Here is a 72,089-nt window from a genome sequence, read left to right as displayed (position 1 = left end):
AACGAGCATGACTTCTGATCTGTTTCAATTACTGGCCAGGTTATAGCTGTTGAAGATTTGTTAAATAATGGTTAAAACTCTCTCTCTCTCTGGTCATAAGCTCTTATAAACTAAATAACCCGATTATCTTTTATTTTTCTTTCCTCTCCTTTTTCTTACCCTCAAAATCCAAAGTACGTTCATTCTTACCTGGCAAATAGCCCTCACTGCCCTTTCACCTCAAATGATGCCATGATGTAGTCAGTTTGAAGGACTGATCTGACCAGTTACTTTACTCTGCCTTGGCCTACATCTGCGTCTCTCTACCATGAATGCTGAGTTGAAGCAAATAATGAGTCCTTGAGTATGGCACTAGTCACGAAAAAGTGCTACGAAAAAGATATAGAGGCGTAGCGTTGTCCTTTTCTGCCACTGAACTAACGTGAAATAAGCTGCACGAGGACGAAAATTTGGGTCAGTAAAAGTAAAAGGACTACGATAAACAAGGAGACTAATTCCTACCTCATTCCCAAAGCTCACTGAATTTCACTGCTGTATTTAAGTCAAGGAGGTGGCGCAGTTCCGTCAGATGAAAACAAACCACCAATACGCCCTTGAATTGCAATGAAAGTATTGTGTAATGGACGTCAACCTCGATTTTTTTCTTCCCTACAGTTAAGGGTACGAATATTTGTCTGTTGTCAGAACCCTAAACCCTCAAGTCATGGAGGGTGGGAGTGAAATTGTGTGTGTGTGTGTGTGTGTGTGTATACTGACAGAAATAGAGTGCGGTGAATGCAAAGGAGCAGGAAGGGCTTGGATGGTGGTGTGTAGTATGCTGTGAGACGGAAAGCTATTACATTATGCAGGTGGTGTTGACTTGTGCGTGGAAAAATTTAATTTACTTTCTTCAGGCACAAGAAGAAAGCCCACTTTCATATTGCTAGTGCCAGTAGTAATTTATTGCTCATACCGTATTTGGTTTACTGTAGGCTTCAGGCATGGGTAAAGCAATACCACAAGGTCACGGCGATTCCACCTGTCTTCTTATAGCCTGTTCTCGCGTTCTTAAGGAAAGTCGCTTTAGTACTGTATGAAACACACACAACTGCTTGTTAATTTTAAACAATACATGTATACAAAAAAATTACTTAAGTTAGGGTATTTAAGGAAGCTTCCTGGTCCCCCGCGGCAGCTCGTTTACTGAGGAACCCGCCAACCAAACTGTCTAAATGGGGACATCACCCAGTAGACACCCTATGATTATAACCACATAACGTAGGATCACCATCACAACTAACACTGGAAGCCCCCACTTCTTATCAGACCAAAACTTTTACCCTAACCTATTCTCATCAATGTATGAAAGACCCATTTGAACAGGAAATCTGCAAGAAGCTGTGCCCGTGTGGCAAAGTATTAATCAGGCTGGCAATATTTTTTGGAAGGGGGCGTACGTCCCCCTATTTTCAACAACAAATAAAAAATGATTACTTACAATAAAAAAAAAATGTTTACCAACACTTACGCAATGAATACCGTACCTTACTGCACTTGCACATGCCTACATACTGCTGTCCTATGATTAAAACAAAATAAGCACTTTTTTTTTTTTCATAAATCCTAATGTGCATTAAAGGGTAACCCTGCCAGGAAACACGCTCCTACTATTTCAAAGTTCTGGATCCAACCCTGCCAGTATTTCTTCCCTTGATATCCAACTCAATACAAGAAAACCGGTGAACTATAAACTTTTTGAAGTTCTACCAACTTCTCCTTCTTTTGACCCATTCCTGCATGAAGGCAGGTGGTAATTAGCTACTAAAAGTTAACATTATGATATATAATTTCAATATTTGCACCATCTATTAAAGGCCTACCGTATAACAAGAACTCTCCCAAAGTAAACAAAACCATCGGCCTCAACCACTGACTAATGGAGTGACAGCACCTTTTTAAATTACTTATGAATACAATGTTAATACTTCCTTACCTACATCTACAGGCTTGCCTGAAGACCTGGTGATTGTACTTCTCCAGCGTGAGAAGGATGGGCCTTGAATATCACTTAAATTTCCACACAAACTATGTATACCCCCTTACCCACGAGACACCAAAGACGTGCCGTGGCTCCATGTTCCACGGACGTAATGTAATTATCATCTCTGGTGAAGCAAATACTTTTAAAAAGTCAGTTTTATATATATATATATATATATATATATATATATATATATATATATATATATATATATATATATATATATATATATATATATATATATATATATATATATATATATATATATATATATATATATATATATATATATATATATATATATATATACTACTGTATGCTGATACAAAACGAATGTTACTGCAATATAGTTAGGCATTTTTCATTATCGCCAAAATACCACCTTATTTCCTCAAATCCAGAAATGGCTTTTGCTGTTTCAGCTGAGAGTCTTCTAACAACTGCAAATATGTCAAAACCAGCTACTTACACCCAAACAGCTGCTGGAAACTATTGGGAAAAAGAAATTAGCTTGAAGTAATTTGATTTGTAACTGGATGCTATAAGAACCTAGGTTTGTACTTTATTAAAAATGTTAATGGTAATACAGAGGCAACTCAAAATGGATTTCACCTGTATTTTCTTCAATGCGCCAGGCTTAGCTTGCTGGCTTAACTGGTGGTAGCCAAACTTCATATATGACATATTTATTTGCCTTGTAAAGATTAATGAGGGCAGTTTCCATCCTTTTCACTGTGGAAGGTCTCTCCTAAGCTGAATACAATCATATGACAGTAACCAGAAAAAAAAAATCAAAATTACTGATACTGCTGTGGCTTCCAGCTCCTGCACCGAGAGGTCCTATTAGTAGCTACAGTACATAGTAGTAAAAAAATTAATACTTGTGAATGTTTATAGTTATCACTGTTGATTACACTGCTAAACCCTGTAGCAGTCAGCATCTATGGGGGCATATAAAACCAATTTCCTAACCCTGCTGGAGTGACACACATACAACGCAGATTTGCCCTACGTATCAGGGCTAACTGTAGTTTTTAAGTGCTACCATTAGGTTGCTAGTTATGTCTTTATGTATAGTACTGCCTTGTATTATGGTAGTCCACAGTAACTGCAGTTCCTTACACATCAGAGGGCATAAAATGGTACTGATTAGCACTTTTGTATCTCACTTAAATCTATGAGCAAAATTCATCAACAATCCCCAGCCAGCATTGTGTCCTGCCTTTCATAGTTTTCATTCTTTTTGAGCATCAGAGAATATCTTCCCTTCTACTGTGTTCTTTTACTCTGTGCGTTGTACTACAATTGCAAATATTTACTGTAATATCTTCCACTGCAACAGCCAACTGGGGAGAGCTGGCAAATTTCTTATGATACTGTAGTATGTGATATATCACTGGACAGAAGCCTTTAGGGTTTTTTTTCCTGTACCACCATTCAGTTCACTGGGTGGTAACCATACAGCCAACAAATGTATGCCTAGTAGTCTAGTCTAGTGGGTTATGGTCCTCTAACTGGCTGTACAGTAAAGGTTAAATTCTGTGTGATTGATGGTAATTGCATACATTATAACTCAATGGTGAGAGACTTGTCACTTTTGCCTTAAATATCTGGACTGAATAGCATAGCCTTAGGCCCCAACACTTCTGATGGGGCAATAAAGGATGAAACAACAGAACAGAATTTTACATACATAAAGACCCACCTGTTATGATCATGAGCAGGGGGACAATAGACAAGCTATTGTTATTGTACTTGAGACAACGTAATGAAAGGACAGCTGTTTTGCACAAATCAACCAGTAAAAATGCAGGTTTCACTTTCTTCCTCTCAGTGTTCTGAAGAAGTACAGTAATTATATATATATATATATATATATAAGGTAGACCAGAACTGATACAAAAGATACAAAGAGATGGAGATGTTAAACACATACTTAGGTACAAATCTAAACAAATCCCTTCCCAATGTACAGAACAACAGACGTACTAATTCATTCTGAACTTGCAATACATTAAAATTACATGAATTACAGAATTTAAAGTCCTATTGTCAGTCATTTCAAAGTTCATTCAGAGACAATGCACAAAAACATACTAGAAAAATCGGAAAAGGCTGAAAAGCACATCCTAGAACTCATTATTCTGAAAATTTTACTCACATCATTAAGAAAGACAAGTTGCAATTTAGGGATGATTATTATACAGAACCAACATGTAACTCAGCTGTAAGTCATGGATACCTGTATATGCAACTGAATCATTAACATGGAAAATATAATGATCAAAAAGTCTGCATTAACATTTTATGATTGGGAGGGGCTGCCACAACTTCAGTGTCCTGCACTTGAATCCTATGCAAACAGTCTCTTAGCAATGGAATGTTGCTAGAGAGGGATGCCTTCACATGGTAGCTCCAATATTACACGTCCAGTTATACAAATGTCCCTCAACTCCTCCGTTATCCCGCAGACGGAGGACACTGGGCTGCAGGAGGAGGGCAACTTCAGCTTGCATTCCACCAGGCTCACATTCAGATACAAATAGGGTCACAAAAACAAGCACTGGGAAAGGAGGGTTTGTGCCTGGGACTTCATCTCCAATGATTTATTATCTCTAAATGAATCATAGTCTTGTTCTGGACCTCCTGACCACATGTAAATTTGGGATATTGGTTAAAAGGTAGATGGTAATATAAAAATAACTAAAAGGAGAATAACATTAACATACAACCCTAACAACAAAATTAGAGTACTCAATCATCTTTTACTTAAAAACACTGAGGGAAAAATCTGTAATTCTTAACACAGTACAATATCTATCTTCTCCTTAAAATAGACACCTGTGGCAGAAAGGAATACTGTACTACACAGGTATGACATTTACAATTTTATTAAAAACTTGATGGTACAGTCCTGATCCAAAAACAGAGAGGGCAGAGACACACTCATCTCGTAAACAGCCGGAGTGATGAAAGGTGCAAAGAAACAGAGGCGGCAACAAATGTATACAGTTCATGCTTCCATGAGCTTCAACGCAGTGAGCAATGGAGGGAAAAACAAACACCAAAATGTACTATAACTGTGATGATATGCCTACCTCCAGGACTGTAAAATTAAAGGCAAACACAGGTGAAGTTAATTGACTGTATTCTGAGTGGCATAGGAGGCTCACAGCACCTCTTCCCAAGTGATTTATTTTGCACACTACACCTTAACATTGTACTGTACGTTATTTATATCATGTTAACACAGTTTGCATCAAAAGGCTACAAGGAGATTTTAAGACTAAAAAGGAAAGCAATGGAAAAATGAAATAACTCAATCCAGTCCTCGAAAAGTCAAAAACAAAGTACACAGATATGTAATATGCAGAATAAATCACAACAGAAGAGGTGCAATGAAGGCTCTTATGGCAGATAAAATATGAGCTAATAATGGTGTGATTATCCGGCAGGCACGCAAGCAAAGCCTCGTCCCACCAACCGCCTTGATATTAAATTCCCCTCAACTAACCACAAACATAGACTACATAACACAGTGAAAGAAAGGTAAGTATATCTCTGTATGATGGGATGGGATGGAAACTGACTTACTGTACTGTTAAACCATAAACCAAAGACAACTACAGTACCTATATCCTGTTGCCAAAATACTGTAATAAAAATGGCATGGATGAACAGCAATATTCCATTCATCAAAATTCTCTTCACCCAAAATCTCTTGAACCATAACAAAAGTATAAAACCTGAATCAAGGTTCATGAAACAAAAACAACAGTCCTAACTAGAAAAAAAAAAAAAAATACAGCAAAGAACTTTATCAAACCATTTGACTGACAAAACAATTTATGACTGAGTAGAAACTGAAAAATTTTACCCGAGTTAATTTAGGATAAAAAACTCACCCTAAAAGTTGAATACGAGACAATTTTGTGAATGGACACTTATCGCAATCACATCTCCAATTAAATACCATATAGTAAGGGCAAAATTTTGTATTGTAGAGGCTTTTGTACTTGCAAGATGGAGACTGGAACCATTATATATATATATATATAGCCTACACTAGCACTGGTCATCAAGAAAGGGACCAGATAACACACAAACAAGACCTGAATATTCCCAACCGTACATTACCTTCCAGCCATTTTCAACACAGTAAGTTTCCGTTATAAATCAAAGAAGATATGGTAAATCTGTCTGATGGGTGGCAATGGAACTTCAACAGCCAATTTATCAGCAATTTAGTTGGACTTCAAGGGGGGGGATTAAAAAAAAAAAGTGGGTTACAACATGGACTTACTGTAGTTGTATGATCTTATCCCTTCAGTCCTGTGACATATTTTTCACTTTACTCTTCCTACCACATGACAATTTTATTCAACTTAGGGAACAAGTCTCAAATTCAAGGAGATAATGAATAACTCTGACCTCTCCCTCCAGCCAAAAAATGTATCCTACTCAGAATATCAGTCCTGTGCCATCTTCACTTTCTTCCTACCTCCTGACGATTCCATCTAACTTAGGATACAAATCTCATTTCAAGGGGATAATGAAAAATGTTTGTGAACCTTCATCCAAAAAATATATCTTACTCTGAATATAATTACATGGAGAGAGCAAGAATAAACCTGTATGTCATCAGATTTAACACCAACTCACTGTAAATTCATATTTGCAACTGACAAAATACAGAACAGAAAATAAGATGAAACAAAGGAATATATGACAAGAATATATTAATACTAGTTCATATTTGCAACAAATGATGTGAATACAAAAAGTATCTAGTTCATACAACACTTGGCAAGAGAATAAACAATGGAGAAATAAAACTAAGTATGAACGACATGATATGACTACAGCAAATCGAGAAGGAACTTACGGTAATGAAAAAAGCAGATACATATCATTAGACCACTCGTTTCCCATCTCTGACAACGCGATCACAAGTTACACCTTTTGTAAATTTCACAACGTCATGAAAGTGAGTCAAACATAATATAAAAGACCAAGAGTGACATGAGGAGGAAAAACTACATACTTAAAAAAAAAAAAGAGAGAGAGAGAGAAAAAAAAATAATGCATCAAATGTACACCAGCCTCCCATTAGTTATTGATAATAGGAGTTTACTAAGACGTAAGACCAGGGGTGACAAGGTTAGGAAACCTAAATTAACCTATTCAAGCCATGGACTTTTTTTTTTTTTTTTATTCCTGCTGTCTTCTGATGATTTATTAAGCTTCGGATAGACTTTTTCAACTGAAGGGGTTAAATACTGACTAAATAAACTCCTTCAATACAAGATGCCTTTCCTAAGCTAAATAAAACCACATTTCAGCAAAAAAAAAAAAAAAAAAAAAAAAAAAAAAATGTCACCCAGGTTCACTGAGTTAATTTTTAAAAAAAGAAAAAAAGAAAGGGGGGGGGGAGAAATAATGTGCCAAATGTACGCTAGCCTCCCATTACTGATAATACAATTCCAGGTTCATCCCGTCGTGAATCTCGTAGTCTCCGATGGTGATGTGATCCTTGAAGATGGTGTACCACTTCTTGAGCACTATCTTGTCCCACCGGGTTCCCGTCTGAGCTGCAATTAGCTTCTTTAAGTCGCCTATAGTGTCATCGGGGTTGCATTTGACTCGAACCTTCTTGCCGAGTCGATCGTTGCACGTCACCTGTAATTGGAAAAATGGAATGTTACTGCCTGCCCAACCATATCAAACTACACCCATTAACCAATGACATGAAAATTAACAAATTATTAACAAAACTTTACTGTCAAAACTGAAGACTAGAAACTACCTCCTTGGGACAAGATGAAAATTACCTTTACATACTACAAACCCTCAATACTGTATATAAAACTAATACAGGGGAAGGGCTAATGATACAGGTGATGTTTGTCAGGAAAGATTATAATGACCCCAGGTTCAATTTATACTAAATCTTATTCAGTGGATATCTAAGGGACTAGTATGCATTTACAATTACCTATCAATATGTAGGTTTATACTATACTGTGTATCTTCATACTGTAAAATAAATAATATTTTCAAATCAATAATAAACAACAGAAAAGGAAAACCCAAAAAATAACTTTTTACTGTATTCACCCACTGTTTGGTCTGACAGTTGCATCACTTCAATAAATCAACCTTTCGTTTGATATATTTGAAAGCTGCTTGGTAGGCTCACAAAGGTCAATACAGCCAAAGTTAGGGTTATCTAGGTTTGATATTGTGAGGATTTACTGTTCTATTTTCTGATATCTATATTATATAGACAGGGCTCTGGTATATCATCTTTCGTATCATCAAACTCATTTTCTCAAGCTTAGCTACAGGGGAATGAGAGATCCAATGCAAGGCTCTTTGACATTTCTTGATATATAAACCAAACAGGATGGAAATCCTAATTCCATCTATCCCTCTCAAAATGTTGGAACTATAAGGCTGCCTGCAGGACAGCTGGTGAAAAATGAAGCACCTAAATCTTTACACCAACACACACACACACACATACACACACAAGAGTCTTCCAGTTGCCCTTGCAAGGCTTACTTAGTCACTTTCCATGACAACCAGGGACTAAACTGGCTAAAATCTTCATCCCTACTATTAAAGGGTATTGAAGCAGTTTGAAGCAAACATCAATATATGTTGTTTGTTAACTTTGTGTTACCAGTAACACATGTATACTAGCTTAATATGCTTCTTGTGCTCAACTCTCTCATTAGACCTATCCCCCCAGAAGACTATGAACTACGGGAGGGCTGCTTCACCCTGCAATCCAATGGATTCATATCCATATGAGCCTAGGGTCACAATAACAACATTTCAGTCTACTTTCACTTCTGAGCACTCTCAACGACTTACCTCGAGCATTGTGGCGGTGGTGGTGGTGGTGGAGGTGGTGGGGGTGGGGGAGGGGAGGGAGGTGGCGTGGGTGGTGGTGTGGGAGGCGGTGTTGGAGGTGGTGTGGGGGGAGGTGTTGGTGGTGGTGTTGGTGGAGGAGAAGGTGGTGGTGGCGGCGGGTTGCTGCTGGAATGGAGAAGCACACCTGTAGTGACATGTTGTACTAAACCCATTTACTTACTGATCATTTAGTTGAGAAAATCTGACACACTATCATTATTTAGACAATCACTAGACTCAAACTGATGCTGCAATGAAGTACACTACACGAAAGCCTCCGTACCTGTGAACTTAAGCCCTACTATCACACATTTTGCAACTGAGGGTCATGTTTTGAGCAACACAATAAAATCCAATTATCACAAATAAACTCTTGGAAAAAGATAGAAACAAAACCTCATCCTTCCGTCCACTGTGTCTTTAATTTGCTTTGTTTGTTGGCTACACTGACCCAGAACTTCAAGTTGTTATCTATCCTCTTATGTTACTTATACTGCAAAATGGCATACAGTATTTACAGAAATATGGTAATAACATCAGTGATCGATGCTGGGTAGCATACTGTACAAGCTGATGCTTTTAAAAACTGGCAGAATCTACAAACACCAGAGGAAAATTTACATTAAAAAATACCAATAAGGTATGAGATATACTAAATTCACATATCATATTCATAATAACTATAATGCATAATGGCTGTCTTCTGTTCTCCCAATGCCATGTCAGACATCACAACACAATTATAGTTAGGCAGACAAACCAATGTGGACACACCCACAAACCCAGGGTAAATCACCACAAACACCAGCAGTGAACTTACAGTATACAAGTACCAACACTATAATATGAAACATCCAAATAAATATGCACTGCTGAATATAATAAACACTATTAACACATAAATATCTTCCAAAACTTTGCTCTTCACTAAAATGTCTATGATTGCACCATCTTGTCTAATGCCCAAACTTCCTGGAAATTCTTGTGACTAATATCTTTGGCCTGTTCAGTGTAACTTCTGTAGATAATACTCTATACAGTACTGGCAATTGTGACCTTAAAAACTCTACTTATTATAGCTTACAGTACTAATATGTGGTACATATAAAAGACAATATATATAAATATATGTGCAAACATTCTATAACTATAAGGCTGCAGCTAACAACCATAGATACATTTTACTTTTCTCCTAATCAGAATTACATAACCTGGCATTAATCAACACAAAGTACACACTGTGCTGCAGGTACTAAATGAAACTTTTTAATCTCTTCATTCCAAGGAACTTCTCCTAAGCTTAATGAGACCATCTGACATTAACTGTGACAAAATACAATGCATGTTCTCTGACTGAAAGGAATAAAAACAACAGTAAGTCAAACCTAACAGTACAGTACCAGCTACCAGTAGTCACCAACTATAAAACTGGGATATCACTCAGTTAAACTGTGAACCACTGTTCCTAATAGCAGAGACTTCCTGCAGTGTACAGGCTGTTCAGTAAATGTATTATAACTTATTATGTACAGGTTGTTCAGTAAATGTATTTTAACTAAATGGTGAAACCAGCAATACACACCACAGAACCAAGTAATACTGGTGGTGTACTATGAAAATGTCACATATTCCCTATCACAATATAACCGTCACCTATGTATGCAATATGAATTCTACTGCAGATGTCAATGGGCTGAAAGTTACCTCATTAACTAATAACAAAACTACCATACTATTAGTTCCAAGGGCTGATTATAATGATCTGGATTTTGCCTCAACAAAATACTGAAGTATATACAAGGCACCAAAGAGGATTAATATAAGTTTTCACAACCCTTTCCATATTTTCTTGGCAGTAAATCCTTAATATGTGAGCAGTCACGAATTTGTGAGCTTTATAGCAGCTTTGTGTGAATGGTTAAGTTTGCTTCATGGCACTCTTAACTAGTTTACACCTAATACATAACCTTCTAATGGTGTTCTGTGGTAGAATTATTAAATCTGCTGAGAGAAAGAGAGAGAGAGAAAGAGAGTGGCAAATGGTTTCTCAATATATATCCACTACGCTGTTCATATTAAATTAATAAATACATTAATTAATGAAATAAAAAGGTTGAGACTTTCACTGCCAGGCTACAAATATAACTCTGATCTCTATCTCATTGCATAATGTGTAGCGCGAAATAAAATGACGCACTTAACCCATATCCTTAAAACTCAATGCTTTCAGTAGCCGTTCTTTCTTATGGTACAGGGTCTTATCGCTGCATAGCCTAACAAACGACAGTTTCCTCTCATGCCTCCGAGAAATGGGCTGTGTTGCGAGATTAGCCACAACTGGAACCTCCTTACTTGGGATCAGTTGCATAAAATTTGTATAATTATGAGCATTTTCGTATTCGCATGACTTAGTTATTAATCAGAAACCAACCTGGAGTCAATGAGTAAGCCGTTATGAGCGGTGGAGTGAGAGTTAGTGATGGTGAGAGGCGGGCATCTGGCAGCTTCCAGAAAGATGTAAACAACCCTGCGTTCGAGATTAAATATACTTATCTGCAGAAATAAAAAAATTTTCCCGAGTAAATTTTTTTTTTATATCTACATATATCTTGTTCAAATTACTATGCTAATTAAAGAATAACTGATACTTAACATGAAAATTCGTAACCTGGTCAGGTATATTAAAGAAAATAAGCTGAACATAAATTGCACTTGCGAATAGCCACACATAAATTAGAAATTATTATTGTTATGCAGGTGTAACAGTGCATTTAAAAACTCAAGTTTGAAAAAGGAAAAAAATCGTATTTCTGAAGAAAACATGAAACAAGACGCGCGCCATGTTGACACTCCCTCTTGTCCATTCTTAACCAGGGATTATGTTATCGATGATGGCGCTTCTCTTTTTATTGTTCTGCTTTCTACAGCCCTCGTTCTCTAACGCTTCTGTGAGTAGTGTTTTGCTCATCACCTTTATTCTTCCTATATAAATCACAATCCTATTTGCAATATAGGTACGATCATTAAAGGAATAAATGCAACGGAAGCAGATGGTCACTTTAAATCAGCCAAAGGAACAGAGAACTGGGCAGGGGGGTAAAAAGTAATCCCTAGGAGAGGATGAGAGACTGAGAGGAGGGAGAGAGAGAAAGAGAAAGAAGCTGGAAGAGGAGGAGAAGGCTTTAGGAAGAAATCTGCTCCATCAGTCTACTTCCACCGTGCCTCAAGCCAACACCTAGGTCTACAGTATACTGTTCACTGGCAGTATAAAACGAGTAGAAGACTGAATCTGGAGTGTGCAAAGAAAATTTTAGGAGATGGATATTTACTTTCTGTCCCTGAAGTCAGATTAATGATGGAATAAATAAAAGACGGCAAAAATCAAAGAAAAAAAAAAGACGGCTAAGATCTATTAGAGACCATTACCAAACTCTTTCTCATAATAATAATAATAATAATAATAATAATAATAATAATAGTACAAATCGAAACTGTTCATTACTTCTGGATATTGTATAAAAAAAATAGATGTACTGACTGAAAAATGAGAGGAAATAGGTGTGAAGTAAACGATTCAGACAAAATGATATCTCTTGACATTATGAAGCGGATTACCATTATGTGCTTATGGTTTGTTGGTAAGTGACGATAATTGTGTGTGTGTGTGTGTGTGTGTGTAGCCTTGATTGCTACCACCACCACCATCATCATCGTCGTCGTCGTCGTCTTCACCATCATCATCATCATCACAATCCCCCTCCCTCTCCCCTTCCGCGGGGGCGCGGTAGCACAGTGGTAGCGCGCTGGACTTGTGATCGGGGGATTACAAGTTCGAGCCTCGCCCGAGCATCCGTGCCGGGAGGGGTAGCTCCCTCCTGTAACCCTAGCGGGGCTATTTAGTCCAATATAGGGCTTAGCTCGGGGGAACACCATTTCTCCCATTTTTCTCCCCTTCCTCTTCCTCCTCCTCTCTCCACCTCTTCCTCCTCCTCATCATCATCATCATCTCCACCAGGTAGCCACGCCGTACGTATTCAGAGCATCGAGGTGCCGAAGGAGGTGACCTATGAGAGTGACGCGCGCTTAAAATGCTGGGTGGATCCCTGGCCGGGCCCCCTGTACTCGGTGGCCTGGTGGAAGGACGGCAAGCAGTTCTACCGAGCAGCGGTGGTTGGGCAGCGGGGGGCCACTTCCCTAAAGGTTTTTGAGGTGGATGGCATGCATGTGGAGGTGAGTTTTGCTTTAGTTTTCTCTCTCTCCCCCCACCCCTAAAGAGAGAGAATAGACACCAACAGGTAGACGGAGAAAGGGATGATGATAGAAACAGGTATGAGAAGATTGACAAATTAACAAATTGATAGATACAGGCATGGAAGACGATAGATAGTGATGTGTACTACCTCTCTCTCTCCCGTTCAGAGTGGGGGCGTGGGCGAGGTGTGGGTGCGGCGTGTGGGCGTGCGGGCAGCGGGAACGTACACCTGCGAGGCTGTGGCTGACTTTCCCACCTTCACACAACACACACGCTCAGCACACCTTTCTGTCCTTGGTAAGTACACTCTGGATCAGCCTACTTACACACTTACCTACACACCTGTACTTACACTCCTACCTACACAGCACACACAGTAACTCACTACACTCCCTATTCAATCATTTATTCATCCATCTATTCATTTACTCTCCCATCCATCCATCATCTGTTCACCCATTCATCCATCCTTTCATTCACTCATCCATCCATCCATCCATCCCTTTATTCATCCATCCATCCACCCAGTCATTCATTCATTCATACATAAATAACATCGCATTCTAGTGTTAAAACTCAGCATTCAAGATGGAGAGAAGGGAAGTTTAGGCCAAGCTGAAGTGAAAGGGGTAAAGGATATCAAAATACACTTCATCATTAAGATTTATTTAACCTACCAATCGTATAAGGGGCTAACTATGCTACTGTGACATACCAAATACAATCTGACATACATTTATTAGATTTATTGATACATTTGCTCTCTTCCTCAGTCCCCCCCGCCACCCGCCCTATCGTGTGGGGGTACAGGGTGCGGTACCGTGTAGGGGAGGTGCTGAGGGCCAACTGTACCGTGCTGCGAACCCACCCCCGTCCTGCCGTCACCTTCACTATCAACGGGGAGGAGGTTAGCCACGGTGCTCCTCTTTGGGGTGGGACATGAGTCGTGGTTCCTTTTCCTGAGCGATTTATTTGGGTGTTGACATCATCATCTTCTTCTTCTACTTATTATTATTATCATTATTATTATTATTATTATTATCATTAGTAGTAGTAGTAGTAGCAGCAGCAGCAGCAGCAGCAGCAGCAGCAGCAGCAGCAGAAGTAGTAGTAGTAGTAGTAGTAGTAGTAGTCGTAATAGTAGTATCATTATCACAATCATCATCATCATCATCGTCAGCATCATTATTATTTTTCTTTGTTGTTGTTGTTGTTGTTATTATTATTATTATTTTTGCTCTTGCTACTGTCATCACCATCACCACCATCATTATCATCCTTTCTATCTTAACAGTAATAATTTAGGTTTAACTTAAGGAATGAAAAATCCAGTCATTATGAAACTAATGAAACCACTTAATTTTCTTCCTCCCCCCCCCCAGGTGGAAGGTGGAGAGGTGGAGGTGGTGGAGGTGAGGAGGGGGGAGGATTACACCACCACCCTCACCACATCCCTCTCCCTCACACTCACCTCTCAACACTTCAGAAATAGGGCTTTTAATCTGACCGTGAGTATCTATCTGTCTGTCTATCTGGCTAAAACACACACACACACACACACACACACACACACACACACACACACACACACACACACACACACACACTTCAAAGATAGAGTGTTTTAATCTCACCATCTCTTTCCTCTCTCTCTCTCTCTCTCTCTCTCTCTCTCTCTCACACACACACACACACACACACACAGACACACACCTTCCGGGAGGGTAAAAAGCTGACGATCAAGACCATCAAGTGATCCTGACCAACCCGGTGAATTACACACTGTTACATAGCCTATGATTTCATCATCCTTTGTGTAATTTTAACGCACAGTATGCTGCATGTTTGATCACGAGCGTGTTCTGCCTCAGTTCCCCCCTTCTACCGTTATAGTAAAGTCGTCATTTCTGGAGTTCAGACCAGGATTGTCAACTCTTTGTCCCCATGGCTTCATTTGCGCGTCCTTCTTACAAGTTGTATCAGGGTCTGCCGGCCCCTATATAATGAGCTCAGTCTCTGCATCATTGCCACTTAGATCTGCTCCTCATTTTGTTCACATCTCTGTCCTCCCCTGTACAGATATTATTATTGTGAGTGCTCAAGAAATCTCCAAACATCTAGCAGCTGTGTGTAATTTGAGTATAACTGTTGTATTTTTTCTTGTACTGTATAGCATAAGTTTAATTTGTGGGCCTAGTGAAGTTTTTGTAATTCATGTAGGGATCTTTATGTCCACCAGTTTTAATATTATTTTGTATCTGTAATAATTTATCTTGCATTCACTGAGTATTATCTGGTATCTCATTTTATCAGGGCTGACTTAGATAAATTTACTCTTCCTAATTTCGTGTTAATAGAGGCTATTGCAGTTAACCATATATTTAACCTGTTTATTTGCCATTACATTATCCTTATGAGTCCTGAATGTTTTGTTGTTAGTTTAAGCATTAAACTTTAACTTGTAATTTTACCTAACTCTTTTGTTTTGAACCTGGAACTTTACGGGACAGTAGTGACTCTTCGTATTCTCACTTAAAGTGTACATTATCTTTCTCTGTTCCGTAACAACACACACACACACACACACACACACTTTTCTTCTCTGTACCTAAGTATATAAGCATGAATTTGTGTATGTACAGTATATCAATGTATATATTAGTGTGTGCGTGTGTGTGTGTGTGTACGTCAATATAACCTCTCTCTCTCTCTCCACAGTGCATGGCTCATATCGGCGCCTCCTACTTTACCAACACCACCATTCGCGCCCATCTCGCCAAGCCGGGCCAGTATTACGTCCAGCCCGCCCTAGAGTACGCCCAAATCCGCCCACCCCACGCCCAGTTCACGCCCAGTCACGCCTACCAAGAGCTACATTCGGAAGGTGGGTGGGAGGGACGTGTTAAGTGAATTTTGTTGGTGACGCCTTTTCTGTAGTGATTTATTTTTATTATTATTATTATTATTATTATTATTATTATTATTATTATTATTGTTACCATTATTATTATTATTATTACTATTACTATCATCCATTCTTACCTGTATATCCTATTTATCTATCTGCCAATCCGTTTATCTATCTGCCTCTGTCAATTAGTGCAATCTATCAGGTCTCTTAATTTGTCTGTCTATTTCCAGGGTATTTGTGGTCTGCCTCTCTGCTCTCTCTCCTCGTCCCTTTCTTCCTTCGTGTGTTGTGAAGAAAGGAAAGAAGGAAGGAAGGAGGAAGGAACTGAGAGAAGGAGGGGAGAAAGGAAGATGGAAAAAAGGAAGGAGGGAAGAAGGACAGATCATAAGGAAGGACGGAGAGGAGGAAAAGTGAAGAATGGAAGGCAGGAAATAAGAATAGAAAGACAGAAAAGAAAAAAGGAAAGGCAGAAGAAAGGAGGGAAGGAAGGAAGGAAGGATGGAGGGAGGGAAGGAAGGAAGGAAGGGATAAATGAAGGAAAGAAAATGGAAGAAAGAGGAAAAGAGGAAGGAGGGAAAATGAAAAGGATAGAAGGAAGGAAAGAAGAAAGGTGAAGGAAAGGAAGGAGGACGAAAGGAACGGATGAAATTAGGAGAAAAAATGAAAGAAATGAAGGAAAGAAAGGAGAAGAGGAAGCAACGAGGGAAGGAAGAAAGAAGAGAAAGGAGAATTAAATAATGGACAAAAGAGAGGAAGGAAGGAAGGAAGGAAAAACAAGAAAGAAGGGGAAAAGATGATGATGATGATGATGATGATAATGATGATGATGATAATGATGACGGTGATGATGATGATGATGAATGATGATGATGATAATGAATGATGGTTGTGATGATGATGATGATGATGATGGTGATGAGGAGGAGGAGGAAGAAAAAGGATACACCCCAATTATAACAACACCGTATCTTCAGAAAATATAAGTATTGTATATAGATGTAGTAAATATGCACTATCCCTGTTGTATTACTCTCCTCCTTCATGTTTCCTGGTGAGAGACTGACTAGGAGAGTGCGTGAGCAAGAGGAGGGGGAGACCGAAGATGATACACGGGATGTGGTGGGGAGGTGTGTGAGGGGATGAGTTTGAGAGTATGGCCTGATCCCCCTCCCTCCTCCTTCCGGGATTAATGTGTTTGGTTATAGACAGATAAACAGACAGATAGATAGGGGTGAAGGGTTTAAATAGCTTGCACTGATTACTGAAAGACTTGGGAGATCTTGACTATACATCTCTCTCTCTCTCTCTCTTTCCCTCTCTCTCTCTCTCTCTCTCTTTTAGTGGCAGCCCTCTCTCTAAAATGCAAATACGTTGTCGGGTTTATTAAGTTTCCACTGAATGTTGAAAGACTGGAAATCTTGACTACAGTACTCTTCCCCCCCCTCTCTCTCTCTCTCTCTCTCTCTCTCCAAAATTAGTCTCGATATACTCGCACCAAGAATATTAATTTGATTTATAAAAAAGAAGATGATGATGGACCCCTTTGGAAGTACACGAGATATCTCCACGATATCCCAGAAAAAATACGTCATTGGATTGAAGGGTTGACTTAATTAGGCTAACTCCCGGACGTCAATTAGTGTGACCTCCTGGGTGGTAATTATAACCCCGGACGTCAATTAGTGTAACCTCCCGGGCGGTAATTCTGGCCTATAAATTCGCCAGCATCGTCGTCAGGGGTCAGTTCGAGTCAAGAGGTCAAAGTCATTAGGTGTCATCCTCGCGTTGGAATAAGTCCTTAATCTTGCATCAATTTCGCAATCCTCTGTGGTATAATTCTCTTGCTCTGAGAGTGTTAATCTATTCGACTCTGTTTAAAAGTTTATTCTTGATCTCTTCGTTAATCTTGGACTCGTGTATTCTTTCTTGTGGTTTATTGGTTAACCTTTAATTTGTAAGACAGGGTAGGTCAAAGGCCATCCGGGGTGGCAATGGACCCGGTTGCTGACCTTGAAAAGGGGGTGCGGTGCCCCAGCGCTGCGCCAAGATGTAACAACTGCAAAAAACGTATCATTCTGGCATTTTGCTGTGTGATTTACCCGTGTATGCTAATGAGCCTAATCTGTTCACTGTTTCTTCAAATCACTCTCATTCCTCACGATATTCCGAACAACCCTGTCGACGGCATCATTGACGCCATCCATGAGGGCCACGTCCCTCCACAGGATGTTTTGGGATTCAAACCCACTGGACAAACAGTGGAACAAATTTTCTCGGCATTAAGAAAAACCTTTAAAAATTTGCCCGGGAGTCCGGATCTCAATACAGTTTTTAGTAAACCGTTTGCTGAGATCAGTGGTGTTAACAATTTAGCTAAACTGAAATACCAGCTTACTAATGGTGTTAGTTATATCATTGTATACGAGGTTTTGTCCCTGCTAACTGGGATAAGTTTTACGGTTATCAAAAATTACTGGTTTCATCTGGCGATGCTTTTGATTACTCTGGCCGTTGGTGTGGGCCAGGTGGCCTGGGGTCTGGCCCTGTGCGCCAAGTTTTATGCAGAGGTGTCGCTGCCGCTCGAGTATTTTGGCGCTATGGAGTCCCGGGCCTTTTGGTACGCCACGCCCGACAATTGGGTGGCGGTGTACTGCTTGTTTGGCGGCAAAATGGTGGCGGTAATGATGTGTTTGTTCGTGACCCACCACCTCACCGCCAACCCACCCTTTACACAAGCCGTCACTAGGGTCGCCAACGCCATTCTTACGATCTGAGCGACATGATTGCACATTTGATTTCTGTGTGATTCACTGAACTATTTTGCCTTTTCTTATAAGGAATTTTTGTTTTACTAAGGACCTTTTTAAAAGTTTTCATCTTGTATGACTTACGGATCTGCTTTACTTTTTGTTATAAGGATTTTGTGTTCTATTAAGGACTTTTTATTTTTACTTGATTGTCTTCTTGTATGACTTATGGAGCTGCTTTACTTTTTGTTATAAGGAATTTTTGTTTTATTAAGGACTGTTTTGACTTACTTCGTTGTCTGATTTGTCTTACACAGCATTAAGTGCACTCTGTCTCCGGCTAAATAGGCCTACTGGGGAATGTCTCGCCGGGATAAAAATGGAGACATAACGCGCCTGTGTCGCTACCTCATTGGGTGGTGTGGAAAAGCGATATCAAGTGCAAGGTATTCCTTTATGTGGTGAGGGATAATACATTCCGCTTTAAAAGGAGTGGTAACACAATGGCAGGTAACTTGTTTCTTTTTTCTTGGAGGGAACAATCTCGCGGGCTTTTGGCCTTTGGTTCCTTCTTCCTTGCATAAAAAGACAACAACTAGAATTATCATAGTTCATTTAATCAGGCGGAGATTTTAAAAATGAAGGATAAAGAAAAGAAAGGAGAAGAGGAAGCAATGAGAGAAGGAAGAAGAGAAAGGAGGAATAAATAACAAGCAAAAGAAAGGAAGGAAGGAAAAAACAAGAAAGAACGAGAAAAGATGATGATGATGATGATGATGATGATGATGGTGATGATGTTGGTGATGATGATTATGATGATGATGATGATGATGATGATGATGATAGTGATGATGATGGTGATGATTGTTATGATGATTGATGATTCTTATGATGATGATGGTGATGATGTTGGTGATGATGATTGTGATGATGATGATGATGAATGATGGTTGTGATGATGATGATGATGATGAATGATGATGATGATGATAATGAGTGATGGTTGTGATGATGATGATGATGATGATGATGATGATGGTGAGGAGGAGGAGGAGGAAGGAAAAGGATACGCCCCAATTATAACAACACCGTATCTTCAGAAAATATAAGTATTGTATATAGATGTAGTAAATATGCACTATCCCTGTTGTATTACTCTCCTCCTTCATGTTTCCTGGTGAGAGACTGACTAGGAGAGTGCGTGAGCAAGAGGAGGGGGAGACCGAAGATGATACACGGGATGTGGTGGGGAGGTGTGTGAGGGGGTGAGTTTGAGAGTATGGCCTGATCCCCCTCCCTCCTCCTTCCGGGATTAATGTGTTTGGTTATAGATAGATAAATAGATAGATAGATAGGGGTGAAAAGTTTAAATAGCTTGCACTGATTACTGAAAGACTTGGGAGATCTTGACTATACATCTCTCTCTCTCTCTCTCTCTCTCTCTCTCTCTCCCTCTCTCTCTTTTGGTGGCAGTCCTCTCTCTAAAATGCAAATACGTTGTCGGGTTTATTAAGTTTCCACTGAATGTTGAAAGACTGGAAATCTTGACTACCATACTTTCTCTCCCTCCCCCCCCTCTCTCTCTCTCTCTCTCTCTCTCCAAAATTAGTCTCGATATACTCGCACCAAGAATATTAATTTGATTTATAAAAAGGAAGATGATGATGGACCCCTTTGGAAGTACACGAGATCTCTCCACTATATCCCAGAAAAAATACGTCATTGGATTGAAGGGTTGACTTAATTAGGCTAACTCCCGGACGTCAATTAGTGTGACCTCTTGGGTGGTAATTATAACCCCGGACGTCAATTAGTGTAACCTCCCGGGCGGTAATTCTGGCCTATAAATTCGGCAGCATCGTCGTCAGGGGTCAGTTCGAGTCAAGAGGTCAAAGTCATTAGGTGTCATCCTCGCGTTGGAATAAGTCCTTAATCTTGCATCAATTTCGCAATCCTCTGTGGTATAATTCTCTTGCTCTGAGAGTGTTAATCTATTCGACTCTGTTTAAAAGTTTATTCTTGATCTCTTCGTTAATCTTGGACTCGTGTATTCTTTCTTGTGGTTTATTGGTTAACCTTTAATTTGTAAGGCAGGGTAGGTCAAAGGCCATCCGGGGTGGCAATGGACCCGGTTGTTGACCTTGAAAAGGGGGTGCGGTGCCCCAGCGCTGCGCCAAGATGTAACAACTGCAAAAAACGTATCATTCTGGCATTTTGCTGTGTGATTTACCCGTGTATGCTAATGAGCCTAATCTGTTCACTGTTTCTTCAAATCACTCTCATTCCTCACGATATTCCGGACAACCCTGTCGACGGCATCATTGACGCCATCCATGAGGGCCACGTCCCTCCACAGGATGTTTTGGGATTCAAACCCACTGGACAAACAGTGGAACAAATTTTCTCGGCATTAAGAAAAACCTTTAAAAATTTGCCCGGGAGTCCGGATCTCAATACAGTTTTTAGTAAACCGTTTGCTGAGATCAGTGGTGTTAACAATTTAGCTAAACTGAAATACCAGCTTACTAATGGTGTTAGTTATATCATTGTATACGAGGTTTTGTCCCTGCTAACTGGGATAAGTTTTACGGTTATCAAAAATTACTGGTTTCATCTGGCGATGCTTTTGATTACTCTGGCCGTTGGTGTGGGCCAGGTGGCCTGGGGTCTGGCCCTGTGCGCCAAGTTTTATGCAGAGGTGTCGCTGCCGCTCGAGTATTTTGGCGCTATGGAGTCCCGGGCCTTTTGGTACGCCACGCCTGACAATTGGGTGGCGGTGTACTGCTTGTTTGGCGGCAAAATGGTGGCGGTAATGATGTGTTTGTTCCTGACCCACCACCTCACCGCCAACCCACCCTTTACACAAGCCGTCACTAGGGTCGCCCACGCCATTCTTACGATCTGAGCGACATGATTGCACATTTGATTTCTGTGTGATTCACTGAACTATTTTGCCTTTTCTTATAAGGAATTTTTGTTTTACTAAGGACCTTTTTAAAAGTTTTCATCTTGTATGACTTACGGATCTGCTTTACTTTTTGTTATAAGGATTTTGTGTTCTATTAAGGACTTTTTATTTTTACTTGATTGTCTTCTTGTATGACTTATGGAGCTGCTTTACTTTTTGTTATAAGGAATTTTTGTTTTATTAAGGACTGTTTTGACTTACTTCGTTGTCTGATTTGTCTTACTTAGCATTAAGTGCACTCTGTCTCCGGCTAAATAGGCCTACTGGGGAATGTCTCGCCGGGATAAAAATGGAGACATAACGCGCCTGTGTCGCTACCTCATTGGGTGGTGTGGAAAAGCGATATCAAGTGCAAGGTATTCCTTTATGTGGTGAGGGATAATACATTCCGCTTTAAAAGGAGTGGTAACACAATGGCAGGTAACTTGTTTCTTTTTTCTTGGAGGGAACAATCTCGCGGGCTTTTGGCCTTTGGTTCCTTCTTCCTTGCATAAAAAGACAACAACTAGAATTATCATAGTTCATTTAATCAGGCGGAGATTTTAAAAATGAAGGATAAAGAAAAGAAAGGAGAAGAGGAAGCAATGAGAGAAGGAAGAAGAGAAAGGAGGAATAAATAACAGGCAAAAGAAAGGAAGGAAGGAAAAAACAAGAAAGAACGAGAAAAGATGATGATGATGATGATGATGATGGTGATGATGTTGGTGATGATGATTATGATGATGGTTATGATGATTGTTATGATGATTGTTATGATGATGATGGTGATGATGTTGGTGATGATGATTGTTATGATGATGATTCTTATGATGATGATGGTGATGATGTTGGTGATGATGATTGTGATGATGATGATGATGAATGATGGTTGTGATGATGATGATGAATGATGATGATGATGATAATGAGTGATGGTTGTGATGATGATGATGATGATGATGGTGAGGAGGAGGAGGAGGAAGGAAAAGGATACGCCCCAATTATAACAACACCGTATCTTCAGAAAATATAAGTATTGTATATAGATGTAGTAAATATGCACTATCCCTGTTGTATTACTCTCCTCCTTCATGTTTCCTGGTGAGAGACTGACTAGGAGAGTGCGTGAGCAAGAGGAGGGGGAGACCGAAGATGATACACGGGATGTGGTGGGGAGGTGTGTGAGGGGGTGAGTTTGAGAGTATGGCCTGATCCCCCTCCCTCCTCCTTCCGGGATTAATGTGTTTGGTTATAGATAGATAAATAGATAGATAGATAGGGGTGAAAAGTTTAAATAGCTTGCACTGATTACTGAAAGACTTGGGAGATCTTGACTATACATCTCTCTCTCTCTCTCTCTCTCTCCCTCTCTCTCTTTTGGTGGCAGTCCTCTCTCTAAAATGCAAATACGTTGTCGGGTTTATTAAGTTTCCACTGAATGTTGAAAGACTGGAAATCTTGACTACCATACTTTCTCTCCCTCCCCCCCCTCTCTCTCTCTCTCTCTCTCTCCAAAATTAGTCTCGATATACTCGCACCAAGAATATTAATTTGATTTATAAAAAGGAAGATGATGATGGACCCCTTTGGAAGTACACGAGATCTCTCCACTATATCCCAGAAAAAATACGTCATTGGATTGAAGGGTTGACTTAATTAGGCTAACTCCCGGACGTCAATTAGTGTGACCTCCTGGGTGGTAATTATAACCCCGGACGTTAATTAGTGTAACCTCCCAGGCGGTAATTCTGGCCTATAAATTCGGCAGCATCGTCGTCAGGGGTCAGTTCGAGTCAAGAGGTCAAAGTCATTAGGTGTCATCCTCGCGTTGGAATAAGTCCTTAATCTTGCATCAATTTCGCAATCCTCTGTGGTATAATTCTCTTGCTCTGAGAGTGTTAATCTATTCGACTCTGTTTAAAAGTTTATTCTTGATCTCTTCGTTAATCTTGGACTCGTGTATTCTTTCTTGTGGTTTATTGGTTAACCTTTAATTTGTAAGACAGGGTAGGTCAAAGGTCATCCGGGGTGGCAATGGACCCGGTTGTTGACCTTGAAAAGGGGGTGCGGTGCCCCAGCGCTGCGCCAAGATGTAACAACTGCAAAAAACGTATCATTCTGGCATTTTGCTGTGTGATTTACCCGTGTATGCTAATGAGCCTAATCTGTTCACTGTTTCTTCAAATCACTCTCATTCCTCACGATATTCCGAACAACCCTGTCGACGGCATCATTGACGCCATCCATGAGGGCCACGTCCCTCCACAGGATGTTTTGGGATTCAAACCCACTGGACAAACAGTGGAACAAATTTTCTCGGCATTAAGAAAAACCTTTAAAAATTTGCCCGGGAGTCCGGATCTCAATACAGTTTTTAGTAAACCGTTTGCTGAGATCAGTGGTGTTAACAATTTAGCTAAACTGAAATACCAGCTTACTAATGGTGTTAGTTATATCATTGTATACGAGGTTTTGTCCCTGCTAACTGGGATAAGTTTTACGGTTATCAAAAATTACTGGTTTCATCTGGCGATGCTTTTGATTACTCTGGCCGTTGGTGTGGGCCAGGTGGCCTGGGGTCTGGCCCTGTGCGCCAAGTTTTATGCAGAGGTGTCGCTGCCGCTCGAGTATTTTGGCGCTATGGAGTCCCGGGCCTTTTGGTACGCCACGCCCGACAATTGGGTGGCGGTGTACTGCTTGTTTGGCGGCAAAATGGTGGCGGTAATGATGTGTTTGTTCCTGACCCACCACCTCACCGCCAACCCACCCTTTACACAAGCCGTCACTAGGGTCGCCCACGCCATTCTTACGATCTGAGCGACATGATTGCACATTTGATTTCTGTGTGATTCACTGAACTGTTTTGCCTTTTCTTATAAGGAATTTTTGTTTTACTAAGGACCTTTTCAAAAGTTTTCATCTTGTATGACTTACGGATCTGCTTTACTTTTTGTTATAAGGATTTTGTGTTCTATTAAGGACTTTTTATTTTTACTTGAATGTCTTCTTGTATGACTTATGGAGCTGCTTTACTTTTTGTTATAAGGAATTTTTGTTTTATTAAGGACTGTTTTGACTTACTTCGTTGTCTGATTTGTCTTACACAGCATTAAGTGCACTCTGTCTCCGGCTAAATAGGCCTACTGGGGAATGTCTCGCCGGGATGAAAATGGAGACATAACGCGCCTGTGTCGCTACCTCATTGGGTGGTGTGGAAAAGCGATATCAAGTGCAAGGTATTCCTTTATGTGGTGAGGGATAATACATTCCGCTTTAAAAGGAGTGGTAACACAATGGCAGGTAACTTGTTTCTCTTTTCTTGGAGGGAACAATCTCGCGGGCTTTTGGCCTTTGGTTCCTTCTTCCTTGCATAAAAAGACAACAACTAGAATTATCATAGTTCATTTAATCAGGCGGAGATTTTAAAAATGAAGGATAAAGAAAAGAAAGGAGAAGAGGAAGCAATGAGAGAAGGAAGAAGAGAAAGGAGGAATAAATAACAGGCAAAAGAAAGGGAGAAAGGAAAAAACAAGAAAGAACGAGAAAAGATGATGATGATGATGATGATGGTGATGATGTTGGTGATGATGATTATGATGATCATGGTGATGATGATGGTTATGATGATTGTTACGATGATTGTTATGATGATGATGGTGATGATGATGGTGATGATGTTGGTGATGATGATTGTGATGATGATGATGATGAATGATGGTTGTGATGATGATGATGATGATGAATGATGATGATGATGATAATGAGTGATGGTTGTGATGATGATGATGATGATGATGGTGAGGAGGAGGAGGAGGAAGGAAAAGGATGCGCCCCAATTATAACAACACCGTATCTTCAGAAAATACAAGTATTGTATATAGATGTAGTAAATATGCACTATCCCTGTTGTATTACTCTCCTCCTTCATGTTTCCTGGTGAGAGACTGACTAGGAGAGTGCGTGAGGAAGAGGAGGGGAAGACCGAAGATGATACACGGGATGTGGTGGGGAGGTGTGTGAGGGGATGAGTTTGAGAGTATGGCCTGATCCCCCTCCCTCCTCCTTCCGGGATTAATGTGTTTGGTTATAGATAGATAAATAGATAGATAGATAGGGGAGAAAAGTTTAAATAGCTTGCACTGATTACTGAAAGACTTGGGAGATCTTGACTATACATCTCTCTCTCTCTCTCTCTCTCCCCCTCTCTCTCTCTTTTGGTGGCAGCCCTCTCTCTAAAATGCAAAAACGTTGTCGGGTTTATTAAGTTTCCACTGAATGTTGAAAGACTGGAAATCTTGACTACCATACTTTCTCTCCCTCCCCCCCCTCTCTCTCTCTCCAAAATTAGTCTCGATATACTCGCACCAAGAATATTAATTTGATTTATAAAAAGGAAGATGATGATGGACCCCTTTGGAAGTACACGAAGATATCTCCACTATATCCCAGAAAAAATACGTCATTGGACTGAAGGGTTGACTTAATTAGGCTAACTCCCGGACGTCAATTAGTGTGACCTCCTGGGTGGTAATTATAACCCCGGACGTCAATTAGTGTAACCTCCCGGGCGGTAATTCTGGCATATAAATTCGGCAGCATCGTCGTCAGGGGTCAGTTCGAGTCAAGAGGTCAAAGTCATTAGGTGTCATCCTCGCGTTGGAATAAGTCCTTAATCTTGCATCAATTTCGCAATCCTCTGTGGTATAATTCTCTTGCTCTGAGAGTGTTAATCTATTCGACTCAGTTTAAAAGTTTATTCTTGATCTCTTCGTTAATCTTGGACTCGTGTATTCTTTCTTGTGGTTTATTGGTTAACCTTTAATTTGTAAGGCAGGGTAGGTCAAAGGCCATCCGGGGTGGCAATGGACCCGGTTGTTGACCTTGAAAAGGGGGTGCGGTGCCCCAGCGCTGCGCCAAGATGTAACAACTGCAAAAAACGTATCATTCTGGCATTTTGCTGTGTGATTTACCCGTGTATGCTAATGAGCCTAATCTGTTCACTGTTTCTTCAAATCACTCTCATTCCTCACGATATTCCGGACAACCCTGTCGACGGCATCATTGACGCCATCCATGAGGGCCACGTCCCTCCACAGGATGTTTTGGGATTCAAACCCACTGGACAAACAGTGGAACAAATTTTCTCGGCATTAAGAAAAACCTTTAAAAATTTGCCCGGGAGTCCGGATCTCAATACAGTTTTTAGTAAACCGTTTGCTGAGATCACTGGTGTTAACAATTTAGCTAAACTGAAATACCAGCTTACTAATGGTGTTAGTTATATCATTGTATACGAGGTTTTGTCCCTGCTAACTGGGATAAGTTTTACGGTTATCAAAAATTACTGGTTTCATCTGGCGATGCTTTTGATTACTCTGGCCGTTGGTGTGGGCCAGGTGGCCTGGGGTCTGGCCCTGTGCGCCAAGTTTTATGCAGAGGTGTCGCTGCCGCTCGAGTATTTTGGCGCTATGGAGTCCCGGGCCTTTTGGTACGCCACGCTCGACAATTGGGTGGCGGTGTACTGCTTGTTTGGCGGGAAAATGGTGGCGGTAATGATGTGTTTGTTCCTGACCCACCACCTCACCGCCAACCCACCCTTTACACAAGCCGTCACTAGGGTCGCCCACGCCATTCTTACGATCTGAGCGACATGATTGCACATTTGATTTCTGTGTGATTCACTGAACTATTTTGCCTTTTCTTATAAGGAATTTTTGTTTTACTAAGGACCTTTTTAAAAGTTTTCATCTTGTATGACTTACGGATCTGCTTTACTTTTTGTTATAAGGATTTTGTGTTCTATTAAGGACTTTTTATTTTTACTTGAATGTCTTCTTGTATGACTTATGGAGCTGCTTTACTTTTTGTTATAAGGAATTTTTGTTTTTATTAAGGACTGTTTTGACTTACTTCGTTGTCTGATTTGTCTTACACAGCATTATGTGCACTCTGTCTCCGGCTAAATAGGCCTACTGGGGAATGTCTCGCCGGGATAAAAATGGAGACATAACGCGCCTGTGTCGCTACCTCATTGGGTGGTGTGGAAAAGCGATATCAAGTGCAAGGTATTCCTTTTTGTGGTGAGGGATAATACATTCCGCTTTAAAAGGAGTGGTAACACAATAGCAGGTAACTTGTTTCTTTTTTCTTGGAGGGAACAATCTCGCGGGCTTTTGGCCTTTGGTTCCTTCTTCCTTGAGTAAAAAGACAACAACTAGAATTATCATAGTTCATTTAATCAGGCGGAGATTTTAAAAATGAAGGATAAAGAAAAGAAAGGAGAAGAGGAAGCAATGAGAGAAGGAAGAAGAGAAAGGAGGAATAAATAACAGGCAAAAGAAAGGAAGGAAGGAAAAAACAAGAAAGAACGAGAAAAGATGATGATGATGATGATGATGATGATGATGGTGATGATGTTGGTGATGATGATTATGATGATGATGATGATGATGATGGTGATGATGATGGTTATGATGATTGTTATGATGATGATGGTGATGATGTTGGTGATGATGATTGTGATGATGATGAATGATGGTTGTGATGATGATGATGAATGATGATGATGATGATAATGAGTGATGGTTGTGATGATGATGATGATGATGGTGAGGAGGAGGAGGAGGAAGGAAAAGGATACACCCCAATTATAACAACACCGTATCTTCAGAAAATATAAGTATTGTATATATATGTGGTAAATATGCACTATCCCTGTTGTATTACTCTCCTCCTTCATGTTTCCTGGTGAGAGACTGACAAGGAGAGTGCGTGAGGAAGAGGAAGGGAAGACCGAAGATGATACACGGGATGTGGTGGGGAGGTGTGTGAGGGGGTGAGTTTGAGAGTATGGCCTGATCCCCCTCCCTCCTCCTTCCGGGATTAATGTGTTTGGTTATAGATAGATAAATAGATAGATAGATAGGGGTGAAAAGTTTAAATAGCTTGCACTGATTACTGAAAGACTTGGGAGATCTTGACTATACATCTCTCTCTCTCTCTCTCTCTCTCTCTCCCTCTCTCTCTTTTGGTGGCAGTCCTCTCTCTAAAATGCAAATACGTTGTCGGGTTTATTAAGTTTCCACTGAATGTTGAAAGACTGGAAATCTTGACTACCATACTTTCTCTCCCTCCCCCCCCCTCTCTCTCTCTCTCTCTCCAAAATTAGTCTCGATATACTCGCACCAAGAATATTAATTTGATTTATAAAAAGGAAGATGATGATGGACCCCTTTGGAAGTACACGAGATCTCTCCACTATATCCCAGAAAAAATACGTCATTGGACTGAAGGGTTGACTTAATTAGGCTAACTCCCGGACGTCAATTAGTGTGACCTCCTGGGTGGAAATTATAACCCCGGACGTCAATTAGTGTAACCTCCCGGGCGGTAATTCTGGCCTATTAATTCGGCAGCATCGTCGTCAGGGGTCAGTTCGAGTCAAGAGGTCAAAGTCATTAGATGTCATCCTCGCGTTGGAATAAGTCCTTAATCTTGCATCAATTTCGCAATCCTCTGTGGTATAATTCTCTTGCTCTGAGAGTGTTAATCTATTCGACTCAGTTTAAAAGTTTATTCTCGATCTCTTCGTTAATCTTGGACTCGTGTATTCTTTCTTGTGGTTTATTGGTTAACCTTTAATTTGTAAGACAGGGTAGGTCAAAGGCCATCCGGGGTGGCAATGGACCCGGTTGTTGACCTTGAAAAGGGGGTGCGGTGCCCCAGCGCTGCGCCAAGATGTAACAACTGCAAAAAACGTATCATTCTCGCATTTTGCTGTGTGATTTACCCGTGTATGCTAATGAGCCTAATCTGTTCACTGTTTCTTCAAATCACTCTCATTCCTCACGATATTCCGAACAACCCTGTCGACGGCATCATTGACGCCATCCATGAGGGCCACGTCCCTCCACAGGATGTTTTGGGATTCAAACCCACTGGACAAACAGTGGAACAAATTTTCTCGGCATTAAGAAAAACCTTTAAAAATTTGCCCAGGAGTCCGGATCTCAATACAGTTTTTAGTAAACCGTTTGCTGAGATCAGTGGTGTTAACAATTTAGCTAAACTGAAATACCAGCTTACTAATGGTGTTAGTTATATCATTGTATACGAGGTTTTGTCCCTGCTAACTGGGATAAGTTTTACGGTTATCAAAAATTACTGGTTTCATCTGGGGATGCTTTTGATTACTCTGGCCGTTGGTGTGGGCCAGGTGGCCTGGGGTCTGGCCCTGTGCGCCAAGTTTTATGCAGTGTCGCTGCCGCTCGAGTATTTTGGCGCTATGGAGTCCCGGGCCTTTTGGTACGCCACGCCCGACAATTGGGTTGCGGTGTACTGCTTGTTTGGCGGCAAAATGGTGGCGGTAATGATGTGTTTGTTCGTGACCCACCACCTCACCGCCAACCCACCCTTTACACAAGCCGTCACTAGGGTCGCCAACGCCATTCTTACGATCTGAGCGACATGATTGCACATTTGATTTCTGTGTGATTCACTGAACTATTTTGCCTTTTCTTATAAGGAATTTTTGTTTTACTAAGGACCTTTTTAAAAGTTTTCATCTTGTATGACTTACGGATCTGCTTTACTTTTTGTTATAAGGATTTTGTGTTCTATTAAGGACTTTTTATTTTTACTTGATTGTCTTCTTGTATGACTTATGGAGCTGCTTTACTTTTTGTTATAAGGAATTTTTGTTTTATTAAGGACTGTTTTGACTTACTTCGTTGTCTGATTTGTCTTACACACAGCATTAAGTGCACTCTGTCTCCGGCTAAATAGGCCTACTGGGGAATGTCTCGCCGGGATAAAAATGGAGACATAACGCGCCTGTGTCGCTACCTCATTGGGTGGTGTGGAAAAGCGATATCAAGTGCAAGGTATTCCTTTATGTGGTGAGGGATAATACATTCCGCTTTAAAAGGAGTGGTAACACAATGGCAGGTAACTTGTTTCTTTTTTCTTGGAGGGAACAATCTCGCGGGCTTTTGGCCTTTGGTTCCTTCTTCCTTGCATAAAAAGACAACAACTAGAATTATCATAGTTCATTTAATCAGGCGGAGATTTTAAAAATGAAGGATAAAGAAAAGAAAGGAGAAGAGGAAGCAATGAGAGAAGGAAGAAGAGAAAGGAGGAATAATTAACAGGCAAAAGAAAGGAAGGAAGGAAAAAACAAGAAAGAACGAGAAAAGATGATGATGATGATGATGATGGTGATGATGTTGGTGATGATGATGATGATGATGATGATGATGATGATGATGATGGTGATGATGATGGTTATGATGATTATGATGATGATGATGATGGTGATGATGATGGTTATGATGATTGTTATGATGATGGTTATGATGATTGTTATGATGACTGTTATGATGATGATGGTGATGATGTTGGTGATGATGAATGATGGTTGTGATGATGATGATGATGATGAATGATGATGATGATGATAATGAGTGATGGTTGTGATGATGATGATGATGATGATGGTGAGGAGGAGGAGGAAGAAAAAGAAGGATACGCCCCAATTATAACAACACCGTATCTTCAGAAAGAATAAGTATTGTATATAGGAATGTAGTGAGAGATATGCACTATCCCTGATTGGTGATATGAGAACTCTCCTCCTTCATGTTTCCTGGTGAGAGGCTGACTAGGAGAGTTGCGTGAGCAAGAGGAGTGTGACTGCTGAAGATAGATGAGAACGGGATGTGGTGGGGACATTTGTGCTGAGGGGATGAGTTTGAGTAAGTATGGCCTGATCCCCTCCTCCTCCTTCAGGATTAATGTGTTTGGTTATAGACAGATAGACAGACAGATAGATAGGGGTGAAGGGTTTAAATAGCTTGCACTGATTACTGAAAGAAAAGGGAGATCTTGACTATACATCTCTCTCTCTCTCTCTCTTTCCCTCTCTCTCTCTCTCTCTTTCCCTCTCTCTCTCTCTCTTAGTGGCAGCCCTCTCTCTAAAATGCAAATAAGTTGTCGGGTTTATTAAGTTTCCAGTGAATGTTGAAAGACTGGAAATCTTGACTACAGTACTCTCCCCCCCCCTCTCTCTCTCTCTCTCTCTCCAAAATTAGTCTCGATATACTCGCACCAAGAATATTAATTTGATTTATAAAAAGGAAGATGATGATGGACCCCTTTGGAAGTACACGAGATATCTCCACTATATCCCAGAAAAAATACGTCATTGGATTGAAGGGTTGACTTAATTAGGCTAACTCCCGGACGTCAATTAGTGTGACCTCCTGGGTGGTAATTATAACCCCGGACGTCAATTAGTGTAACCTCCCGGAAGAGAGAGAGTAATTCTGGCCTATAGAATTCGCCAGCATCGTCGTCGGGGTCAGTTCGAGTCAAGAGGTCAAAGTCATTAGGTGTCATCCTCGCGTTGGAATAAGTCCTTAATCTTGCATCAATTTCACGCAATCCTCTGTGGTATAATTCTCTTGCTCTGAGAGTGTTAATCTATTCGACTCAGTTTAAAATGGTTTATTCTTGATCTCTTCGTTAATCTTGGAGAAAAAAGTGTATTCTTTCTTGTGGTTTAGAGTTAACACTTTAAGGGAATTTGTAACGTGGCAGATGGAAGTAATGCGAGTCATAAGTGGCCATCCGGGGAATGGCAATGGACCCGGTTGTTGACCTTGAAGACAGGAAGAAATCAGTGCCCCAGCGCTGCGCCAAGTTGTGGAAGCAACTGCAAGAAACGTATCATTCTGGCATTTTGCTGTGTGATTTACCCGTGTATGCTAATGAGCCTGAATCTGTTCACTGGGGGTTTCTTCAGAGATCACTCTCATTCCTCACGATGGATGTCCGGACAACCCTGTGCGACGGCATCATTGACGCCATCCATGAGGTAGCCACGTCCCTCCACAGGATGTTTGGGATTCAAACCCACTGGACAAACAGTGGAACAAATTTTCTCGGCATTAAGAAGAAACCTTTAAAAAATTGGGGAGTCCGGATCTCGATACAGTTTTTAGTAAACCGTTTGCTGAGATCAGTGGTAGGTTAACAATTTAGCTAAACTGAAATACCAGAGCTAATGGTGTTAGTTATATCATTGTATACGAGGTTTTGTCCTGCTAACTTCTGGGATAAGTTTTACGGTTATCAAAAATTACTGGTTTCATCTGGCGATGCTTTTGATTACTCTGGCCGTTGGTGTGGGCCAGGTGGCCTGAGGTCTGGCCCTGTGCGCCAAGTTTATGCAGAGGTGTCGCTGCCGCTCGAGTATTTTGGCGCTATGGAGTAGATGGGAAGTTGTTTGGTACGCCACGCCTGACAATTGGGTGGCGAAGTGTACTGTTGTTTGGCGGCAAAATGGTAGCGGTAATGATGTGTTTGTTCGTGACCCACCACCTCACCGCCAACCCACCGCTTGTCCAAAGCCGTCACTGGTTTCGCCACGCCATTCTTACGATCTGAGCGACATGATTGCACATTTGTCTTCCTGTGTGATTCACTGAACTATTTTGGGGCCTTTTCTTATAAGATTTTGTTTTACTAAGGACCTTTTAAGAAGTTTTCATCTTGTATGTTACGGATCTGCTTTACTGGTGTTATAAGGATTTTGTGTTCTATTGGACTTTTATTTTGCACTTGTGTACTGTCTTGTTTGACTTATGGATGCTTTACTTTTTGTTGAGTGAAGGAATTTTGTTTTATTAAGGGGGACTGTTTTGACATAGGCTTGGTGGATGAGTTTTGTGTACAGCATTAACGGAACTCTGTCTCCGGCTAAATAGGCCTACTGGGGAATGTCTCGCCGGGATAAAGTGAATGGAGACATAACGCGCCTGTGTCGCTACCTCATTGGGTGGTGTGGAAAGCTTAAGTATATCAAGTGCAGGAAGGTATTCCTTTATGTGGTGAGGGATAATACATTCCGCTTTAAAAGTGGTAACAGCAATGGCAGGTAAGGTTGTTTCTTTTTTCTTAAAAGCAGGGAACAATCTCGCGGAAGCTTTTGAGCCTTTGGTTCCTTCTTCCTTGCATAAAAAGTTACAACATGACTAGAATTATACCATAGTTCATTTAACGTCAGGCGGAGATTTTAAAAATGAAGGAGACAAGTCAAGAAAGTGAGAGCAGTGGAGCAATGAGTTATTTAAGGAAGGAGCCTGTGGAGGAATAATTAACAGGCAAAAGAAAGGAAGGAAGGATAAAAACAAGAAAGAACGAGAAAAAGATGATGGATGATGATGATGATGGTGATGATGTTGAGGAACACACTGATGTTGGTGATGATGATGATGGATGATGATGGATGGTGAAATGATTGATGGTTATGATGATTGTTATGATGATTGAGGATGGATGGTGATGATGTTGGTGATGACCGATTGTGATGATGATGATGAATGATGGTTGTGGATGAGGTGATGATGATGAATGATGATGATGATGATAATGGGATGGTTGTGATGATGAAATGGTGATGAGGAGGAGGACTTGGAAGGAAAAGGATACGCCCCAATTATAACGGAACACCGTATCTGGCAATAGATAAATAAGTATTGTATATAGATGTAGTAAATATGCACTATCCCTTTTGTATTACTCTCCTCCTTCATGTTTCCTGGTGAGAGACTGACTAGGAGAGTGCGTGACGAAGAGGAGGGGAAGACCGAAGATGATACACAGGATGTGGTGGGGAGGTGTGTGAGGGGATGAGTTTGAGTGTAGTCTGATGCCCTCCCTCCTCCTTCCGGGATTAATGTGTTTGGTTATAGATAGATAAATAGATAGATAGACAGATAGATAGATAGGGGTGAAAAGTTTAAACAGCTTGCACTGATCACTGAAAGACTTGGGAGATCTTGACTATATCTCTCTCTCTCTCTCTCTCTCTCTCTCTCTCTCTCTCCCCCTCTCTCTCTCTTTTGGTGGCAGCCCTCTCTCTAAAATGCAAATAAGTTGTCGGGTTTATTAAGTTTCCACTGAATGTTGAAAGACTGGAAATCTTGACTACCATACTTTCTCTCCCCCCCCCCTCTCTCTCTCTCTCTCTCTGTCTCCAAAATTAGTCTCGATATACTCGCACCACGAATATTAATTTGATTTATAAAAAGGAAGATGATGATGGACCCCTTTGGAAGTACACGAGATCTCTCCACGATATCCCAGAAAAAATACGTCATTGGATTGAAGGGTTGACTTAATTAGGCTAACTCCCGGACGTCAATTAGTGTGACCTCCTGGGTGGTAATTATAACCCCGGACGTCAATTAGTGTAACCTCCCGGGCGGTAATTCTGGCCTATAAATTCGCCAGCATCGTCGTCAGGGGTCAGTTCGAGTCAAGAGGTCAAAGTCATTAGGTGTCATCCTCGCGTTGGAATAAGTCCTTAATCTTGCATCAATTTCGCAATCCTCTGTGGTATAATTCTCTTGCTCTGAGAGTGTTAATCTATTCGACTCAGTTTAAAAGTTTATTCTTGATCTCTTCGTTAATCTTGGACTCGTGTATTCTTTCTTGTGGTTTATTGGTTAACCTTTAATTTGTAAGACAGGGTAGGTCAAAGGCCATCCGGGTGGCAATGGACCCGGTTGTTGACCTTGAAAAGGGGGTGCGGTGCCCCAGCGCTGCGCCAAGATGTAACAACTGCAAAAAACGTATCATTCTGGCATTTTGCTGTGTGATTTACCCGTGTATGCTAATGAGCCTAATCTGTTCACTGTTTCTTCAAATCACTCTCATTCCTCACGATATTCCGAACAACCCTGTCGACGGCATCATTGACGCCATCCATGAGGGCCACGTCCCTCCACAGGATGTTTTTGGGATTCAAACCCACTGGACAAACAGTGGAACAAATTTTCTCGGCATTAAGAAAAACCTTTAAAAATTTGCCCGGGAGTCCGGATCTCAATACAGTTTTTAGTAAACCGTTTGCTGATATCAGTGGTGTTAACAATTTAGCTAAACTGAAATACCAGCTTACTAATGGTGTCAGTTATATCATTGTATACGAGGTTTTGTCCCTGCTAACTGGGATAAGTTTTACGGTTATCAAAAATTACTGGTTTCATCTGGCGATGCTTTTGATTACTCTGGCCGTTGGTGTGGGCCAGGTGGCCTGGGGTCTGGCCCTGTGCGCCAAGTTTTATGCAGAGGTGTCGCTGCCGCTCGAGTATTTTGGCGCTATGGAGTCCCGGGCCTTTTGGTACGCCACGCCCGACAATTGGGTGGCGGTGTACTGCTTGTTTGGCGGCAAAATGGTGGCGGTAATGATGTGTTTGTTCCTGACCCACCACCTCACCGCCAACCCACCCTTTACACAAGCCGTCACTAGGGTCGCCAACGCCATTCTTACGATCTGAGCGACATGATTGCACATTTGATTTCTGTGTGATTCACTGAACTATTTTGCCTTTTCTTATAAGGAATTTTTGTTTTACTAAGGACCTTTTTAAAAGTTTTCATCTTGTATGACTTACGGATCTGCTTTACTTTTTGTTATAAGGATTTTGTGTTCTATTAAGGACTTTTTATTTTTACTTGATTGTCTTCTTGTATGACTTATGGAGCTGCTTTACTTTTTGTTATAAGGAATTTTTATTTTATTAAGGACTATTTTGACTTACTTCGTTGTCTGATTTGTCTTACACAGCATTAAGTGCACTCTGTCTCCGGCTAAATAGGCCTACTGGGGAATGTCTCGCCGGGATAAAAATGGAGACATAACGCGCCTGTGTCGCTACCTCATTGGGTGGTGTGGAAAAGCGATATCAAGTGCAAGGTATTCCTTTATGTGGTGAGGGATAATACATTCCGCTTTAAATGGAGTGGTAACACAATGGCAGGTAACTTGTTTCTTTTTTCTTGGAGGGAACAATCTCGCGGGCTTTTGGCCTTTCGTTCCATCTTCCTTGCATAAAAAAAACAACTACTAGAATTATCATAGTTCATTTAATCAGGCGGAGATATTAAAAATGAAGGATAAAGAAAAGAAAGGAGAAGAGGAAGCAATGAGAGAAGGAAGAAGAGAAAGGAGGAATGAATAACAAGCAAAAGAAAGGAAGGAAGGAAAAAACAAGAAAGAACGAGAAAAGATGATGATGATGATGATGATGGTGATGATGATTATGATGATGATGATGATGATGATGATGATGATGGTGATGATGTTGGTGATGATGATTATGATGATGATGATGATGATGATGATGATGATGATGATGGTGATGATGATTGTTATGATGATTGTTATGATGATGATTCTTATGATGATGATGGTGATGATGTTGGTAATGATGATTGTGATGATGATGATGATGAATGATGGTTGTGATGATGATGATGATGATGAATGATGATGATGATGATAATGAGTGATGGTTGTGATGATGATGATGATGATGGTGAGGAGGAGGAGGAGGAAGGAAAAGGATACGCCCCAATTATAACAACACCGTATCTTCAGAAAATATAAGTATTGTATATAGATGTAGTAAATATGCACTATCCCTGTTGTATTACTCTCCTCCTTCATGTTTCCTGGTGAGAGACTGACAAGGAGAGTGCGTGAGGAAGAGGAGGGGAAGACCGAAGATGATACACGGGATGTGGTGGGGAGGTGTGTGAGGGGGTGAGTTTGAGAGTATGGCCTGATCCCCCTCCCTCCTCCTTCCGGGATTAATGTGTTTGGTTATAGATAGATAAATAGATAGATAGATAGGGGTGAAAAGTTTAAATAGCTTGCACTGATTACTGAAAGACTTGGGAGATCTTGACTATACATCTCTCTCTCTCTCTCTCTCTCTCTCCCTCTCTCTCTTTTGGTGGCAGTCCTCTCTCTAAAATGCAAATACGTTGTCGGGTTTATTAAGTTTCCACTGAATGTTGAAAGACTGGAAATCTTGACTACCATACTTTCTCTCCCTCCCCCCCCTCTCTCTCTCTCTCTCTCCAAAATTAGTCTCGATATACTCGCACCAAGAATATTAATTTGATTTATAAAAAGGAAGATGATGATGGACCCCTTTGGAAGTACACGAGATATCTCCACTATATCCCAGAAAAAATACGTCATTGGATTGAAGGGTTGACTTAATTAGGCTAACTCCCGGACGTCAATTAGTGTGACCTCCTGGGTGGTAATTATAACCCCGGACGTCAATTAGTGTAACCTCCCGGGCGGTAATTCTGGCCTATAAATTCGACAGCATCGTCGTCAGGGGTCAGTTCGAGTCAAGAGGTCAAAGTCAATAGGTGTCATCCTCGCGTCCTTAATCTTGTATCTAGGTCAAAGGTCATCCGGGGTGGCAATGGACCTTGAAAAGGGGGTGCGGTGCCCCAGCGCTGCGCCAAGATGTAACAACTGCAAAAAACGTATCATTCTGGCATTTTGCTGTGTGATTTACCCGTGTATGCTAATGAGCCTAATCTGTTCACTGTTTCTTCAAATCACTCTCATTCCTCACGATATTCCGAACAACCCTGTCGACGGCATCATTGACGCCATCCATGAGGGCCACGTCCCTCCACAGGATGTTTTGGGATTCAAACCCACTGGACAAACAGTGGAACAAATTTTCTCGGCATTAAGAAAAACCTTTAAAAATTTGCCCGGGAGTCCGGATCTCAATACAGTTTTTAGTAAACCGTTTGCTGAGATCAGTGGTGTTAACAATTTAGCTAAACTGAAATACCAGCTTACTAATGGTGTTAGTTATATCATTGTATACGAGGTTTTGTCCCTGCTAACTGGGATAAGTTTTACGGTTATCAAAAATTACTGGTTTCATCTGGGGATGCTTTTGATTACTCTGGCCGTTGGTGTGGGCCAGGTGGCCTGGGGTCTGGCCCTGTGCGCCAAGTTTTATGCAGAGGTGTCGCTGCCGCTCGAGTATTTTGGCGCTATGGAGTCCCGGGCCTTTTGGTACGCCACGCCCGACAATTGGGTTGCGGTGTACTGCTTGTTTGGCGGCAAAATGGTGGCGGTAATGATGTGTTTGTTCGTGACCCACCACCTCACCGCCAACCCACCCTTTACACAAGCCGTCACTAGGGTCGCCAACGCCATTCTTACGATCTGAGCGACATGATTGCACATTTGATTTCTGTGTGATTCACTGAACTATTTTGCCTTTTCTTATAAGGAATTTTTGTTTTACTAAGGACCTTTTTAAAAGTTTTCATCTTGTATGACTTACGGATCTGCTTTACTTTTTGTTATAAGGATTTTGTGTTCTATTAAGGACTTTTTATTTTTACTTGATTGTCTTCTTGTATGACTTATGGAGCTGCTTTACTTTTTGTTATAAGGAATTTTTGTTTTATTAAGGACTGTTTTGACTTACTTCGTTGTCTGATTTGTCTTACACAGCATTAAGTGCACTCTGTCTCCGGCTAAATAGGCCTACTGGGGAATGTCTCGCCGGGATAAAAATGGAGACATAACGCGCCTGTGTCGCTACCTCATTGGGTGGTGTGGAAAAGCGATATCAAGTGCAAGGTATTCCTTTATGTGGTGAGGGATAATACATTCCGCTTTAAAAGGAGTGGTAACACAATGGCAGGTAACTTGTTTCTTTTTTCTTGGAGGGAACAATCTCGCGGGCTTTTGGCCTTTGGTTCCTTCTTCCTTGCATAAAAAGACAACAACTAGAATTATCATAGTTCATTTAATCAGGCGGAGATTTTAAAAATGAAGGATAAAGAAAAGAAAGGAGAAGAGGAAGCAATGAGAGAAGGAAGAAGAGAAAGGAGGAATAAATAACAGGCAAAAGAAAGGGAGAAAGGAAAAAACAAGAAAGAACGAGAAAAGATGATGATGATGATGATGATGGTGATGATGTTGGTGATGATGATTATGATGATGATGATGATGGTGATGATGATGGTTATGATGATTGTTATGATGATTGTTATGATGATGATGGTGATGATGTTGGTGATGATGTTGGTGATGATGATGATGATGATGATGATGATGATGATGGTGATGATGATGGTTATGATGATTGTTATGATGATTGTTATGATGATGATGGTGATGATTGTGGTGATGATGATTGTGATGATGATGATGAATGATGGTTGTGATGATGATGATGATGATGAATGATGATGATGATGATAATGAGTGATGGTTGTGATGATGATGATGATGATGGTGAGGAGGAGGAGGAGGAAGGAAAAGGATACGCCCCAATTATAACAACACCGTATCTTCAGAAAATATAAGTATTGTATATAGATGTAGTAAATATGCACTATCCCTGTTGTATTACTCTCCTCCTTCATGTTTCCTGGTGAGAGACTGACTAGGAGAGTGCGTGAGCAAGAGGAGGGGGAGACCGAAGATGATACACGGGATGTGGTGGGGAGGTGTGTGAGGGGATGAGTTTGAGAGTATGGCCTGATCCCCCTCCCTCCTCCTTCCGGGATTAATGTGTTTGGTTATAGACAGATAGACAGACAGATAGATAGGGGTGAAGGGTTTAAATAGCTTGCACTGATTACTGAAAGACTTGGGAGATCTTGACTATACATCTCTCTCTCTCTCTCTCTCTTTCCCTCTCTCTCTCTCTCTCTTTCCGTCTCTCTCTCTCTCTTTCCGTCTCTCTCTCTCTCTTTCCCTCTCTCTCTCTCTCTCTCTTAGTGGCAGCCCTCTCTCTAAAATGCAAATAAGTTGTCGGGTTTATTAAGTTTCCAGTGACTGTTGAAAGACTGGAAATCTTGACTACAGTACTCTCCCACCCCCCTCTCTCTCTCTCTCTCTCTCTCTCTCTCTCTCTCTCCAAAATTAGTCTCGATATACTCGCACCAAGAATATTAATTTGATTTATAAAAAGGAAGATGATGATGGACCCCTTTGGAAGTACACGAGATATCTCCACTATATCCCAGAAAAAATACGTCATTGGATTGAAGGGTTGACTTAATTAGGCTAACTCCCGGACGTCAATTAGTGTGACCTCCTGGGTGGTAATTATAACCCCGGACGTCAATTAGTGTAACCTCCCGGGCGGTAATTCTGGCCTATAAATTCGGCAGCATCGTCGTCAGGGGTCAGTTCGAGTCAAGAGGTCAAAGTCATTAGGTGTCATCCTCGCGTTGGAATAAGTCCTTAATCTTGCATCAATTTCGCAATCCTCTGTGGTATAATTCTCTTGCTCTGAGAGTGTTAATCTATTCGACTCAGTTTAAAAGTTTATTCTTGATCTCTTCGTTAATCTTGGACTCGTGTATTCTTTCTTGTGGTTTATTGGTTAACCTTTAATTTGTAAGGCAGGGTAGGTCAAAGGCCATCCGGGGTGGCAATGGACCCGGTTGTTGACCTTGAAAAGGGGGTGCGGTGCCCCAGCGCTGCGCCAAGATGTAACAACTGCAAAAAACGTATCATTCTGGCATTTTGCTGTGTGATTTACCCGTGTATGCTAATGAGCCTAATCTGTTCACTGTTTCTTCAAATCACTCTCATTCCTCACGATATTCCGGACAACCCTGTCGACGGCATCATTGACGCCATCCATGAGGGCCACGTCCCTCCACAGGATGTTTTGGGATTCAAACCCACTGGACAAACAGTGGAACAAATTTTCTCGGCATTAAGAAAAACCTTTAAAAATTTGCCCGGGAGTCCGGATCTCAATACAGTTTTTAGTAAACCGTTTGCTGAGATCAGTGGTGTTAACAATTTAGCTAAACTGAAATACCAGCTTACTAATGGTGTTAGTTATATCATTGTATACGAGGTTTTGTCCCTGCTAACTGGGATAAGTTTTACGGTTATCAAAAATTACTGGTTTCATCTGGCGATGCTTTTGATTACTCTGGCCGTTGGTGTGGGCCAGGTGGCCTGGGGTCTGGCCCTGTGCGCCAAGTTTTATGCAGAGGTGTCGCTGCCGCTCGAGTATTTTGGCGCTATGGAGTCCCGGGCCTTTTGGTACGCCACGCCTGACAATTGGGTGGCGGTGTACTGCTTGTTTGGCGGCAAAATGGTAGCGGTAATGATGTGTTTGTTCGTGACCCACCACCTCACCGCCAACCCACCCTTTACACAAGCCGTCACTAGGGTCGCCAACGCCATTCTTACGATCTGAGCGACATGATTGCACATTTGATTTCTGTGTGATTCACTGAACTATTTTGCCTTTTCTTATAAGGAATTTTTGTTTTACTAAGGACCTTTTTAAAAGTTTTCATCTTGTATGACTTACGGATCTGCTTTACTTTTTGTTATAAGGATTTTGTGTTCTATTAAGGACTTTTTATTTTTACTTGATTGTCTTCTTGTATGACTTATGGAGCTGCTTTACTTTTTGTTATAAGGAATTTTTGTTTTATTAAGGACTGTTTTGACTTACTTCGTTGTCTGATTTGTCTTACACAGCATTAAGTGCACTCTGTCTCCGGCTAAATAGGCCTACTGGGGAATGTCTCGCCGGGATAAAAATGGAGACATAACGCGCCTGTGTCGCTACCTCATTGGGTGGTGTGGAAAAGCGATATCAAGTGCAAGGTATTCCTTTATGTGGTGAGGGATAATACATTCCGCTTTAAAAGGAGTGGTAACACAATGGCAGGTAACTTGTTTCTTTTTTCTTGGAGGGAACAATCTCGCGGGCTTTTGGCCTTTGGTTCTTTCTTAGTTGAGTAAAAAGACAACAACTAGAATTATCATAGTTCATTTAATCAGGCGGAGATTTTAAAAATGAAGGATAAAGAAAAGAAAGGAGAAGAGGAAGCAATGAGAGAAGGAAGAAGAGAAAGGAGGAATAAATAACAGGCAAAAGAAAGGAAGGAAGGAAAAAACAAGAAAGAACGAGAAAAGATGATGATGATGATGATGATGATGATGATGGTGATGATGTTGGTGATGATGATTATGATGATGATGATGATGGTTATGATGATTGTTATGATGATTGTTATGATGATGATGGTGATGATGTTGGTGATGATGATTGTGATGATGATGATGAGTGATGGTTGTGATGATGAATGATGATGATGATGATAATGAGTGATGGTTGTGATGATGATGATGATGATGGTGAGGAGGAGGAGGAGGAAGGAAAAGGATACGCCCCAATTATAACAACACCGTATCTTCAGAAAATATAAGTATTGTATATAGATGTAGTAAATATGCACTATCCCTGTTGTATTACTCTCCTCCTTCATGTTTCCTGGTGAGAGACTGACAAGGAGAGTGCGTGAGGAAGAGGAAGGGAAGACCGAAGATGATACACGGGATGTGGTGGGGAGGTGTGTGAGGGGATGAGTTTGAGAGTATGGCCTGATCCCCCTCCCTCCTCCTTCCGGGATTAATGTGTTTGGTTATAGATAGATAAATAGATAGATAGATAGGGGTGAAAAGTTTAAACAGCTTGCACTGATCACTGAAAGACTTGGGAGATCTTGACTATACATCTCTCTCTCTCTCTCTCTCTCTCTCTCCCCCTCTCTCTCTCTTTTGGTGGCAGCCCTCTCTCTAAAATGCAAAAACGTTGTCGGGTTTATTAAGTTTCCACTGAATGTTGAAAGACTGGAAATCTTGACTACCATACTTTCTCTCCCTCCCCCCCCTCTCTCTCTCTCCAAAATTAGTCTCGATATACTCGCACCAAGAATATTAATTTGATTTATAAAAAGGAAGATGATGATGGACCCCTTTGGAAGTACACGAAGATATCTCCACTATATCCCAGAAAAAATACGTCATTGGATTGAAGGGTTGACTTAATTAGGCTAACTCCCGGACGTCAATTAGTGTGACCTCCTGGGTGGTAATTATAACCCCGGACGTCAATTAGTGTAACCTCCCGGGCGGTAATTCTGGCCTATAAATTCGGCAGCATCGTCGTCAGGGGTCAGTTCGAGTCAAGAGGTCAAAGTCATTAGGTGTCATCCTCGCGTTGGAATAAGTCCTTAATCTTGCATCAATTTCGCAATCCTCTGTGGTATAATTCTCTTGCTCTGAGAGTGTTAATCTATTTGACTCTGTTTAAAAGTTTATTCTCGATCTCTTCGTTAATCTTGGACTCGTGTATTCTTTCTTGTGGTTTATTGGTTAACCTTTAATTTGTAAGACAGGGTAGGTCAAAGGCCATCCGGGGTGGCAATGGACCCGGTTGTTGACCTTGAAAAGGGGGTGCGGTGCCCCAGCGCTGCGCCAAGATGTAACAACTGCAAAAAACGTATCATTCTGGCATTTTGCTGTGTGATTTACCCGTGTATGCTAATGAGCCTAATCTGTTCACTGTTTCTTCAAATCACTCTCATTCCTCACGATATTCCGAACAACCCTGTCGACGGCATCATTGACGCCATCCATGAGGGCCACGTCCCTCCACAGGATGTTTTGGGATTCAAACCCACTGGACAAACAGTGGAACAAATTTTCTCGGCATTAAGAAAAACCTTTAAAAATTTGCCCGGGAGTCCGGATCTCAATACAGTTTTTAGTAAACCGTTTGCTGAGATCAGTGGTGTTAACAATTTAGCTAAACTGAAATACCAGCTTACTAATGGTGTTAGTTATATCATTGTATACGAGGTTTTGTCCCTGCTAACTGGGATAAGTTTTACGGTTATCAAAAATTACTGGTTTCATCTGGCGATGCTTTTGATTACTCTGGCCGTTGGTGTGGGCCAGGTGGCCTGGGGTCTGGCCCTGTGCGCCAAGTTTTATGCAGAGGTGTCGCTGCCGCTCGAGTATTTTGGCGCTATGGAGTCCCGGGCCTTTTGGTACGCCACGCCCGACAATTGGGTTGCGGTGTACTGCTTGTTTGGCGGCAAAATGGTGGCGGTAATGATGTGTTTGTTCGTGACCCACCACCTCACCGCCAACCCACCCTTTACACAAGCCGTCACTAGGGTCGCCAACGCCATTCTTACGATCTGAGCGACATGATTGCACATTTGATTTCTGTGTGATTCACTGAACTATTTTGCCTTTTCTTATAAGGAATTTTTGTTTTACTAAGGACCTTTTTAAAAGTTTTCATCTTGTATGACTTACGGATCTGCTTTACTTTTTGTTATAAGGATTTTGTGTTCTATTAAGGACTTTTTATTTTTACTTGATTGTCTTCTTGTATGACTTATGGAGCTGCTTTACTTTTTGTTATAAGGAATTTTTGTTTTATTAAGGACTGTTTTGACTTACTTCGTTGTCTGATTTGTCTTACACAGCATTAAGTGCACTCTGTCTCCGGCTAAATAGGCCTACTGGGGAATGTCTCGCCGGGATAAAAATGGAGACATAACGCGCCTGTGTCGCTACCTCATTGGGTGGTGTGGAAAAGCGATATCAAGTGCAAGGTATTCCTTTATGTGGTGAGGGATAATACATTCCGCTTTAAAAGGAGTGGTAACACAATGGCAGGTAACTTGTTTCTTTTTTCTTGGAGGGAACAATCTCGCGGGCTTTTGGCCTTTGGTTCCTTCTTCCTTGCATAAAAAGACAACAACTAGAATTATCATAGTTCATTTAATCAGGCGGAGATTTTAAAAATGAAGGATAAAGAAAAGAAAGGAGAAGAGGAAGCAATGAGAGAAGGAAGAAGAGAAAGGAGGAATAAATAACAGGCAAAAGAAAGGAAGGAAGGAAAAAACAAGAAAGAACGAGAAAAGATGATGATGATGATGATGATGGTGATGATGTTGGTGATGATGATTATGATGATGATGATGATGATGATGATGATGATGGTGATGATGATGGTTATGATGATTGTTATGATGATTGTTATGATGATGATGGTGATGATGTTGGTGATGATGATTGTGATGATGATGATGATGAATGATGGTTGTGATGATGATGATGATGATGATGATGAATGATGATGATGATGATAATGAGTGATGGTTGTGATGATGATGATGATGATGGTGAGGAGGAGGAGGAGGAAGGAAAAGGATACGCCCCAATTATAACAACACCGTATCTTCAGAAAGAATAAGTATTGTATATAGGAAGGAGTGAGAGAGTGTTTTTGATTGGTGATATGAATGGTAAAGTTGGTAATGTGAAGGTGGATGGAATAGTTGGTGAGTGGGGTGTGCCTGCTGAGATAGATGAGAATGGGAGTGCGCTAGTGGACATTTGTGCTGGGAGGGGGTTGGTAATAGCCAATACCCTCTTCAGGCATAAAATGATCCACAGGTATACATGGCGAGTGATGAGAAGGGTGGGTGGTGAACTGAATGAAAGGAAGGCAATGATTGATTATGTGTGTGTGGATGAAAGGATGCGAAGATGTGTAAAGGATGCAAGAGTGTATAGAGGTTGGGGGAGTGGACTTTCTGACCACTACTTGGTGGTGGCCAGAATTAGGTTGCAAGTAAGATGGAGGAATAGAAGAAGGGAAAGACGAGAGGAAGGAGTAGTTGCAAGAGAGTGGAAAGATTACAAGAGGATGAGAAAAAGGCAGAGTATAAGAGAGAAGTGGAGGAACGATTGGGCAAATATGAATTAGAGCAGATGGGAGACGTGGAAGGTGTGTGTAAGATATTTACAGAAGAAATATGTGCAGCATGTGATGTGGTGTGTGGAAGGAAGAGAAGACGGAGGGGTGCAAGGAACAGCGTGGTGGACTGAAGAGGTGAAACAGGCTGTGGCACAAAGAAGAAAGCATACAATGAATGGATGAGAGAAATAGGGGCGTGGAAGAAGTTGAGAGAGGCGGAAGAGAGAGTTATATGTGGAAAGGAAGAGAGAGGTGAAAAGATTAGTAAGAGAGAGTAAGAAGAGAGTGGATGAGGAATTTGGAAGGAATTTGAGTGTAAAGTGGAGGGACTGTAAGAAAATGTTCTGGAGAGAAGTGAAAAGAGTAAGACAGGGTGGAAGTGAAGTTAGCAGGGGAGTGAAGATAAAAATGGTAGATTACTAGTGGAGAAGGGAGAAAAAGTGAGCAGATGGAGAGAACACTTTAAGGAATTGTTGAACGTGGAGGATGGAAGTAATGCAGTATAAGTGGCTGGGGAATGGCTGGGAGAAGGAGGGAGGTGAGAAGACAGGAAGAAATCAGTAGGATGGAGAAGTTGTGGAAGCAATGAAGAAAGTTAAATCAGGGGAAAGCCCCAGGAATTGATGGAGTGTGTGGTGAAATGCTGAAGCATGGGGGAGAGATAGTAGTAGAATGGATGTGGAAGATGTGCAGATTGGCCTGGGAGGAAGGTAGAGTCCCGGAGGATTGGAAGTCAGGTATAATTATTCCCTTGTACAAAGGAAAAGGGGAAAAAGAAGTGTGTGGTAATCATAGGGGCATTTGTCTTCTTAGTATAATAGGAAAAGTGTATGGTAGGTTACTTATAGACAGAGTTAGAGAAAGAACAGAGAAATTAGTTGGAGAAGAACAGGGAGGCTTTAGGAAGGGAAGAGGTTGTGTAGATCAGATATTCATTCTTAGATCTTTAGTGGAAAAGTTTCTAGAGAAGGGAAAGAAGTTAACCATCATGGATTTGGAGAAAGCATATGACAGGGTGGATAGACAAGGATTGTGGAAAGTGTTAAGAATATATGGAGTAGATGGGAAGTTGTTGAATGCTGTGAAGAGTATGTACGATGGTGCAGAAGGCTGCAGTGCGTGTGGATGGTGAACTAAGTGAATTTTTCTCTGTGAAAGTTGGTTTGAAACAGGGATGTGTCATGTCTCCATGGTTGTTCAATCTGTACATGGATGGGGTAATCAAGAGGGCACAGGTAGGGTAGTGGATGTTGGAGTGGCCCTGGTGAGAGAGAGGATAGTGTTTGGAAACTCCCTGTACTGTTGATTTGTTTGCAGATGATACTGTGTTGTTGAGTGAAGACGAAGGGGAGCTGCAAGGCTTGGTGGATGAGTTTGAGAGAGTGTGTAGAAAACGGAACCTAAAGGTGAATGTAGGGAAGAGTAAAGTGATGGTCTTTGAGAGAGGTGAAGTCAGTGAATGTACAGCGAGGTTGGATGGTGAGGAATTGGAAAATGTGAGTACGTTTAAGTATTTGGGTAGTGTGATGAGTAAGGATGGAGGTTTGGAGGATGAAGTGCTTGAAAGAGGGTACAGCAGGGAAGAAAGGTTGCTGGTTCCTTAAAAGCAGTGATAAGAAACAGAAGTGAGCATGGAAGTAAAAAAGTTACTACATGACAGTATTGTGATACCAACTCTAACGTACGGAAGTGAAGCTTGGACATTGTTGGAAGGACACAAGTCAAGAGTGAGAGCAGTGGAAATGAGTTATTTAAGAGGAGCCTGTGGAGTCACGTGGAGAGACAGGCTGACGAATGAGGATATAAAAGAGCGTTGTGGTGTGGATGTGGATGTGATAGGAAGCGTTGTGAGGAACACACTGAGGTGGTTTGGCCATGTGGAGAGGATGGAGGGTGAAAGATTGACGAAGAGAGTGTATGTGAGTGAGGTGGAGGGTGGAAGAGGGAGGGGGAGACCGAGGATGAGATGGAGGGATGGGGTGGAGAGGTATATGAGAGAGGGGGGTGTGAGTTGGGAGCAGGGCAGTGAAATGGCGGGGGACAGGGCGACTTGGAGGCGATTTGTTTGTGGCCACCCCAAACGGGATTGAGGCGTCTGGCAATAGATAGATAGATATATAGATGTAGTAAATATGCACTATCCCTGTTGTATTACTCTCCTCCTTCATGTTTCCTGGTGAGAGACTGACTAGGAGAGTGCGTGAGGAAGAGGAGGGGAAGACCGAAGATGATACACAGGATGTGGTGGGGAGGTGTGTGAGGGGATGAGTTTGAGTGTAGTCTGATGCCCTCCCTCCTCCTTCCGGGATTAATGTGTTTGGTTATAGATAGATAAATAGATAGATAGACAGATAGATAGATAGGGGTGAAAAGTTTAAACAGCTTGCACTGATCACTGAAAGACTTGGGAGATCTTGACTATACATCTCTCTCTCCCTCTCTCTCTTTTGGTGGCAGCCCTCTCTCTAAAATGCAAATAAGTTGTCGGGTTTATTAAGTTTCCACTGAATGTTGAAAGACTGGAAATCTTGACTACCATACTTTCTCTCCCCCCTCTCTCTCTCTCTCTCTCTCCAAAATTAGTCTCGATATACTCGCACCAAGAATATTAATTTGATTTATAAAAAGGAAGATGATGATGGACCCCTTTGGAAGTACACGAGATATCTCCACTATATCCCAGAAAAAATACGTCATTGGATTGAAGGGTTGACTTAATTAGGCTAACTCCCGGACGTCAATTAGTGTGACCTCCTGGGTGGTAATTATAACCCCGGACGTCAATTAGTGTAACCTCCCGGGCGGTAATTCTGGCCTATTAATTCGGCAGCATCGTCGTCAGGGGTCAGTTCGAGTCAAGAGGTCAAAGTCATTAGGTGTCATCCTCGCGTTGGAATAAGTCCTTAATCTTGCATCAATTTCGCAATCCTCTGTGGTATAATTCTCTTGCTCTGAGAGTGTTAATCTATTCGACTCAGTTTAAAAGTTTATTCTTGATCTCTTCGTTAATCTTGGACTCGTGTATTCTTTCTTGTGGTTTATTGGTTAACCTTTAATTTGTAAGACAGGGTAGGTCAAAGGCCATCCGGGGTGGCAATGGACCCGGTTGTTGACCTTGAAAAGGGGGTGCGGTGCCCCAGCGCTGCGCCAAGATGTAACAACTGCAAAAAACGTATCATTCTGGCATTTTGCTGTGTGATTTACCCGTGTATGCTAATGAGCCTAATCTGTTCACTGTTTCTTCAAATCACTCTCATTCCTCACGATATTCCGAACAACCCTGTCGACGGCATCATTGACGCCATCCATGAGGGCCACGTCCCTCCACAGGATGTTTTGGGATTCAAACCCACTGGACAAACAGTGGAACAAATTTTCTCGGCATTAAGAAAAACCTTTAAAAATTTGCCCGGGAGTCCGGATCTCAATACAGTTTTTAGTAAACCGTTTGCTGATATCAGTGGTGTTAACAATTTAGCTAAACTGAAATACCAGCTTACTAATGGTGTTAGTTATATCATTGTATACGAGGTTTTGTCCCTGCTAACTGGGATAAGTTTTACGGTTATCAAAAATTACTGGTTTCATCTGGCGATGCTTTTGATTACTCTGGCCGTTGGTGTGGGCCAGGTGGCCTGGGGTCTGGCCCTGTGCGCCAAGTTTTATGCAGAGGTGTCGCTGCCGCTCGAGTATTTTGGTGCTATGGAGTCCCGGGCCTTTTGGTACGCCACGCCTGACAATTGGGTGGCGGTGTACTGCTTGTTTGGCGGCAAAATGGTGGCGGTAATGATGTGTTTGTTCCTGACCCACCACCTCACCGCCAACCCACCCTTTACACAAGCCGTCACTAGGGTCGCCAACGCCATTCTTACGATCTGAGCGACATGATTGCACATTTGATTTCTGTGTGATTCACTGAACTATTTTGCCTTTTCTTATAAGGAATTTTTGTTTTACTGAGGACCTTTTTAAAAGTTTTCATCTTGTATGACTTACGGATCTGCTTTACTTTTTGTTATAAGGATTTTGTGTTCTATTAAGGACTTTTTATTTTTATTTTTACTTGATTGTCTTCTTGTATGACTTATGGAGCTGCTTTACTTTTTGTTATAAGGAATTTTTATTTTATTAAGGACTGTTTTGACTTACTTCGTTGTCTGATTTGTCTTACACAGCATTAAGTGCACTCTGTCTCCGGCTAAATAGGCCTACTGGGGAATGTCTCGCCGGGATAAAAATGGAGACATAACGCGCCTGTGTCGCTACCTCATTGGGTGGTGTGGAAAAGCGATATCAAGTGCAAGGTATTCCTTTATGTGGTGAGGGATAATACATTCCGCTATGTGAAATGCGCGCTCCCGCTGCCAGACCCCTCACCCCACTGGGGAGCCGCAGCCCCACCCCCACCCCAGGAGGACACCACAGTGGGCCAGGCAAGTGCGACGCCGGCTCAGCGCAAGACGGGCTCAGGTGCGCCCCGACCTTGTGTCCCTCTTCCCCTCAACCTGCCCAACCATGATGTCGCAGGGATGCGAGACTACTTCTCGGCCGGACCAGCCCTCGTCAGGATCTGGGTGGGACTGCTCCAGATACAGTCCCAGGCAGCACCACGGTAACAGCCACTGTACGCCCTTCTGCTGTTTCCCCCTGCAGCCCCACGGTAACGGCCGATGTATGTACCAGGGATGGGATTGCCACTGTACGCCCCTCTGCTGCAGCCACATCTGGAGCCTGTACACCCCCCCCCATCCCCAGTAAGCCCATAAGAGTCTTAAACAGCCACTGTAACAGCCACTGTACGTACCGGGGAAGGGACGGCCACTGTACGCCCTTCTGCTGTTTCCCCCTGCAACCCCGCAGTAACGGCCACTGTACGTACCAGGGATGGGATGGCCACTGTACGCCCCTCTGCTGCAGCCACATCTGGAGCCTGTACACCACCCCCCCATCCCCAGTAAGCCCATAGGAGTCTTAAACAAGGGTTCCTCTGGAGATGTCTTAGGGTGCTCCTAGGAAGGCCCCTGTAATTGTCCTGGTGGATTTAGGCGGGGCTGCAAACTTCTCATTCAGTTCTATCTCTCATCAGTTGCTGTGAGCGATGGGATCCTAAGCCAGTTCCAGGGTGGGCCATGCAAATAGTCTGGCAATATTGATTCATTTATAAAGGCTCCAATATGCTTGCATACATCTGTCTTGGTCATCTAAGAGGTTCTCCATGCTGCTAGATTTCTTGCAACCTCCCTATTCAGTCTTTCTCCTGAGGTCACAACAAACTCGTCCCAGGTCCTTTTTGGTCTGCCTCTCCCACGTTCACATTTCTCACCTCCACACCCAATTTTTATATGTGTCCGACTTTGGGCAAACACTTCAGGGCCCATTTCTTGGGGGTAGTTGCCTATCCCAAGGTCCAGTAGTCCTCCTACACCTCTACATCACCACGTCGGAGCTTACACCCACCATCCGTATTGAATACATGCTAGGACTGTCTCACACAGGACTGGTGTACTGGTATTAGTGGGGGTACTTTTACGACATGTCGGTGGCTCTTCTGGTAGATCAGGATAGTCTGCTTTTCGTTCGTTCATTCGTTTTTGAAGGTTCCAACATGCTTGCATGCGTTGGCCTTGGTCACCTAATGGCAGCTCTCCATGCTGCATGATCTATGGCAGCCTCCCTGTTCAGTCCCTTAACCCTGAGGCCACACTTAATGACCTCGTCCCATGTCTTTCTCAGTCTACCCCTCGCAACCCCACCCCCAATATTAACACTCCTCACCTTTTGCACCCAATTATCATCCCCCATTCTCTCAACATGCCCAAACCATCTCAATCTACCTCTCCTTATCACAACACTAATACACTTTAGTCCCATCCTATCTCTCAACTCTTCCATCGTAAACCCAGCCTCCCCAGGCCTTGCATGCAGGGATGTACTGCACATCCACCTAATCACAGCCATTTCTGTACATTTGAGCCAGTGAATATCCTCTTCCTTTACTGCCCAGGTCTCACTACCATACAGCATCACACTCCTAACACATGCTGTATACAAAGACCCCTTAGCATGATGGGAGAGTCCTCTCAATGTCAGGTGAGGCAACAGCTCCCTGAACTTCTTCCAATCACTTCTCACCCTAGCCATAAAGCTAGCTCCAGCCCGACCTCCAGCACATAACATGTCTCCCAAATAACAAAATTCCACACACTCAAGAGACTCACCAGCAAGTTAAATCCTTTCATGCCTGACAATTTCCACCTGCTCTCCCCGACACGCAGCACATTAAGTGTGGTATGGCACACCTAATGTCGGACTTGGCACATATCTCTGACGGGTAAAAATAATCTTGTTTTTAATGCATCAAAAACTCAGTTTTTACACCTATCAACCCAACACAATCTTCCACAGGAGTACCCACTAATATTTAATAATTTCCAGCTCAAGCCTGCATCATCCTTGAACTTGCTTGGGTTTCATTCACTCGGGACTTATCTTGGAAAGATCATATTGCATCACTTGTAAAATCTGCTTCCAAGAGATTAGGTGTGCTAAGCTGACTCCGTACCTTCTTTACCCCTTCACAGTTGTTGACTTTATACATGGGTTTTATTCGTCCCTGTTTAGAGTACAACTCTCATGTGTGGGGAGGCTCCCCACATACAGCTCTTCTCAACAGGGTGGAATCAAAGGCTTTTCGTCTCAACTCTCCTCCTCTTACTGGCTCCCTTCAACCTCTGTCTCTTCGCCGCACTGTTGCATCTTTATCCCTTTTCTTTCGCTGCTTCAATGGTTGCTGCTCCTCTGAACTATCTGCTTGCATCCCTCCACCTATGAAACGGGTGCATAGCACCCATCTAGCAACAAACTCTCATCCATTTCTGTCCAACCATCTAATGCAAGAGTTAACCATTACTCCCAGTCCTTCATTTATGCAACAGGTCAACTCTGGAACTGTCTCCCTCTGTTTGTATTTCCTATTTCCTATGATCTCCAGTCTTGCAAACGCAGTGTGTCCAGGCATCTCGAAATGGACGAATCTTGAATTTGGATCTCTCGTATTGTTTTTGTTTTTTCTTGGAAGGAACAATTTGCGGTCTCCTGGCCTTTGGTTCCTTCTTTCTTGCATTTAAAAAGGAGTAAAAAATAAAATAAAATAATCAGCATTATCCCTCAGTTTACCTCTGATACCATTACATCTCTTGTGCACCCATTTATCACAAACACTGCTCAAGACGGAATTACTTCCCATGCCCTTGTGGCAAACTGCACATGGCCACTCTTCCTCGTCTTTGATAGTACCGCCACCAACCCTAGATATCGTCACTTTTGTTTTATCTGCATTTACCTTTAAGCCCTTGTGCCCCATTAATGAAATTTAAATCCTTAAAACTGTTCCCTACCCCTGCTAGGACTCGAACTTGGGTCCATTAGGACTGCAGGCTGCCTCTCTACCGATTCAGCCACCGCCTCCATCCTCTCATACCCAAACCATCTCAATCCACCCCTCCTTATCACAACACAAGTCCTGTCCTTCCTCTCAAAAACTAGATATCCTGACTCGATGTGTTAATGGTACAGTACATAACTAGTATTTTACTCAGGCTTTTATGACTGAAAGCAGTGATGAGAAATAGGGAGGTGAGTATGGAAGTTAAGAAGTCACTGCATGATGGTATTGTGATCCCTACCCTGACGTATGGAAGCGAGGCGTGGACCTTGCAAGAAGGGAACAAGTCAAGAGTGAGAGCAGTGGAAATGAGTTACTTGAGAGGAGCATGTGGAGTGACATGGAGGGACAGGTTGACGAATGAAGAAGTGAAGGAACGTTGTGGGGTAGATGTGGATGTGGTTGAAAAGATTAGGAGAAATACACTGAGGTGGTTTGGACATGTGGAGAGGATGGAGAATGAAAGACTGACTAAGAGGGTGTATGTAGGTGAGGTGGAGGGAGGGAGAGGGAGGGGTAGACCGAGGATGAGGTGGAGGGATGGAGTTGAGAGGTATATGAGGGAGGGGGGGTGAGTTGGGGGGAGGGTAGTCAAATGGTGGGTGACAGAGTGACCTGGAGGCGTTTTGTCTGCGGCCACCCTTTGCGGGATTAGGGCGTCGGGCTATAGATAGATAGATAGATTTTATGACTCATACTATGGTGAATAATCTTTCTTAGCTGGAAAAGAAACCAGTTATGGTGGACTAACTATAGTAAATCTTGCTGCAGCTGCAGATGTGAGAGGACCATCAAGGATTCCACAATGAGAAGAGGAAACCAGGCTGTCTGTTCATGGCAAAGGAATGGATATAAGCTAATGCTACAGGTAATTTACATGACATCTGATTCTAACTTGATTTGAGGGTTGGCTTAATAAAAGAATGAAGAAAACTTTATATCCTCTCCATGTAGTGCTTTTTTTTTTTTTTTTTTTTTTTTTTTTTTTAAACAATACTTAGTGACAAGCCAAATGGTTTCCTGTAGCCTAGGAAACACTGTGTAGTAACCATATAAACAGACTGCACATTTGTTAGTTTAGTGAGCCTTTTCCATTTAACAGTACTGTTGCTAAGTAACCCTGGTCTGTCTGGCTAAGCAGACTCAACTGCAGGCAAGCAGTTGTAGATCATGATTAACTTTTATGAACATATCGGAGCTGATGGTGGGGGATAATATAGGAAGCCAATTGCTGACGAATTAGGGTGATAATAAGTGAGGATAATACTGACACCAATGATACTGATGAACTGTTAACTCAAAAGTTAGAGTGTGATAAACTAATGAACTTCAGTGACCTATACTGATTTCACAGAACCATACACCCTGGAGATTTTTAGGAATATGCAATTACTGAAGTAGTCTTGATAGTGTGAAACAAATCAGTAATACAGCATTCTTGCAGATACACAAGTGAAAGCGTGGAAGAGGACTGCATGCTGACTCAAGGACACATCTGACTGGCAGCTGACAAGAGACTGGGGGTTATAAGAGCTGACACAAATACAGATATTAAACACTAGCATTCTAACTGCTTACTTAGTCATACTAATGGCTAGTGATATAAATGACCTGTACTGAAATCTGTGAACATGACAACTTGTGGCATACAGCAACTGACAGGTAACTTCTTAATCTGTTCTAGCAGATGTCGACACAAGACAGAGGCTTTCACCAGGGCAAAACAAGGGATCCAGTGCATACAAACTGGTGACACTTAAGGTGGTATACTGACACAACAGGAGTCCATGCTGACATAACAGCAATGATGACCCAATTTATGCCACAGGGTAAATAATCAATCTTTTTAAACATCATGACCCTTTTTTTGTTTTTTTTCTCTACTTTACATCTTGTACAACAGTACCATAAAAAAAAAAAAAAAAATCACATACCGTAAGTGCCATGAATTGTTGACAGAATTGTATCCACACACAGACATGCTGTTTACAGTATTTTTCTAAATATTTAAATAATGGATATAATTCTTACACTGTACTGATAGACAATGCTGAAGGACTAATAGGGAATACATGGTCAGCATTTTCTTGTATTCCCCATGGACAGGAATGCAGAATGTGGGAGGTAGTAGTGCTGCTATCTCTCAGCCCCCCTCCCCCCAGTCTCGTATGCCTATGCCTTCAATCTGATAATTACTGCTTGATGGAGACTCCAGTAAAAGGGGATGTAAGTGCTATACTTACAAGCACTTGTCTCAGTTCAAAAAATTACCTTCATATTCAATTAACCTTTTTTCCCAACAAATCCTTAAATATATTATTAATGTGCAAGATTACCAATGATATTGAAGAGCTGCACTTATATAATTACTGGATGGTCAATGACTAAAAATGAGCAAATAAACTGATTACTGAAAAGGTAATTATTGGATACTATTAATCAAGAAAATGGCACTAGCAACGAAGGGACAGTTATGACACTACAGAAGAGTAGTTACCTGTAGACCACACTACTGTAGTTGATGTACAGTATACGATGCTAGGGCATAATACACCAAACAGTTATGCACTGGCATAAAACTAATAATTCATTCATTCATCTAATCCAGTGTTGCCCCATGAGAAGCATAGGAGCCCAGGGCTAGACACGGTGGTCCTGACATTTAAGATGAGTGCCCAGCCTCACTCATCCCTGAGTGACATTACGTGACCATTAAACACCAACTACCCCTTGGATTATAAATCTGCACCGGCTCAATCTGACTGGAGCACCAGGCACCAGAATTTGGTTATATGGTTACCACCCAGCACTACAAATTGTTTCCTGGTGTACAGGAAACCACTTGGCTTGTCAATCAGAGTAGTCACCCATAGACAGAAGGAAAAGAATCTATCTATCTATCTATTGCCAGACGCCATAATCCCTTTAGGGGTGGCCATTTGACTCTGAGTTATTTGTTTTACAGGAAGGGGCACTAACCCTCCACCAACCCACTTGATGACACGTAGGGAGCACGTAATTGTTTGGTTATATGGTTACCACCCAGCGTTGTAAATGGTTTCTTGGCTTACAGGACACCATTAGGCTTGTCACTCAATGTAAAGCCACCTGTAAAGGAAAGAAAAGCAATAAGAAGTGACAGGAAAGATGGGAGAAACAGGAAGAGAGGAGGGCAGGCACAGAAAAAGAATGATAAAGGCTGAGGAAGAAGTAGGCAGCATTACATCAAGTGAGTGGATGATGGTCGCCACCACCTACCACTAAGGAAAAGAATGAAGGAAAGAAAGACTGAAGAGGAAGGACCTAACCTAACCTTATCCTAGATCAACCTAAATTAAACTAACCTTAATACATGAAATGGCTGATTTCACAATTTGCCCGTAACAAACATATGTATATCTATATATCAACCTATAGTTACCAATAGGTCGATAAGACACCCAGATATTTCCCCGACACATATATTTCACAAAATGTTGTTGATAAATGGCACAATACTTGAGATAACACATGGATACTTTCAGCCAGCAACTAAAAAGGGCACTTGGCACATGCACACTGAGCATGTCACTCTGTGCATACGACATAGGACTCAATACTCTTGGATGAGGATAAAGGGAAGTGTTCTACAAAAAATAAGTCCAAAGTGAGGAAGGCCAGCTTACCTGTGGTCCTGTATGTGTCGTGGACTCCTTAAGAATCCTAAAGGGTCCTGTACAGGTTCTAAGAGGTTGTGAAGATGTGCTATAGGGTCCTGCAGAAGTTCAATGAGGTTTTGAAAAAGTTCTAAGGGGTCCTATTGCTGTAGGAAGTCTTTTGGATGGCCTACGATGACAGGGGATATTCAGCAGCTAGTCCTGGCTCTCCAACAGCAAACCACATCCTGCAACACACAATCACATGAATATCTACTACCCCAAAATGCAATTACCATTTTTCATCAATGACTTGGCAAACTATGGTCTACCACAGATGACAAAAATGCGATCTGAAGAATGCTTCCTCCCCCTCAAAAGTTAAGATTTGCTGTTTTGACTTCAATTTGAACATGAAACCTACATTATTTGTGTGTAAGTGTAATTAATCTGGGTTAAAGAATAATTTGCATGGCTGGATCCAGCAATTTAAGAATGGCAGGAGGAGGGTAGGCGTGATTTGAGCAAAACTAGTATTGTACTAAATGTATTTACATAGTAACTATCAAAATTTGCTTTAATTTTACCTGTTTTCATCATAGGAATACAATAATATGCACAGGCAAATGCAAGTGCATTAAGTTAATTACAGTACTTCATGTATTTTGGTAATGATCAATTCTTTTATTAAGTTATTAGTTTGCCAAAAAAAACAATGGGGCACACACCCCCATGCCCATAAATCTATGCATATAATTTTTTTTTTTATACAATCCTCTTGCACAGTGAGTCACTAAAGGGAAAAAAATGCCTATATCAGATTATAGCTTCTGATTATCTTAAATCAAGTACAGCTGGTGTGGTTGTACTGTACGGTAGTAGGAACACTGGCTAACAACCCCCATGGCACTGAGGCACTATACAGTACAGTTTTTATCGAGGTGAAGATGCACTTGACAGGTTGACAATGCTTGGCTGAATACATGTTCGAAAAACATCACTGTATTTCAAATCATTATGGGTATATACTGTATTGTGAATGGAAACCTAGTAATTACCTGAAATACAAAGATGCTATTCAGACATGAAGCATTCAGGCCATCATCACCAACCTCTCAAGTGCAAATTTGCCTCGGGGGAAAAAAAAAAAAAAAAAAAAAAAAAAAAAAAGAGTATACCGGTAGTGTGCTGCACTTAAATAAATGTAAAGATCTCTTACAAGATCTCTCGCCAACAGCAACAACCTTAGTTACTAGTAAATCTTTGGACTGTCACTCCTACGACGAATAACAACACCTACTGGTAAGTAAAGCTGGTTTCACTGTAATTACACTTACCATAGAAAGATCTATACCTTTTACAACAATAAATATTTCAATTCAAAGATATGTGGTTGAGTAACCTGACAGTGTACTTGTCAAATATAATAATGTTTTTTCTCACATGTCAAATTAAATTTACAATCAGCAAATGCTAATGAACCAAAATAAATACGCTGCTATTCACCTAAAACACAATAAAGTCTAAAACTACTGGACCATCATTGAAGGATCATTCCAAACACGTGAAAACTGTTGACACTTGACAGTTGATGAACGGCCCATTGAATCCGACTTCACATGACAGACGTATTAATGCTGATGGATTCTCGAATGAATAAAAATCACATAATAACCCCAAAATATTATGTTATTTAATCAGGTAATTTAAAGCAGTCAAAACGAAAACCAAAATATATAGTAGCTGTCCAAGTTTTCTTCAATTTCACGGATAAACATGCTTTACGCCTACAAAATAGTTGAGGTGTACTAATATTCCAAAAGTTTACTATAAGACAACAAATAAATGTTAATATCAGCAATCTGGTAATATTGATCTAAAAGTGGCGTGCGTTTGGCAGCAAGTCGGTGTACGATAATTAAATTTTGATAATCGAACTATACTTATGGTGTACACTTTTCTCACTTATAATATAAAGGAACACAATAAGAATATCATTAGCATTCTATGTATAACTTTAAACATAAGGAAAATCAAGAAAGATTAATAAAAAAATACTAAAAAAAAAAAGTCGAGAACAACTACCTCATATTTGACATCAAACATTATTTAGCAAAGCATCGTACGAAAACACATAGTAAAATCGCTTACACACTGATTAGTTTTCACAGCAGCATGCCTAAGAAATATTTGGTAAGAATCTAAATCAAAACAAGTCATAAATGAGCCAGGGTGATGTTTACATGGAGGTCGTCTGCTGCCGCACCTGACAGATCTAATTCTATGGACACTTACAACATACAGGTAAAGTCAATAATTCAAGCCAGGTTTCAGGCACGTATATAAGATTGTCGTCAATTATGTGCCGTATGGGAATTTTGTCCTGACTAGTCATTGTCACTTAAAACCAACAAGAGTCAGAAATCCTCTTTTTCAGTGCAATTTATTATTTCCCCTATGAGTTATTTCATATTTTTTACCAGTATGTGTATGCGTTCATATGAATTTGATTAAACACTGTATTAAAAAGGTAAATGCAGTGGTAGGAGACCCTTTGTTAATTACCTTGGCAATACACTTGCGGATAAGTTAACTTGGTATAAAACAAATATCAAGAAGCAGTAGCTATACAGTAGTTATTATACACTGATATTGTGAATGAGCTAATCATCTGGTGATGTACATTATCTCTATCTGTTAAATAGTCAGTCCTACATACAATACTCCATTCATTAATAATTTATCCTCTTAATCCAGCCAGCCACAACTATCCTATGTTAGATTATTGTCCTATACCTCACAGTATCATATTTCAACGTCAGTTATCCAGACCAGCATAATTCAACTTGATCATTAACAAAGTGCAGCTCTGCAGTGACTGATTTATCACTAAACTCATACCATCTACAATACCATTTTTCTTGCTTTCTCACCCCATTGATAGGTGGAATACTTGGTCTGGATGATGAGACAATGATTTTATTTTTTCACCTCCAGAGAGCTCCTCCTCACTAGTGTTGGGCAATGGACTCCCCTCCCCCTCTGGACCCTGCTCCTCCCTCCCCCTCTCCTCCCCCAGACACCTATCCAAGCTCCCCCCCTTCCCTGACCTCATACCCGACCCTGCCGACCACCGAGCAAGAAGAAGAGACCAATATAAATACCAGCATCACCCAGGCCGACATTGCTCTCAAACTGGAGAATGCAGTGGCCGAGGAAAAGTTCATCCGAGACTGCCTTGCCATGGATGAATATGGTGACCTGGAGGATGAGCAAAAGACAGAGAGCGACAGGGAGAGCAATGACGAGAATTTAGGCGAGTCTCCCGGCCCCAGGAGGAGTCTGAGGAGGATGAAGAAAAATGGGAAGAGACCAAGAAAGAAATATGAAAGGATTCCAAGATTATCAAGAATTTATACTTGTGTTGACTGTCCTGAGAGCTTTTCACGTCTAAGTCAACTGCGCGCACACTCCAGAGTACACACAGAAGATCAGACTGAGGTGCGTACATGTGTGTGAAACTGTGCATGTGTATAATTTTATTATTCACTTATTGCAAAGCAGATATATTTGTACTGTAACTTAAAACATTAATCTATCTATCTGTCTATTGCCAGACGCCTCAATCCCGTTTGGGGTGGTCACAAACAAATCGCCTCCAAGTCACCCTGTCCCCCGCCATTTCACTGCCCTGCTCCCAACTCACACCCCCCTCTCTCATATACCTCTCCACCCCATCCCTCCATCTCATCCTCGGTCTCCCCCTCCCTCTTCCACCCTCCACCTTACTCATATACACTCTCTTCGTCAGTCTTTCACCCTCCATCCTCTCCACATGGCCAAACCACCTCAGTGTGTTCCTCACAACGCTTCCTATCACATCCACATCCACACCACAACGCTCCTTTATATCCTCATTCGTCAGCCTTTCTCTCCACATGACTCCACAGGCTCCTCTTAAATAACTCATTTCCACTGCTCTCACTCTTGACTTGTGTCCTTCCAACAATGTCCAAGCTTCACTTCCGTATGTTAGAGTTGGTATCACAATACTGTCATGTAGTAACTTTTTTACTTCCATGCTCACTTCCCTGTTTCTTATCACTGCTTTCAAGGAACCAGCAACCTTTCTTCCCTGCTGTACCCTTTCAAGCACTTCACCCTCCAAACCTCCATCCTTACTCATCACACTACCCAAATACTTAAACGTACTCACATTTTCCAATTCCTCACCATCCAACCTCGCTGTACATTCACTGACTTCACCTCTCTCAAAGACCATCACTTTACTCTTCCCTACATTCATTAATACATTCATTAATACATACATTAATGCAGGAATTAATTGTAGTATCTTTAATGTTATACAGATACTGTATTCAGTTTAAGCATCCAGTAAAATTGCCAAAGTATGGTATTTCCAACATCTCCCAGCCATTTAATTTTCAAACTCTAACACTGTGCCATCTAAAATACTAACCTTATTGACCTTGAGCCTCAGATTTTGATTAGCTTTTTAGCTTTAAAAAAAATAAAATAAAAAAAAAGTACTTGACAGACGCAGTTAGGATAATCAACCAAAGAATTTCATGGTATGATACCTTCTGAATAGTTCTTCCAAGGAATTCCTGGTAAATTTCAGTCCAAGTTGCTGTTGATAGTTTTACCTCATTCATGCTGTCTTTCCTTGTTTTCTGGATCCTAGCTCACTCTATTTTTAGGATGGAAAAAGAAAAGATGATGATGATATGATGATGATGATGATGAACAGTCACATTATATACCCACCCATCCATCCATTGCCAGACGCCATGTATCCCAAACGGGGTGGTCAAGGGCTTAGAGTTAATTGTTTTACAGGGAGGGGCACTAATCCTCCACCAACCCCACTTGACACGTAGGGAGTTATGCCAACAGCATCTGGTGTTCCCAGGCGATCACCCATCCAAGTACTAACCAGACCCAATGTTGCTTAACTTCGCTTATCGGACGGGAAGCGGTGTACATTATATACAAAACAGCTAATACTGTTACGGTATTCTCAGATATGTAGAAGTCACTTGAACTAATACAGTACATTACAGTAAATACAGTAGCTCATGATAAATGCTGAAAATAGCTGATTAAATGAGCTAGTGGGCTTGTAGTGAGCATGTTCTTTGTGTCCTGTAAATGCTGATGATGTTTCCTTGTTCCAGAAATATGAGTGTGACCTGTGTGAGGAAGTCTTTGACCGGCTGAAGCGTCTTATGTGCCACCGAAAGAGACACCACCGCACTAGCTTGGCATGCAAGATGTGTTCCAGTAAATTCACACACTATGCCAGCTATCGCATCCACATGAGGGTGCACAAGGGGGAGAAGCCTTATGTGTGTCAAGAGTGTGGCGCTGCATTTGTTCAGAGTGGCCACTTGAACATTCACAAGCGCACACACACAGGGGAGAAACCATACACATGTGACATCTGCAACAGTAACTTCAAGCAGATTTCACATCTCAAGACACATGTAAGAACCCACACACAGGTCAAGCCCTACCGGTGTGACCAGTGCGAGGCCTCCTTCACACAGAACAGCAGCTTGAAGAGGCACCGACGAAGCCACACAGGGGAAAAACCTTACAAGTGTGCCTTCTGTGACATGACGTTTGTGGTGAAGAGCAACATGCAGAGACACCTATATACTCACACGGGTGAAAAGCCCTATCAGTGTGATCTCTGCCCAGCGTCGTTTGGCCAGGCAATTGACCTGAAGCGTCACAAAATTAGCCATACTGGAATTAAACCCTTTAAGTGTGACCAGTGTGATGCAGCATTCAGTCGGAAGAACAACCTCAAGTGGCACCAGATGACACACAATGGCAACACTCCTTTTAGGTGCGAAGTATGTCAGGTTGGATTTTCCTCATCTGGGGATCTCAAGGTTCACAAGCGTATCCACGCACCCCCAAAGCCTTACCGCTGTGATTCCTGTCCAGCTTCCTTCCAGCAGTACCCCTCCCTCATGCGACACAAGATGATTCACACTGGGGAGAGACCCTTGAGGAAAAAACCAGAAAACAAGCCCGGATCATTCAAGGAAACAGGTGTAAAACCATATGCATGTGAGATATGCAATGCTACATTTTGTGAGAAGCGAAATCTCAAACGCCACATTATATCCCTCCATGAAGATGTCCGGAGGATAGTGGGCAACCAGCTGAACAATGCAGAGATCAAAGAAGAGGGAGTTATTGAGAAGTACATCAAATTACAACAACCAGTTCAGATCAAGAAGAAGCCCCAGGAACAAGTCACGTACACAATAAACTACGAAAACCCTGTCATTATCACACAGCCACAAGAACAACCACAGCCGATACAGCCAGAGCAGCAGCAGCAGCAACAGCAGCCTCCACAGCAGCAACAGGATATACCACAACAGAGCATCACCCTGCAACATGTCATAATTCAGCAGCCAATTAGCACAACTGAGGAAGTACTGGCCAGTGCACCCCAGACCATCACAACACAGATTCCTCAGTTAATGCTGGCACAGGGGCCCGGACAGCCACCCAAACCAGCCCGACCTGCCAACAACTGCCAAAACCACCATGCGCATGTTTTGACATTTATCGAGGGTAGCTGTAACCAGTGGCAAACATGGTGCTTCTGCGACCCACCAAACATACCTACTGAACAGCCTGGTCAGCAGATAATCACAACCATACCAGCCAGTGCCATTATCGCAGCTCCAGCCTCCCCAGTAATCTCCGCTGAAGGCTCTCCAGTTACTGTCACGACCCTAGCTCCAGCACCTGTCACTTCCCCTACCCCTGCACCAGCTCCCTGCCCAACCCTAGAGCAGCAACCAGTGGAGGGGCAACTGATTCCGGCCCAGATTCAGGTACAAATTCCCGTCAATGGAACTCAAACAGCCGTAGTGAGGGAGGAGGTGCTGCGAGGCTGGTTAGGGGGCTGGAGCAAGTGTTGAAGGTAACTAGGAAGCTAAATGTAACTTAATATTACTAAAATGAATGCATGTTAAATTGTGTGTTGTGCTGGTAACTAGGTAACTAAATCTAAATGGATATCACAAAGATGAATGGACAGTATATGAAGTGGTGTGTGCTGAGAGTTGCTGCATTTTTGAGTGAAGTGTTTTTAAGTGTGAGTGCTTAAACCAATTAAATATGTCCATGCAGTTACAAAAAAAAAAAAAAAACTTGCATTTCAGACTGCCCTTGGAGAAAAAAAATAATTACGGTAATTATAGTTATCTGAGGAATGTTCAAAAGGTTACAAACACATGATCTTGTTACTGCTGATGCTGATTGTTAACCAAGAACCATTAGTGAATAATCTGTGAAAGAAGATTTACAGTATCAGTCTATCCGTTATCATGTCATTCACAGTTTCATGGTTGAAACGCAAACTTGTCAATGGTATTACAGACAATCTTATAAAAGATTTACGGTAAAGGTTATCTTATGATTTAAAAAGACCTAGGTAAACTTTGTTGATTATATAAGCATAATTAATATATACAGTATATATATATATATAAAGTTGAGTTTTACTATTCTAATGCCTGACAGATAGGTGAATATTGGCAAGCTGCAGTAATAGTGTGCAGTCATAATTATACTTTTTTTTTCTTTTTAAGCTCTAAATCACTTAAATCAAAGTTTATATGACAACATACACTATAGTTACATCTCTCTGCACCAATATGGTAGGTATAAATTACGAGAGAAACAAAAGGCTAAGAGGCGCACCACTAAGGTGTAATTCAGACCTCTTGCTAAAGGTAACTTATGTACTCCCATTTATTTTACTGAGAGATTATAGTGCATCTAAGGTTATTGGAGTCTAAGTCTGAAATGTGAAAAACAGGAAATGAGAACAGTGAATTATTCTGGATGGTGTTTAAGGCAGCCTGGTTCAGGAAGATTTTACTATAGTGTAATGTTATCCCAATCAGTGGAAACAAATGATGGTGCCAAAGGTGTATGAATTAAGAGGCTATACATTTTGTCATTACCTCACTAAGTGTATGGGTCTTGTGCCATAATCAGATATGCCAAATATATCATACAGTAATACGATATAAAATGATGGCTGATGAAGCAAAAATATTGTTGGCTAATAATATATAGTAACTGATATGCTATACAGGAGCTTTTGATTTTTTATAATTAATGTGCTGTATATGTTTAAGGTTTTATATCCATAGGTAGTTATGTAAAAATAAAAAATAAAATAAAAAATATCAAGCTTGCACAGTGAATGTAAAGATGCTTGTATGAATGTTAATGATGTGAAGCAGCTGTAAAACTGATATGCTTTACCTTACAGATATCTTTAGGACTGTGTTATGACTTCACAGTCCTTTAAACTGTTATTCCATGGTATCCTTTGGTAATCTCATTCCTGTGTTCTAGATGTATTCTTTTTTACCTTGTCTTTCATTTGTTGCACTGTAATAATCTTGCGTGTTATCAGTTGTTAAATAGAGAAATATGGTAGACATTCCAAAATTTGAATTACTGTATTGAGTTATTGGAGGTGTTGTGTTTTTGTGGTTGCAGATTTTATGGAGATACTGTACTGTTGAATTCCATTTTTAGCAAGAGTGTTTGTTGGAAAGATCATTTAAGATTTGACAACAAGGTTTTATAATTTTACTTCATGAACATGCAGACGAAACCTCATAGACCTCTTTTTTACAGTGGGCTTCACAGTGTCATGGGAATAATGAAAACTTCATTATTTTCTAGTACCCTGTCACTACTGCAGCCAGTGAAAACATTATGTATTGTGTTCATCAAAGCAGACAGAATCCTTATATTTTCTAATTAGATGAAAACTAAGACAAGATCCAAACTGCCACTATTGTGTGACACTGTAAACATGGCACTGTTAGTAGTGTTCTGTAAAAATGGAATTTACTTGTATTATTGGGTAATGTAGTGTAGTTTCCTTTCATGTTGTTATTATGTAGTAGTTTAGAATTAGTAAACTGGCCAATGTAAAATGTTATGAAATACTCGGTATGTGAAAAAGTTCACCAAACTGGCAATGAAAGGTGTTGCTTTATAAGTTTAGATCCTTTGGTGAAATCTGATATGTGCTTGTATTTGTGATTTTAAAAATCCTGCTGCCATTAATAGGTTAATACAGTACTGTACTAAGCCAAATGTGTTAATTCTGGGGCAACTGCTCATAATATACGTCCAGGTGCTGTGTAAGACACTGTAAGAATCCCATTCAGGACTTTGGGGGGATGTACTCATTTAACCTCTTCAGTCTGATTTTTTTTTTTTCCCATGGTTTTGGAGAGGGATGCCTACATGTGGTGGCACCAATATAACCAGTCTGGTTATACAAACGTCCCTAAACTCATCCATATTCCCCAGAAGGAGGATGGTGGACTGCAGGAAAAGGACATTAAGTTCACAGTCCACTGGGATTATGTTCACATAAGGCTGAGGCCACAACAACAGTTCATGTTACCTTCAGACAGTCTCATTTCACTAAGAGACTTTGCAGACTGCAGGGGTTAGATATAGCTTTTAGCAACGTCTTTACGAGACATCTTTCCCAAGTTGCATTAAATTTATCTGAAGGCAGCAACAATAAACTAAAGTAATGCATTATCATATTGAAGGGGTTAGTACTGTTGTGTTCATGGTTTTTGAAATTAAAAGATTTTAGCATTTCTCTAGTCATAGTATGTAGTTGAAATTTGTTTGAGCTTAATTTATCTTGAACTTAAAATGAATATTGCTTATTACTGTTAATCATAGTACCTGTTATTCTTCCTTTTACTGTTTATCTTCTTTGGTATATCAAACAATTGTCGCATAAAGAAAGTTATCCTATTATATTTTCTGTATACTGTTTGTTAGCTACCCATTCCATTTGTATTTCTTTACATTTAGCCCATCAAATCAAGTATTCATTTTGTATTCCAAGTATTTCCATCTAGTAATAATTTTTAATTGCTACTGCACATTATTAATTCCCTCTTCACCCTCCAACACCCCTGCAATGCTAGAAGTGAGATGTATGTTATGTTTGTTGTTGTTGTGGATGTTCTTCATATTTGAGGATTGTGTATAGTTTTAGAAAAGTTTTTGAAAATAGAAATCCTTATCAATAATCCCCCTTTTTCATTTGAACCGTGAGTAGTTCTGTGTAATCATATGCATCTTTAAGTACATTTTCATCTTCCATTAATGAAGACAAATTTGAACATGTCTGTAAGGGAGGACCCTCACCTTATATCTTCATTCAATCCCATGCTTCCATGAAATCTGCATTATGAACCCCTAATTTTCTACACCTACCACACCACAATTTTGAATGCTGATGGAATCTGTACATCCTTGGTTATATTTAGTTTCTTTAATACTAAGAATCCTTGTGACATCCCTGTTAGCTTGTTCTTGTTGCTACCAGGTGATTTTATTGAATTTTGTAATGGCTTCTTATACTGAAAGGAGTTCATTAATGCAATATCTAACCCCTCCAGTTCAAAAAGTCTGTTCCAAGCAGTATAAAATCATCAGGAAGTGGCAAGAATAAACTGAACAAGACATCCCCATACTCACAGGGTTAATTAGTTTGTGCTGTTCTCATTTAACACCACTATACTGCACATTCAGTTGCCTTTTGAAGATTATTTTACATTCCTACTTGCTTCTTGGACTCATTCCTGTAAATAATTATTTCTTGAGGTTAGACTTCATGATCCATACCAAAGATACACAACTGCTGCCCTCCCAAGTACCTTCCTGCCTCATGTCTACTGTTAGTACTTCAGAAAATATATTTAGCACGGTGAAGTTAAATACCAAATGGATGCATCCCTCACTGAAATTTTAAAGAAGTGACATCATTAAACCAAGGTGAATAATGGGTGAAAATAAAATTCACTGCTGAAAGTTTTGAAAAGCTGTGATTCTTGTTCACCTGCAAGCACAACAGTTTTATAATTCCTTTTTTTTTTTATCCACAATTTTTTTTTTTCCTTAACTTATCTTTTATAAGTTTCAAATCATCCTGCCGCAAAAAATGTTTGTACTGTACGTACCTTAAATGCTTTTAGCAACCTGTAGACATGTATATATAAGTAGATGCTTTCTTCCAGTTATGCTTAGTCTTGCTTTTGCTGTCACTATCACAGTACTTTGCACTAATGAGAGGCCACACGCTGAGTACTACGAGCTGGCAAGATATTATAATACTAGCACTATAAAACTGTGTAGTACAACAAGTTTAAATCAGGTTTATTCCTCATCCTGTATTTCTTGAGCCTTGTCTTGTATTATTTGATTGGCTGCACCTAAAACCTACAGTTCTGTGCTCTGTGATGGGAGAACTCTTGACAGTTTCAAGTCTTCTTGTTATACCTAAGAAGTGGTTGTATGCTGCTGCTCTTTTCCAGCAACATGAGATGTCAGGTATATGATAGCAGGGCATGCTTATGTTTCATGGATACACAGTATGAACAGTATAGTGAAAATTAATGCAGCACCCCCTTCCCACCATGCATATATTGTCCCTACATACTATATTTTGCACAAGAGAAAACTTTGCTGTTACATGTCTAAATTACAGTACAGTATCTAGTCAGATGTACAACCACCCATAAAATTAGATGTGTACTGTTACTCTTCATGACATTACACGACAGCATCAGTTTGGCTACTTCTCGACTACCTCTGTTATCAGACTCAAAACAGTACTCTCTACAACTGTATACTAGTACTTAATGTAACCTACATGAATAAGGATGTCCTGCAATTCAACTACTGTAGTGCTTCCTCAGTTTAGTTGTAAAAATTCAATGTTACAAGGGTAAAACATTTAGAGAGCTGTTATAGGTAGATGAATTTTGTTATTTAGTATGTACTGATAAACTTGGATAATTTCAACTGGAGTCAATACAAACTGTCCTGTTTTCTGCTCTACTGCTAGTTATGCTTTGCTGTACAGCTGCTTGAGATTGCTTCAGGGCCACAGGTTACAAAATGCATTCTTTTCTCTCCTTGGGACTGGCATATAAAAAAATCTTTCGATCACAAATTATGACGTATAATTTTGAATAAGTGTTGTTCCTGAAATTATTCTGTTGGACATGGCTGCGATGAATAAAACGTTTGTAAGCTGCACTGTTTTCCTTCTGTTGATGTTTTGGCTGGATGGCATATGTAAACCAAGTTCCAAGCTTTCTAGAGTATGTTTTCTGACCTCTGGCTAGCTTGTTTGTACCCTTTATTAACTGCTTTGTACATACTGTATACCGTTTGGTAAATTAGCCACGGGATATTTTCTGTATATCAAACTGTTTATCAAATGTTGCCGTTTCATGTGGTTGTACAACCTTCGGGTAATGTACAGAGAGAAGTTAACAGCCTAATTTTGTACAAGTTAAAGGCAGGTGTAGAGGGAGAATAAAAGGGGACTGAGATGGAAGATTATTTAATGCTGAAAAGAAAAGATGAGAGTAGATATATACATGACAGTAGCTAACATGCGTTCAGCAAGAGGAAAAAGAAGAGGAACAGGTGTTGCAGTACTGAAGACGATGAAAAAATGCAATATCATAATATATAAAGATAATGGGAATTTTATTAAGTTGATTAGAAATTGACATAGTATTGTTCTGTGAATGGGATGGAAAACATCCCTGGTTAGAACTGTGAAAAAAATTTATAAAAAATGCAATAATAAGGGGGGGAGGGGGGTAAGGAAAATTACAAGGAAAACTCGCACAAAATCAGGCATGTTAACTGTCCCTGTGTAAAATATGCCTCCGCACTGTGATATTTTTAACTATGTGTGTGGCAATGTGCTTTACTACTTGTGTTGCATAAATGTATTGTTCTAAGAAAGCAGACGTGTGTGTTTTGCTGCGTGTACGAAATATAGGGCTAAGATAAAAGAAAGGTTCGGTGTTGTGCAAAACCCTTTATGGAGTGTATTGTTGGTTCAGTTTTTAGTATCATAAGTATGTGAAAGGTACAAGCCGGGGTCTTGGCATCATCCGAATCATTAATGTTGCAGTTTAGTACAGTAATGCAGTGTAGTGTTTTATGTGACAAGATAAGCGGGTTTATGTGTTGTAACAAAAACTCGGAAATTACTGGCAGAAAATCCCTGATGTAAGCACAGATATAAGGTATTCAGTGATTAGCAGGGAGAAGATGAAGTGTTCCATGATGGGTGGTGAGGGAGTCAGTGTCCATTGTATCATAGCTTTATAGATTTCTAAGATGACTATGAAATACCAGTGTTTAAGTCTGAGGTCATGGTATGTACATTCATGGCAAAAATATAAAATAAACAAAAATGAAGCACTGGATGATGGAGATTTTGTGTTCCTTACAACCATTAAGAATGTGTGGTTGTCATAAGTTGCTGTTGTTGATCATAAGTGCAAATACAATACTGGAATGAAGAAATCCTCATCATTATAATCATCCTGACCCTTTTCCCACTTAAGGACATGATGTGGGAAAAAAAAAAAAAATAAATAAATAAAAAAAGGACTATCAGCAGCCTCCCCCCCTTCAAAAAGAATAGGAAAGGCCAAACAATTGTTCACACATCATTCAAATCCCCTAAATCCTGGCTCCACCTCACAAGTCTAACCTTTTTATTTTTCATTTTTGACAAACTGGTGAAGAGGAAAAAGGAGGAGGTAAATGATAATCTAGGATGAAAAATGAATGCAAATTACTCTGAAATAGGAAGTTATTCCAGAAAGAGGTGCAGAAATGTAGAAGAGACAGCAGAAAGAAATGTGAAAGTGTGAAGGATGTATGTGGTAGAATATTAACCCATGGGGATGAAGGACGGACCAGATGGAAAGACTATTTTGAAAGCCTGATGAATGGTAACAGAGAGAGCAGAGCCACTGAAAACATGATTGGTTTGGGGGCTGTGCAGAGAAGGAATGCAGTGCCAGGAAATGTGATACTCGCACAGGTGAAGAATGCTGTGAAGCAAATGAAAAATGGGAAAGCAGCTGGGGTTGATAAGGTGTATGCAGAGATGATTAAGTGTACTGGACAGAGAGGAATGAAGTGCTTGTTGGAGATATGTAAGAAGGCATGGATAAGTGAAACTGTGCCACCAGAGTGGAAAAAGGCTGTTATTGTACTCTTGTACAAAAATGTGAGCGACGTGAGTGCAAGAATTATTGTGGCATAAGTTTATTGTGTGTGGTAGGGAAGGTATATGGAAGAATTATTAAAGGTAAAGTAAGAGAGATATCAGAAGGCCTAGTGAGTGACGAACAGGATGTCTTTGGGAGTGGCAGAGGATGTGTGGATCAAATATTTGCAGTAAGACATTGGAGAAGGCTTGCGAGAAGGACTATATGGTATTTATGGCTTTCATGGATCTGGAAAAAGCTTACAACAAAGTAGACAGAGAAGGATTGTAGAAGGTTTTGCGCATGTACAGCGTAGATGGTAAGGTGCTAGGTGTTGTCAAAAGTTTTCATGATGGTAGCAATGCATGTGTAAGGGTAAATGGTCATTAAGTGAATGGTTCACGATTGGTGTAAGCATGAGACAAGGTTGTGTGATATCCTCAAGGTTGTTCAATATATTATATTATATTATATTATATTATATTATATATATATATATATATATATATATATATATATATATATGGATGGGATGATGAGAGAAGTAAAAACATGAGTAATGGAGAGAGGGATGGCATTGGTAATGAATGGAATATCTCAAATTTGTTATATGTTGATGATG

At 40.9% G+C, this 72,089-nt stretch overlaps 3 protein-coding genes across 4 annotated transcripts; 2 read left to right on the top strand and 1 right to left on the bottom strand.

Annotated features, from left to right (window-relative positions):
- Positions 1-7,453: 7,453 nt before the first annotated feature.
- ubl (Ubiquitin-like protein 5) lies at positions 7,454-11,460 on the bottom strand. 2 transcript variants are annotated; one of them, XM_080285555.1, is made up of 3 exons: positions 11,370-11,460; positions 8,900-9,064; positions 7,454-7,699 (listed from the first exon to the last, which is right to left on the bottom strand). In XM_080285555.1, exons 2-3 carry the CDS (start codon positions 8,906-8,908, stop codon positions 7,487-7,489), a joined length of 222 nt encoding a protein of 73 aa, XP_080141681.1. In that variant the 5' UTR covers positions 8,909-9,064; positions 11,370-11,460; the 3' UTR covers positions 7,454-7,486. The 2 variants fall into 2 exon arrangements, with proteins under 2 accessions (XP_080141681.1, XP_080141682.1); XM_080285556.1 differs by having other exon boundaries at positions 8,900-9,061; positions 11,370-11,447.
- Positions 11,461-12,521: 1,061 nt separating this feature from the next.
- Positions 12,522-18,875, top strand: LOC145416747 (uncharacterized). The gene is made up of 5 exons (XM_080285672.1): positions 12,522-12,576; positions 12,954-13,168; positions 13,358-13,487; positions 13,964-14,097; positions 18,627-18,875. The coding sequence occupies exons 1-5, from the start codon at positions 12,522-12,524 to the stop codon at positions 18,873-18,875; spliced, it is 783 nt and encodes a 260-aa protein (XP_080141798.1).
- Positions 18,876-55,319: 36,444 nt separating this feature from the next.
- On the top strand, positions 55,320-64,294 carry LOC145416746 (uncharacterized). The gene is made up of 3 exons (XM_080285671.1): positions 55,320-55,350; positions 60,403-60,824; positions 62,522-64,294. The coding sequence occupies exons 1-3, from the start codon at positions 55,320-55,322 to the stop codon at positions 64,292-64,294; spliced, it is 2,226 nt and encodes a 741-aa protein (XP_080141797.1).
- Positions 64,295-72,089: the final 7,795 nt, after the last annotated feature.

This window comes from Coenobita brevimanus, chromosome 107 (genome assembly GCF_032717465.1).
Source record: "Coenobita brevimanus isolate Jiangsu-jjx chromosome 107, ASM3271746v2, whole genome shotgun sequence".
Classification (NCBI taxonomy): domain Eukaryota; kingdom Metazoa; phylum Arthropoda; class Malacostraca; order Decapoda; family Coenobitidae; genus Coenobita; species Coenobita brevimanus.
The sequence above is the reverse complement of the archived record's forward strand: the minus strand, read 5'-3'. Positions and strand labels throughout refer to the sequence as shown.

Coding starts and splice junctions, on each gene's coding strand:
- LOC145416747 (XM_080285672.1), top strand. CDS start 12,522: ATGATATCTCTTGACATTATGAAGCGGATTACCATTATGTGCTTATGG. Junction 13,169..13,357: donor TGGATGGCATGCATGTGGAG/GTGAGTTTTGCT, acceptor TCTCCCGTTCAG/AGTGGGGGCGTGGGCGAGGT. Junction 14,098..18,626: donor TCACTATCAACGGGGAGGAG/GTTAGCCACGGT, acceptor GGTGTGGGCCAG/GTGGCCTGGGGTCTGGCCCT.
- LOC145416746 (XM_080285671.1), top strand. CDS start 55,320: ATGACAACTTGTGGCATACAGCAACTGACAG. Junction 55,351..60,402: donor TGGCATACAGCAACTGACAG/GTAACTTCTTAA, acceptor CTCCTCCCCCAG/ACACCTATCCAAGCTCCCCC. Junction 60,825..62,521: donor ACACAGAAGATCAGACTGAG/GTGCGTACATGT, acceptor TCCTTGTTCCAG/AAATATGAGTGTGACCTGTG.